The sequence below is a fragment of the Somniosus microcephalus genome, chromosome 5, assembly GCF_052327205.1.
Source record: "Somniosus microcephalus isolate GS21.2 chromosome 5, FLI_Smic_1.0, whole genome shotgun sequence".
NCBI lineage: Eukaryota > Metazoa > Chordata > Chondrichthyes > Squaliformes > Somniosidae > Somniosus > Somniosus microcephalus.
Genome location: NC_140991.1, coordinates 21701480 through 21773568, shown reverse-complemented (window position 1 = coordinate 21773568; position 72089 = coordinate 21701480).

Here is a 72089-nt window from a genome sequence, read left to right as displayed (position 1 = left end):
GCACCCCGCTTCAGTCCCGGCCGCCGGCACACTAATTATCAATAATTACCTCGTTGAAGTCGATTTTCCGGGGCCGTTGCGACTTTGGGGCTTTCCCCACATCAAACCCGCCTGCGGGGAACCCCGCTGCTGAGAGCTGACGTGAAGCTTGCCGGCTTGCTTGCTGTCAGCTGCAGGTCAGGAGAAGCTGAGATTTAAAGGGCCAGCACTTGTATGTTGAAGGACCTTGTTGCTGCAGGCTTGGGGCTACTTCTTCAAGGCTTAGGCACAGCTGTGGAAGGTTGGAGCCTCACACACTTCTCCAATGTGATCTCCTGGGAAGCCCCTCTCGCCACCCTCACTCAGCGCTTCCTCAACGGAAGCATCTACGAGAAGCATGGGAGGCCTTTTTTTCCTTCCCTTCTTGCCATTAGAGGATCTCCAGCAGCAGAGGCGGCAGCAGCAGAACCAGGAACAGCAGGATGAGCACCAGGAGCACCAGGCTGCTGCTCACTCACCTGAAGCTGCACAGGCCAGAAGGGGCCAGCGCTTGGAAGTGCCTTGAGAGCACCTTGCTGTGCTTTAGGGGGCCATGGGGACCCGTTTCTGCACTGGCAGTCCTACTCAGAAGGACTTCCATGAAGATCTGGTTTCTCTGTTCAACAGATGGCCAACGCTCCTCAAGAGATGTCATTCTCTTATGAGCACTCACCATGTTTTCCGTACGCTGGCGAGTTATTTCCTCCATGGAGGTTGCCAACCTTTCCATGGTGATGCGTTCATGCGCCAATGACTCCACAAAGGCTCTGCTCATGGTCGCTATGGACTCCTTCATTCGCTCCACACTCGCAGCGACCCTGGAGACAAAACCTGCCAGAGACTCCTGCATCTGTGCATGGAGATCCATCACCTCTTCTCTTGCGGATGGACCCAGATGCAGAGGGTCGACATGCAGCGCAGCTGAGCTGAGCTGGCAGAGTCCTGCGCCCTCCGACGAGGACTCTCCACTGCTGTCCCTGTCTCCAGAATCTGATGAGGCTCACTTGTGAGCTGTGAAACACCAGGTGACAACACTACTCTATGTCCCGAAGGTCCCCCGAGGTGTGAGTGTCTGCACTGGTGCTGGGTGTGCTTACTTCTGCTGACGCTGCGCCGTCAGAAGTTGGAGCTTCCTCTGAGGAGTCTGGCTGCACAGCCTCTTCCTCCTCCACAGTGAGGACGGGGGTTCTGGATGGTACTGTGGGGGAGTAAAGGAAGGAGTTAGAGATGTAATGCCAAGGTTCTTCTGGTGACTCCCAGCGAGTTGGCATCTGCTGACACCTGCATCCATGCAGCATTGGTCTCAGTGGGAGGCCTCTTCCTCCCTGACCTAGGGAAGAGGACCTCCCTGTGGGCCCTAACCCCATCCAATAATGCCTGTAGTGAAGCCTTGTCGAATTTGAAGGCTGCTTGGAGTCTGGCACTGGCCACAGCTGCTGCAGGCTCCTCTGCCATCCTGTATGGTTCGTTTGGAAGCCTTCAGAGGATGCAGTGTTTGCTATGGACCTTGAAAGCACCACGAATGATGACATCATACTGTGGGGATTTCTGACTCGAATTGGACAATTAGCAAGGCTTCCCACATGCTGGGAATTAGTTGGCCAATTGAGGGAAAATTGCGTGGAGCTGGCTGACACTTTTTTATGTGTGTCAGAAACCCCACATTCGGGGAAACCCGACCATTTCCCACACAAGCCGAAAATCGGGGCCATAGGTTTTAAAGAGCGTCTTAAAGGAGGAGAGAAAGGCAGAGAGGTTTAGGGGGGGAATTCCAGAGCTGAGGGCCTAGCTAGCTGAAGACACGACCGCCAATGGTGGAGCGATTAAAATCGGGGATGTGCAAGAGGCCAGAATTGGAGGAGCGCAGAGATCTCGGAGAATTGTAAGGTTGGAGGAGATTACAGAGCTAGAGAGGGAGGCGAGGGCATGGAGGGATTTGAAAACAAGGATGAGAATTTTAAATTTGAGGTATTGCCAGACTGGAAGCCAATGTAGGTCAGCGAGCACAGGGGTGATGGTGAACGGGACTTGGTGTGAGTTAGGATAAGGGCAGCAGAGTTTCATGGGTGCTGGACACTTTGAAATCGCTCAATCTTGTTGCTATTATTGATGTATGAGCCATGACAGTCAGATGTTGGCAGGCTATTCAACTGCAGGCAGCATCGCGGCTGAGCTGGATCCTGCACTCTGCTGGTGACTATACCTGCACACATCCAGCAAGCAATACAGAGGGGGAACACAGGCCAGGCCTCTAACCCAGTGACACCAATGCCACCATCACCTAACTCAGGATGAGACGGTAAACTAAGTCATTAAATGAAGGTCCTGTCTGCCACCTGTAGGAGGATGCAAAAGATCACACGGTACTATTTGAAGAAGGGCTCAGAGCCCTCCTAGTGTCCTTGTCAACATTCATCCCTCAACCCACGTCGCCAAAACCAATTACAGGAAACTCTTTGATATCCGGCACCGATGGGACCGGAATGGTGCCGGTTGATCAAAAATTCCGGATGACGGAGAGGGTTATCTACTGAGGCTATTTTTAACAAAGAAAAATAAAAAAATCAAGACATGTGCAGTATACAGTAATTGGGTACTCACCTGCAGAATGTTGTGTTAAATGGATGGTGGAAGATGCTTGATTAAGTACAGGACTGCCAGTTGAGGGTAATGCAATGCAATGACTGCCAGCAGCGTGGGAGACACACAGTACCCCTGTAAAATGGCGGATCAGAAGAGACTACCGGCAGCGCGGGAGAGTCAGACTCCTGGTACAGGGGTATTGAGGTGTTCCGACTCCCGACAGCGCCAAGAAGCCGAGTAGTGGCAGTTTGGAGAACTACCCCCACTGACTAACTCGGCCACCGCGGGAGACTCGGACTCGGCAATGTTGCCGGTTATTGAGGTGTTGTTTTCAGAGTGAAAATTTTGCCGGTTAATAGAGAATTCCGGATAAACGGAATTAGGTGCCGTTTAAACGAGAGTTTCCTGTAGTCAGTTATCTTATTGCTGTTTATCAGACCTTGCTGTGAGCAAATTTGTTGCTGTGTTTGCCCACATAACAACTATGACTATATGTTAAAAACAGGCCATTGATTGTGAAGGGATTTGGGACATTCTGAGGATTGACTTTCTTTCCGTGTGTCTTACATTTTTTTCTTTATTCTTTCCTTTTGTTTGTTTCTTTCTTTCTCTCTATTTCCTCCTTGCTTTCTCTTTCCTGCTTTCTCCTTCTTTCTCTCTTTCCTGTCCTCTCACTTTCAGAAGGGGGAGTAAACAGAGATTGGGAGTTAAGGGCAGTTTCTCAGAGCGGTTGGAAGTGGGTATTGATGTCCCACAGGGGTTCTGTTCTGGGACCACTTCTGTTCACTGTGCACTTCGATGGTTTGGATATAGAGCTCGCGAGGGTGACGACCAACTTTGCAGATGATACTAAAATAGGGAAGAAACAAAAAAAGACAGGAAGACTTGCATTTCTATAGCGCCTTTCACTACCGCAAGACGTCACAAAGTACTTCACAGCCAATGAAGTACTTTTTAAAGTGGAGTCACTGTTGTAATGTTGGAAATGCAGCAGCTAATTATTGCACAGCAAGCTCCCACAAACAGACCAGGTAATCTGTTTCAGTGATGTTAGTTGAGGGATGAATATTGGTCAGGACACCGGGGAGAACTCCCCTGCTCTTCTTTGAATAGTTTAAAAAATTTATTTATTTATTCATCCCTGGGGATGTGGGTGTCGCTGGCAAGGCCAGCATTTATTGCCCATCCCTAGTTGCCCTTGAGAAGGTGGTGGTGAGCCGCCTTCTAGAACCGTTGCAGTCCGTGTGGTGAGGGTACTCCCACACTGCTGGTAGGGAGGGAGTGCCAGGATTTTGACCCAGCGACAATGAAGGATCAGCGAAATATTTCTGTAATGTCCGTGTGTAATTGAGACACGGACTGCAGAAGTTGGTTACAACAGGTGTTTACTGAACGGAGACAAAATTGGAACTACTATACAAAGTTACTTCACAGGCTTATATACAGGGGTGGTCACTACTGGTACTGCAGTATACAGGGGCTGCAGAATATAGTTCCTTCTTCAAGGTACATACACTACAATTCCTCCCCTTTTAGCTAAACAGTACATAACATTCGATTAATAATTAAATAACATATTTACAATTACAGTTGCTAAATACATTAGCTGAAGTTAATCAATTATAAATTCAGTCTTTGAGGAGGCTTCCTGATTCTGTCCGGATAACGCCTCTTTGGCAAAATTGATTCGGGATCAACGTCGTTGTTTGGTTCGTCTGCTTCCAATATCACCGATTCTGAGGTAGATGCAATTGGTACTTCGGTTTCATCACCAGGTGTATAGGATCGTGGTGTAGATTTGACGTTTTCCAGTGACTCTAGAATCTGGTCAGCATGGCGTCTTACAATGCTCTCTCCAACATCCACGGTATACATTAGGGGTCCTTGCCGTGTGCAGATCGTTCCTGGCTGCCATTTCTCTGTGCGGTAGTCCCGGGCCAAAACTGGTTGACCTATCTTGAAACTCCTGGTTGGCCTTTCATTCATATTCTGAAACTGCCTGTTCTCCACATCTCTTCTGATGTTTGGCTTAACCAAATCCAAGCGGCATCTTAGTCTTCGATTGAAGAACATCATGGCTGGAGTTTGGTTGGTAACCGCATGTGTCGCATTCCGGTAGGCAAACAAGAAGTTATCCACCTTGTGTTGTAGGGGTATGTCTTCATTACACATTGCCTTGATAGCCTTCTTGAATGTTTGAACGAACCTCTCAGCCAATCCATTGGTGGCTGGATGATATGGGGCGGATGTGTAATGCTTACCACCATTGTTCTTTAAGAACCTCCGGAACTCTTCAGACACAAACTGTGGTCCGTTGTCGGAGCAAATCTGTTCAGGCAGCCCATTTCTGGCGAATATGGTTCGTAAGACTGTGATAGTTTTTTTCTGTGGTGGTTGAGGACATTTTTATTACCTCTGGCCACTTTGAATGTGCATCCACCGCAATTAAAAACATCGAGTCCATAAATGGACCAGCAAAATCAATGTGTACCCTTTGCCATGGAGATGAGGGCCACTCCCATGGATGTAGAGGGGCTTGTGGTGGGGCGTTTTGGACCTTCTGGCATCCTGTACAGCTCTTGGTCATCTCTTCGAATTCTCTATCGATTCCCGGCCACCACACAAACGCTCTGGCTAAGTTCTTCATTTTTACCCCTCCCAGATGACCCTCATGAAGCTCATTGAGCACTCTATCCTTCAATTTGGGTGGAATTACTACTCTGGATCCACACATCAAGGTTCCTCGGCACACTGACAGCTGTTCTCTTCTCGGTGAGAATGCTGGCAACAGTGGTTCGCCATGTGCTGGCCATCCCTTCACCATTAAATCATAGACCCTGGAGAGTGTCGGGTCATTTCGTGTTTCCTTTTCTATGTTTGCATTCGTCACAGGTAGACATTCGACTATGGTCGAGTGGAATATCTCCACAGGAGACGGTAGGCGCGACAATCCATCAGCATTCCCATGCTGTTTAGTTCCTTTGTACTCGATGTCATATTGGTGTGCCCCTAGGAAAAGGGACCACCTCTGTAGCCGTTGTGCTGTCATTATCGGGACGCCCTTCTTAGGGTTGAAAATGGAGACAAGAGGTTGATGATCAGTTAGTAGAGTAAATTTCTGTCCGTGCAGGTAGTGATTGAACTTCTTCACCCCCCACACCAGGCTGAGGGCCTCTCTGTCAATCTGGGCGTAGTTACGCTCGGCTGCAGTTAACGAGCGTGACGCAAAAGCTATCGGCCTCTCTGAACCATCAAGGGATTTATGTGACAGTACCGCTCCAACGACGTAGGGAGACGCATCACACGCCAGTCTTATCGGTAGTGATGGGTTGTAGTGAGCCAATACTTCTCTTGAAGTGATCAGGCCTTTACACTTCTGAAAGGCCCGCTTACATTCATCGCTCCATTTCCATGTTACTCCAGTTTGTAGCAGGGCATTCAGTGGGTGCAGAATTGTGGACAAATTCGGCAAAAACTTATGGTAGTAATTCACCAATCTGAGGAATGACCTCAGTTGCGACACACTTTCAGGCGCTGGAGCCTTAACTACCGCTTCAGTTTTGTCAGGGGACTTATGTAACCCCTCTTCATCAATCACGTGGCCACAATACGATATTTCTTTCTTAAAAAATTCGCACTTGGGGCGATTGACTCGTAGCCCATGTTCTCTTAGTCTAGCGAGCACCTGCTCTAGGTTGGCAAGGTGTTCACTGTCATTTTCACCTGTCACTAGGATGTCGTCCAAGTAACACTGAGTCCCCGGAATCCCTTGCAGGACTTGTTCCATCGCTCTTTGCCATATAGCCGGAGCTGATGCTACTCCGAATACCAGTCGATTATACTGGTAAAGACCTTTGTGAGTGTTTATCGTGAGATACTTCCTAGAGGATTCTTCAACCACCATCTGCAAATATGCTTGCGCTAGGTCAATTTTTGTAAAACGTTTCCCTCCAGATAGTGAGGCGAAAATATCTTCTATCCTCGGAAGAGGATACTGTACTGTGTGAAGGGCTGGGTTCACAGTCACCTTGAAGTCCCCACAGATGCGAACCTTCCTTGGCTCCTCAGACTTATTGTTTAACGTTTTCTTCATGACAGGAACGATGGGTGTCGCCCACTCGCTCTAGTCTACCTTAGATAACACACCTGCATTCTCCAGATTCTCCAGCTCTGCCTCGACGGCTGGGCGAATTGCATATGGTACCGGTCTTGCTTTGAAAAACTTGGGAATTGCACTCTCTTCTATTTTTATCGAGGCAGTTATGCCTTTAAGAGTTCCCAGTCCTTGTTGAAATACCTCTTTAGCGTTAGCTAAGATTTTTGACAATCGTCCAGGTGTGATGTCGTCATCCTTTTTACCAGCCACAGTCAGTGCCTGAATGGAGTGCCAGTCTAAACATATCTTTCTGATCCATTCACGTCCCAATAACGGTGGTCCACCATCTTGCAGTATGTACAGATACAATTTCTGTATTTCCTTGCCGTTATATTTGACAGGCACCCTTATTTTCCCTCTGGGGTATACTTTCTGCCCCGTATATGTCTTTAAGACAATGGATGTGTCTTTCAAGGGTATGTGTGAGAATAGCCGCTCGTAGTCTCGTCGATTCATGATGGTCAGGGCTGATCCTGTATCCAATTCCATTTTGACTTGGGACCCTGCTATCGTGAGGGTGACCCAAATGGTTCGGTGATCCTCTTTTGCGATTACGTTGTGTAGTTTGAGACAGCTTAGTCTCTTGTTCCCGGATTCACTATCGCTCTTCTGGTCTTCGGAACTACTGTCCGTCATCTTTTGTACTTTCCTGTACTGTTCCTTAGTAGTCTTTTTGTTGTCGTTAGTCTTCTTCCCGGACCTGCAAACTCATGCAATGTGTCCCATCTTTCCGCATTGCCTGCATGTTTTGTCCTTGGACCAGCAGTCCTTCTGGTCATGGGTTGTTCTGCCGCAGCGATAACATTTTTCAAATCCCCGTGTCATTTCATGGGTGCCGTATTCCTATAGCTTTTGCTGTATTTCCGCAGCTCCCCTTGCTGCTGCTTCATACGATACTGCCACGCTGAAAGCCTTATCTAGCGTCAGCTCTTTCTCTGAGAGTAACCTCTTCTGGGTTCCTTCACCCAGGAGTCCACAGACAAATTTGTCCCGTAGGGTATCTGCCAGTCCTGCTCTGAACTGGCAGTGCTTTGATAGCTTGCGTAGTTCTGTACGGTAATCAGCATTGCTCTCATTTTTATGCTGATTTCTCTTGTGGAATTTAAATCTTTCTGCTATCAGCAGCGGTGTAGGATTTAGGTGTTCCTGTAGGACATCAACAATTTCGTTAAAACTCTTCACCATCGGTTTGACTCGAGTGATCAGGTTCCGCAATAGGCCGTACGTTCTTGCGCCCATTAAGTTTAGTAGTACCGATGCCTTTTTCTCATCGGCTACTTCATTTGCCTTGCAATATACTTCGACTCTTTCCACATACGTGGTCCAGTCTTCTATTTCATTATCGAAGGCAGTGATATTGCCAGTCTTCAGCACCTTGCAGATCTAAGATGGCGCCTCCTGCGCTTTGCCTTCTTCCCCGCTGGATTAAGATGGCGCCTCCCGCGCTTTCTGCCTTTTCCGCTGCTGCCAGCGCTGTTGCTGGCGTTTTTGTGCCTTGATGGCGACGCCCTATGGTCTTCGCGTGCTTCCCCCCGCGCTGCTGCCAACGCCGCTCTCCGTGGTCCCCGTGGCAAACTGCAGCTCCTCGCGGCTTTCTGCGCTTCTAACTTCTTTTTCCTTTATTTTAATTATACTGTTCCCGTCGTCAGAGCAGACCCTATGGGACACTTTCCTCCCTCTTCTCGGGTCTGTACGCTGCCCGGCTTCGTCGCACCGGCCGCGCCCTGTGTGCTCCACCCTCTCTCTCTCTCTCCCCTTTCCGACAACGCTGCTCGGCCCCATTGAAAAGCCACCCGATCGAGCTCTAGCCCGCCGCAGCCCAGGAAGGATCAGTGTACTACCTGCCACCAGCCCGATTAGCTGGAACACCATAGACTGGAGAAACAAGCCCAGCTCTCGACAGCCTCTCCTGCAAATCTTCGAATTCGATGAATCAGAGGGCGGTTGCCCACGGTCGACGCCCGTTTCCTCTGTCTGTTTTTTTTCCTTTTTCCTTTCTTTTTGGATTTCTTCCTTCTGGCTTCGACCTCCCATAACTTCGCTTCAGGCATGGAACCCCGTGAGGTGGTGCAGAACTGTAGGTAAGTTCGGATCTGTTCGTCGCCATGTGATGTCCGTGTGTAATTGAGACACGGACTGCAGAAGTTGGTTACAACAGGTGTTTACTGAACGGAGACAAAACTGGAACTACTATACAAAGTTACTACACAGGCTTATATACAGGGGTGGTCACTACTGGTACTGCAGTATACAGGGGCTGCAGAATATAGTTCCTTCTTCAAGGTACATACACTACAATTTCTAAGTCAGGATGGTGTGTGACTTGGAAGGGAACTTGGAGGTGGTGGTGTTCCCATGCGCCTGCTGCCCTTGTCCTTCTAGGTGGAAGAGGTCGCGGGTTTGGGAGGTGCTGCCGAAGAAGCCTTGGCGAGTTGCTGCAGTGCATCTTGTAGATGGTACACACTGCAGCCACGGTGCACCGGTGGTGGAGGGAGTGAATGTTTAATGTGGTGGATGGGGTGCCAGTCAAGCGGGCTGCTTTGTCCTGGATGGTGTCGAGCTTCTTGAGTGTTGTTGGAGCTGCACTCATCCAGGCAAGTGGAGAGTATTCCATCACACTCCTGACTTGTGCCTTGTAGATTGTGGAAAGGCTTTGGGGAGTCAGGAGGTGAGACACTCGCCGCAGAATACCTAGCCTCTGACCTGCTCTTGTTGCCACAGTATTTATGTGGCTGGTCCAGTTAAGTTTCTGGTTAATGGTGACCCCCAGGGTGTTAATGATGGGGGATTCGGCGATGGTAATGTCATTGAATGTCAAGGGGCGGTGGTTAAGCTCTCGCTTGTTGGAGATGGTCATTGCCTGGCACTTGTGTGATGCGAATGTTACCTACCACTTATCAGCCCAAGCCTGGATGTTGTTCAGGTCTTGTTGCATGTGGGCATGGATTGCTTCATTATCTGTGGAGTTGTGAATGGTGCTGAACACTGTGCAGTCATCAGCGAACATTCCCATTTCTGACCTTATGATGGAGGAAAGGTCATTGATGAAGCAGCTGAAGATGGTTGGGCCTAGGACACTGCCCTGAGGAACTCCTGCAGCGATGTCCTAGGGCTGAGATGATTGGCCTCCAACAACCACAACCATCTTCCTTTTAATTCTGACGAAAGGTCATCGACCTGAAACGTTACCCCTGTTTCTCTCTCCACAGATGCTGCCTGACCTGCTGGGTGTTTCCAGCATTTCCTGTTTTTATTTCCTTTTAATAGAGGTGTTTTAGATTCTGAAGGGCCAGGACAGAGTGAAGCAGAGACAGATTGAGGGGTGGGTCTGGAATGAGGGGATATAGACACAAGATTAAATATAAGAGATTTAGGACTGAGAGCAGGAGAAACCTCTTTTAAAGAGAGTTGTGAATCTATGGAATTCACCAGAGTTAGTGATTCAAACAGAGATCACGTCACCATTTCAGGAGGATTTAAATAGGTAGGTGGTTGAAGCGAAGAGGAATGAAAGGATATGGAAACAGAACGGACACATGGGATTAGGACTATTGCCCTCGAGAAGGTGGTGGTGAGCCGCCTTCTTGAATCGCTGCAGTCCGTGTGGTGAAGGTATGGGGAGAGAGCGGGAATATGGTATTGAGATAGAGGATCAGTCATGATCACATTGAATGGTGGAGCAGACTCGAAGGGCCGAATGGTCTACTCCTGCTCCTATTCTTCTATGTTTCTATGTTATGTGGAGGATAAACACCACAACACCCACTGGTTCGACCGAGCGACCTGTTTCCGTATTGTAAGTCTAGGTACAAAAAGAAGCAACTGTACCACTACAACGGGTACAGGACTCCTTCCTCATGCAACCCACCTCTTTGCCCAAGTTTCTGGTCACTTGTCCCAATATCTCCTTATGTGGCTCGGTGTCAAATGTTGTCTGATTATGCTCCTGTGAAGAGCCGTGGGGCCGTCTCACGAGGTTAAAGGCGGCGCACAGATGCAAGCTGCTGTTGTTAAATCAGGCAGGGTGGGCGGCAGGCTGGCGGGACCGCGGTATGGCGGGTCTGTGCAGAAGACAACCCAAGTGCGTTTCTCACTGCAGGATTTGAGGTGGTGGACATCACCGCCTCACTTTACTCAATTTACTGGTGATCTGAATGGAACGCGATGTCTCAGAGATGGGCAGCTGTGAAAACCGAGGGGGAAAGTGAGAAGAGTTAGTGAAAACAGTACAATCCAGAAACAGCCACCAGCCTGAAGCCAACCCATTGATACCCAAAAGCAAGGGACATGATTAAGCAGCTGGTTTCCCCGGAGACTGGAGCAACGGCCCTCTCTCCCCCGCTGAAATACCAGATTTCTTCTTGTCATTTCTGAGCCTAATTAACCCACTGAGTAAAAACATGTATTAAAGCCTGATTCTTTTGAAATGTACAAGGCACCTTCTGCACTCTTTCAGATCTGAGATAACCAATTAGCGAAGCAGCCAACATTATTAAATAAAGTAAATGCATTTTCGTTTTTGCTGCCACGGAGTTCGTGCCTCATCCAAAGCCTCTTAACGGCATTGTTCTTACAAATCAATAGCATTCACAGCGTCCAGCCTAGCTCACTCCGTACCGGAACTGTTTTCAGTAATGGATGACCCCTCATCCATTCAGTAAAAACACACGGTCCAGTTACGCTCATTATGGGCTGCCCTTTCCAGTCGATGTGGAAATAGACAATAGGCCAGATCCGTTAATCGGAAGCTATTGTCTAAGTAGTCAAGATGCTTTCATGCTTTTCAGATCGGGAGGCCGCTTTCAGGAGTGCGGTCGTCTTCTTGATGACATTAAAAGAAAGACTCGCATTTCTATAGCGCCTTTCATGACCACCAGACGTCTCAAAGCGCTTTACAGCCCATGAAGTGGAGTCACTGTTGTAATATGGGAAACGTGGCAGCTAATTTGCGCACAGCAAGCTCCCACAAACACCAATGTGATAATGACCAGATAATGTGTTTTTGTTATGTTGGTTGAGGGAGAAATATTGGCCAGGACACCGGGGAGAACTCCCCCTGCTCTTCTCTGAAATAGTGCCATGGGATCTTTTATGTCCACCTGAGAGAGCAGACGGGGCCTCGGTTTAACGTCTCACCTGAAAGTTGGCACCACCGACAGTGCAGCACTCCCTCAGTACTGCACTGGGAGTGTCAGCCTAGGTTTAAGCGCTCAGGTTCCATGGAGTGAAACTCGAACCCACAACCTTCTGACTCAGATGGCGAGTGTGCTACCCACTGAACCACAGCTGACACAGTCGGCATATAGCTGGCAAGTTATCGGTGAACTAGCACACACAGGGAGACCACGTGTAGGTTGTCATCAGCACCCATTCCCATTCATGGTGACTTGAAAAACCCACCACGAAAGCGTTTAAAATCGCGCCGGCCATTCTGGGAAACGGCAGCCAATATTCACCCAGCTGGTATCGTCCCCGCTGTCCAGATGGACGGAATTGTGGGACACATGCAACATAAAGAACCAACACCTCATCACTGACCCAACAGCAGAGGTCCCTGGCTTCGACCTCCCTCGAAGACCGTGGACGGCGCTCAACCCAATCCACCCAGGGCACGGGCGAGGCGGCCGCCTGCTCCGCAAGTGGAAGATGAGGGATGACCCGAAGTGGGACCCTGGCCACGAGTCCCCCGACCGTGGAACACATCACGGCAACCCGCCCACTGAGATCTGTCGAGGGAGGCACCTCATTTCTCCACTCGGCATCTCGGGAGGCCCTCGAATGGAGAGCCAAACTAGACATCCTGTTGTAAGCTTTTCCCGTCATACGAAACAACAACAGTCGTCAAGAGATAGTAAGGAACAGAAAGAAAAGGGAGAAAGGAGGTTTCAATGTTCTAAACCGTGCAGGGCTGGTTTAAATGATATGGGATATGATGAATTGCTACAATTCACCACCCCAGGTCACGCATAAAATCTTATAGACTGGAACTCCTGCAAAATTCTGCTGCCTGTATACGAGTATATAAAAATGAAAGGGGAGATGAGGAGAAATGTTTTCACTCGGAGAGTTGTCGGGATCTGGAACGCTCGACCTGAAAAGGTGGTGGAAGTCGATTCCATCAATAATATTGAAAGGGAGTTGGACGGGTACTGGAGGATGAGGAACTCACAGGGTTACGGACTAATAGCGGGGGTGTGGGACTCAGCACGACAGCTCTCTCACAAAGCCGGCACAGGCAGGACGGGCCGAATGGCCTCCTTCGGTGCTGGACGTTTCCAGGAATCGATGGGCCTCTCTGTGAAGGACGAGTTAGGATCGCTTGTGTCGCGGGGTCTGGGTGGAGGCGGCCATTCTAGAGGACGCGCTGCTGCGTAAGATTTCCCAATATGCTGCGGAGTTGTTCAGAGCGTGCGCCTGCAATCCCTTGTCAAATCTGTTGAGCTGAATTATGAGGTGATGCTGTGAACGATCGAGTTTCTAATTTGCGGCCGCTCTCGCTGGCAGCCAGCAGCTTGACCACACCACCGACAGCTTTGGCTCGAGGGGCGAGACTCCGCCTGCTGGAGCCATGGGGACTGCATGGTCACCACTGCTGCCGTGTCTTTATACAGGTTCCATATACTTCCTTAAACTGTTGTGCGAGAACTGCCACTGTGGATGCAACTATCCAAAGGTAATTGATGCCTGCAGCCCTCGGATTAATTTCTGAATTGGGCCGTTCAACTTAACGGGCCAACTTGAAGTAACCTAAGAATCTCAGACCAATTCCCCAGCTACGCAAATAGAGAAAAACTTGCATTTCTATAGCGCCTGTCACAGCCCCAGGGCATCCCAAAGTGCTTCACAACCAATGAAGCACTTTTTAAGTGTGGTTACTGTCGTAATGTAGGAAACGCGGCAGTCAATTTGCCCACAGCAAGCTCCCACAAACAGCAATGTGACAATGACCAGGTAATCTGTTTTTTAGTGATGTTGGTTGAAGAATAAATATTGGCCTGAACACAGAGAGAATTCCCCTGTCAGAGGTCAGAGAGAATTGGGGGGCGATATTCAATAGGTTAGCGCCCCAGTTAATGCCTGGCAGGGGTGCTAACGGGGGGTTCAGGCAGTAGCGCCACGGCAGGGCGAGTCACGCGCTACACGGCAAATATGCCAGCCCCGTAGCACCGGCGATAACAGTTAGCGCCTTGGTCCCTTTCGTCATGCAGATCGTGACGTCAGTGAGTGTGCAACGCTCGCTGGGTGCCTGGTATGCAAACTTCAATAGCGCCCCCACCTTACCGCCTCGCGCTGACAGCACCAGGGAGCGGAGGCATGAAGCAGCTGGCTGGCGGGGCGCTACTTAAAGGGATGCACCCCAGCAGTCAAGGAACTTCCGTTCCAAAGGTCAGTTATGAGTGGCGCAGAGCGCAGGATGTATCTGCAGTCGAATAAAGGCTGCATCGTCCCCAGAGTGTTGCGGGCCGTCAAAGCACTTTACATTTCAGCCCACAGCATATCGCTGTGCCACACTCCCCGAATCATTGGGGGCTGGTGTGCAGACTCCAGTGACCCTCCCCTTTAATGGCTGCAAGGCTCCTGCGCCAATGCTCACTCCCAATTACACAACACCTCATATTGGTTATCGCTTGGAGCCTAACACCACTTACCTATGCCATTAGTGCCTGATTTAGCGCTCCCTGCATTCTTTGAGCGCTGAGACTGAATTTAACAGGCAGCGAGATTGATTCATGCCTGTCGCATAAATTGCCAACTTCTCCAAAGTCAGCGCCCCCTCCTGGGCTCCACTGAATTCCTGCCCCTTGGTCTTTTCACCTTGGAAAGGAGGCGATGGAGAGGTGATCTTATAGAGATATATAAATATGTATAGAACTAAGCTAACCCATAAATTAAATTGCAGGGGTAGAGCGGAGGAGGCAGGTTCAAACAAGAGAAGGGGACTTTTAGGGCTCTTCGCCCAGAGAGTGACAAAGGTGTGGAATAAGTTTCCCAGGGAGGGGGTGGATGGGGGGAGGGGGGTGGATGGCAGATGGGGGGAGGGGGGATAGGGGGAGGGGGTGGATGGGGGATGGGGGTGGGGGGATAGGGGGAGGGGGTGGATGGGGGATGGAGGAGGGGGAGGGGTGGATGGGGGGGATGGGGAGGGGGGATGGGAGAGGGGGGATGGGGAGGGGTTGTTAAGATCTCTCTGGCTGGACGAATCAAAGGGCCGAACGGACTTCCTTGTCTGCAGTGATCTTGTGGCTTTATGATGAGCAGGAACATTCGCATCTGAAAAGAGAAACAGCTCATGTTCCACTGAAAGAGTTCACTAAAACCATCACCTGCTTTTTCTCTTTCAGATGCTGACAGAGCAAGGAACATCGGAAACACTAAGGGCTGGAGCAGGCCATTCAGCCCCTCGGGCCTGCACCATCGCTCTATGAGTCCACGGCTGATCTGTATCTCAGCTCCAGATACCCGCCTTTTCTCCATATCCCTCGATGCCCACCCAACAAATACCTGTGGGTCTCAGTCTTGAAAACTCCAATTGTCCCTCCTAGACCACAGCCTCTCGGGGAGAGATTCCTGATTTCTACTAAAGATCATCAGCTTTCTGATTTCTATCCCGAACGGCCGAGCTCTGATTTGAAGATGATGTCCCCTTGTTCTTGATTCCCCCAGCAGAGGAGATGGTTTCTCAGCCTCTACCCCTATCGGATCCTTTTAACATTTTGAACAACTCCATCAGATCATCCCTCAGTCTTCTAAACTTAAGAGAATAGAAGTTTACATAACCTGCCCCCATAATTTAACCCTTTAAGCCCCGGTATCATTCTGGTGAATCTGCGCTGCCCCCTCTCCAAGGCCGATATATCCTTCCTGAGGTGCGGGGCCCAGAACCGAACGCAGTGTCCAGATGGAATCTGACCAAGGCTCGGTCCAACTGAAGCATCACTTCCTCACCTTTGTATTCCAGGCCCCTCGAGATAAAGGCCAACACAGGAGTGTGATGGAAAACTCTCCAATTGCCTGGATGAGTGCAGCTCCAACAACACTCAAGAAGCTCGACACCATCCAGGACAAAGCAGCCCGCTTGATTGGCACCCCATCTACCACCTTAAACATTCACTCCCTCCACCACCGGCGTACCGTGGCTGCAGTGTGTACCATCTACAAGATGCACTGCAGCAACTCGCCAAGGCTTCTTCGGCAGCACCTCCCAAACCCACGACCTCTTCCACCTAGAAGGACAAGGGCAGCAGGCGCATGGGAACACCACCACCTCCAAGTTCCCCTGCAAGTCACACACCATCCTGACTTAGAAGTATATCACCGCTCCTTCATCGTCGCTGGGTCAAAATCCTGGAACCTTCTCCCTAACAGCACTGTGGGAGTACCTTCACTACACGGACTGCAACGGTTCAAGAAGGCGGCTCACCACAACCTTCTCAAGGACAATTCTGAGGTGACTTAGCGAGCAGTGCCAGAAGCAGAGAGTGCAGTGAATTCTATCTGCACATGATAAACCCAGTGCACAGGACTTGGAAAACACTAAACCTGTCTATCTGTATATATGAATAGGGTCCCAGACAATGACCGGAACCTGTGAAACAATTTGACAGCAGGGAAGGGAGAAATCAGCAGACAAAGAAAGTTTGGTCTCTTTACCTAAGGAAGGATATACTTGCCATAGAGGGAGTGCAACGAAGGTTCACCAGACTGATTCCTGGGATGGGGGGATTGTCCTATGAGGAGAGATTGAGTAGATGAGGCCTATATTCTCTGGAGTTTAGAAGAATGAGAGGTGATCTCATTGAAACGTACAAAATTCTTACAGGGCTCGACAGGGTAGATGCAGGGAGGATGTTTCCCCTGGCTGGGGAGTCTAGAACCAGGGGTCACAGTCTCAGAATAAGGGGTCGGCCATTTAGGACTGAGATGAGGAGAAATTTCTTCACTCAGAGGGTGGTGAATCTTTGGAATTCTCTACCTCAGAGGGCTGTGGAGGCTCAGTTGTTGAGTACATTCAAGACAGAGATCGATAGATTTTTGGATACTAAGGGAATCAAGGGATATGGGGATAGTTCAGGAAAGTGGAGATGAGGTAGAAGATCAGCCATGATCTTATTGAATGGCGGAGCAGGCTCGAGGGGCCGAATGGCCTACTCCTGCTCCTGTTTCTTATGTTCTTAAGTAAAGGGAAATGGCCTCAGGACATCCCAAAGCGCTTCACAGCCAATGATAAAGTAATGTAGGGAAACTCAGCAGCCAATTTGTGCACAGCAAGACCCCACAAACAATGAGATAATGTCTAGATAATCTGTTTTAGAGATGTTGCTTGTGGGTTAAATATTGGCCCAGGACATCGGGAGAGCTCCTCTGCTCTTCTTTAAATCGTGCCGTGGGATCTGTTAGTTCTACCTGGTGGCGGAGACAGGACCTCAGTTTAACATCTCATCCAAAAGACGGCATCTCCGACAGTGCTGCACTCACTCAGTACTGCACCGGGAGTGTCAGACCGCACCTTGAGTATTGTGTGCAGTTTTGGTCGCCTTATCTGAGGAAGGATGTTCTTGCCATGGAGGGAGTGCAGCGAAGATTCACCAGGCTGATACCTGGGATGGCAGGAATGACGTATGAGGAGAGATTGGGTCGATTGGGCTTATACTCGCTGGAGTTTAGAAGAATGAGAGGGATCTCATTGAAACTTATAAAATTCTAACAAGACTAGACAGACTAGATGCTGAAAGGATGTTCCCGATGGTCGGGGAGTCCAGAACCAGGGGTCACAGTCTAAGGATAAGGGGTAAGCCATTTAGGACTGAGATGAGGAGGAATTTCTTCACCCAGAGAGTGGTGAACCTGTGGAATTCTCTACCACAGAAGGCAGTGGAGGCCAATTCATTAAATATATTCAAGAAGGAGTTGGATATATTTCTTAAGGCTAAGGGGATCAAGGGATATGGGGAGAAAGCAGGGACAGGGTACTGAATTTCGATGATCAGCTATGATCGCATTGAATGGCGGAGCAGGCTCGAGGGGCCGAATGGCCGACTCCTGCTCCTATCTTCTGTGTTTCTATGTTTCAGCCTAAAATCTGTGCTCACTTCACTGGAGTGGGACTTGAATCCATGACCTCTGACTCAGAGGTGAGGGTGCCACCACTGAGCCATGGCTAGAGATACAAGGGAGAAAAATCCAATCCATCTTCATCGCACAATAGATTAGCAGAATTCGCAGAATATCAAAAGGAGAAATGAAGTCCCTTTTCTGAACTATACCGTCTGCTGTCATTACGGCAATCTCCACAGGAGGGCGCTGTCTGCTGTCATTACGGAGATCTCCACAGGAGGGCGCTGTCTCCTGTCATTACGGAGATCTCCACACGAGGGCGCTGTCTGCTGTCATTATGGAGATCTCCACAGGAGGGCGCTGTCTGCTGTCACTTTGGAGGTGAACATTTTTACTGACAGTAGGCTCCCGAGGTATGGAAAGTGGTCCACGTTGCCCAAGCCCTTGTCATAGATTTTGAGCCTACTGTCAACAAGGGCAGACGTCGATGATGAAGTCCAACACCACCTTTAGTGTGCCAGTGCAGCCTTCGGTTGCCTGAGGAAGAGAGTGTTTGAAGACCAGGACCTCAAACCCAGCACTAAGCTCATGGTCTACAGGGCAGCAGTGATACCCGCCCTGCTGTATGCCTCGGGGACATGGACCATGTACAGCAGGAACCCCAAAGCATTGGAGAGGTACCACCAACGCTGCCTCCGCAAGATCCTGCCAAGCCATTGGCAGGATAGGCGCACCAACGTCAGTGTTCTTGCTCAGGCTAACATCCCCAGCATTGAAGCTCTGACCACGCTCAATCAGCTCCGATGGACGGGTCACATTGTCCGCATGCCCGATACGAGGCTCCCAAAACAAGCGGTCTACTCGGAGCTCCGACACGGCAAGAAAGCCCCAGGTGGGCAGAGGAAACGCTTCAAGGACACCCTCAAATCCTCCTTGAAAAAAGTGCAACATCCCCACCGACACCTGGGAATCCCTGGCCCAAGACCACACAAAGTGGAGGAGAAGCATCCGGGAAGGCGCCGAACACCTTGAGTCTCTTCGCTGGGAGCAAGCGGAAGCCAAGCGCAAGGAGCGCACATCAACCCAAGCACCCCACCCACCCGCCCCTTCAACCACTGTCTGCCCCACCTGTGACAGAGACTGCAGGTCCCGCATTGGGCTCATCAGTCACCTGAGAACTCATTTTTAATGTGGAAGCAAGTCATCCTCGGTTCCGAGGGACTGCCTAAGAAGAAGAAGAAACATTTTTACCGCCAAATTGTGGAGTGGAAGAGGTTGCCTGTCGTGCTCCTCTCCTGGATTCTTCCTGGATTGAGCAACATGCAATCTTAATGGGACTCAGTGTTTTTGTTAAAATTCATTGTTTAAGAATGAAAAAGAGCAAGAAGCAGTAAGTTTCATTCTTAGGGTCAAGGTTGTCTACTGACACATTTCAACATGATTTGAGTCAAAGAACAAAAAAAATTGAAAGGCGCCTTTACGTAAAGATGATGTCTGTTTAATATTGTCCACCTGGGGAACGTTGTGCCCATCTAGTGCGGCCCTCAGCACTCTCAGATATCTCAGCACTGGTGGCCATGCAGTTCCCTGTGGCTCCGGTAGGTGGAGTCTGGTCCCCGAGAGCCAAACAACTGCTGGCTGCCTGCTGAAGGAGCAGCAAGTTCATTGATCCAAGCAGGAGTAACGCCACAACAAAGTGCAGTCTCTCTTCAATTCTATGTGAAGCCTATTTAACCGTTTTGGAAAGATTGACGAGAGGGGCGTTTGCAATACACAACAGCAATCCAAGTGTGTATCAATCTACAAGGTCAATCCTCTTTAAAAGCTGGGAACTACAATTAGACAATTCTTATTTGGTGAAACCAAGCGCAGTTTCCTCAGCTCCAATATCTGATGCCCAGAATCCATCTCTTGCTGTCCTCCATGAAATACGATTGGGCAATTGTAACACTAACAAGTCCTTCTCAATATACTGCCTCAGTATTGGGTTTGACTGCTTTAGGAGCTTGCTGTACCTGTTTAAGTCTGGCAGATATTCCGCTCCTATCCTAATTCTCATTATACCATAGTTTTCTCCAGAGGGTCATTATGCCATTTATTCAGTAGAACATTGCAGATGTTAATAGTGTAACAACGCTTTCACTTTGAGTTGCCCTATATTCCCAAAACAAATAACATAATTTCACATAGATATTCTGCTAACAGCCCTGAACAAGGTACAGCAATGATTGTCTCAGTGGGTCGCACCCTCGCCTTGCTGAGTCACAGGGTTGTGGGTTCAAGTCCCACTCCAGAGACTTGAGCATCTCGGCTGTCATTCCAGTGCAGTGCTGAGGGAGTGCTGCACTGTCGGAGGTGCCGTCTTTTGGATGAGACGTTAAACTGAAGCCCCGTCTGCTCTCTCAGGTGGACGTAAAAGATCCCACGACACTATTTCGAAGAAGAGCCAGGGAGTTATTCTCGGTGTCCCGGCCAATATCTATCGCTCAACCAACATAACAAAAACAAACAGATTATCTGGTCGTTTATTTCTTTGCTGTTTGTGGGACCTTGCTGTGCACAAATTGGCTGCTGTGGTGACGGGTGAACGGGACTTGGTGCGAGTTAGGACACGAGCAGCAGCGTTTTGGATGACAACAACAACTTGTATTTATAGCGCCTTTAGCGTAGGCTTTCGATAAGGTCCCACATAAGAGATTAGCGTGCAAAATTAAGGCACATGGGATTGGGGGCAAGGTATTGACTTGGATAGAGAACTGGTTGGCAGACAGAAAGCAAAGAGTTGGAATAAACGGGTCGTTTTCCGAGCGGCAGGCAGTGACTAGTGGGGTACCGCAAGGATTGGTCCTAGGACCCCAGCTATTCACAATATATATTAATGATCTGGACGAGGGAATTGGATGTAATATCTCCAAATTTGCAGACGACACAAAGCTGGGTGGGAGGGTAAGCTGTGAGGAGGATGTCGTGAAACTCCAGTACGATTTGGACAGGTTGGGTGATTGGGCAGAAACATGGCAAATGCACTATAATGTGGATAAATGTGAGGTTATCCACTTTGGTGGCAAAAACAGGAAGGCAGATTATTATTTGAATGGCAGTAGATTGGGAGAAGGGGAAGTGCAAAGAGACCTGGGTGTTCTTGTGCACCAGTCGCTGAAGGTAAGAATGCAGGTGCAGCAGGCGGTTAAGAAGGCAAATGGTATGTTGGCCTTCGTAGGAAGAGGGTTCGAGTACAAGAACAAGGATGTCTTGCTACAGTTGTACAGGGCCTTGGTGAGACCGCACCTTGAGTATTGTGTGCAGTTTTGGTCGCCTTAACTGAGGAAGGACGTTCTTGCCATGGAAGGAGTGCAGCGAAGATTCACCAGGCTGATACCTGGGATGGCAGGAATGACGTATGAGGAGAGATTGTGTCGATTGGACTTATACTCACTGGAGTTTAGAAGATTGAGAGGGGATCTCATCGAAACCTATAAAATTCTGTCAGGTCTGGACAGACTAGATGCAGGAAGGATGTTTCTGATGGCCGGGGAGTCCAGAACCAGGGGTCATAGTCTAAGGATAAGGGGTAAGCCATTTAGGACTGAAATGAGGAGGAATTTCTTCACCCAGAGAGTGGTGAACCTGTGGAATTCTCTGCCACAGAGGGCGGTGGAGGCCAGTTCATTAAGTATATTCAATAAAGAGTTGGATATATTTCTTAAGGCTAAAGGGATCAAAGGATATGGGGAGAAGGCAGGGACAGGGTACTGAATATGGATGATCGGCCATGATCTCATTGAATGGCGGAGCAGGCTCGAAGGGCCGAATGGCCTACTCCTGCTCCTATCTTCTATGTTTCTATGTTTCTATGTTTCTAAAACGCCCCAAGGTGCTATCGTCCTTCATTCCTGGCGCAATATTTGTACTTGTTACACTTTGAAGACTGAGGTTATTGAGTGAACTTGGTCGCAGCTGCTAAACTTCCCACAGAGCAGAACTGAGTTCTCTTGACTTCTATCTTGGCAAATGAACTTCAACATAGATAACTGTGAGGTGATGAACTTTGGTAGGAAAAATAGAAATATCCTCTACACCTTAGAAAATAAGTAACTGAATGGGGTAGAAGATCCGGGATCCTGGTGAACAAATCATTCAAAGCAGCATCGCTGGTCGGCAAAGCAATTGAAAACGCTAACAAAGCACGGGGATTTATTTTTAGGGGGATAGAATTCAAAAGTAGTGAAGTTATGTTAAACTTGTATAGGACCCTGGTCAGGCCGCACACTGTGCACAGTTCTGGTCTCCGTACCATAAATAGGACATAGAAGCACTGGAGAAAGTGCAAAACAGATTTACAAGGGTGGTACCAGGACTGCGAGATACCAGATATAGGGAAAGACTGAACAGGTTGGGGCTTTTTTCTTTAGAAAATTGTAGACGGTGAGGTGACCTGATAAAGGTCATTAAAATTATGAATGGTGGACGTGTACAGGGTAGATGTGGAGAGAATGTTGCCACTTGTGGGAGAATCTAAAACTAGGGGCCATAAATACAGGATAGTTACTAATAAATCCAATAGGGAAATAAGGAGCAATTTCTTTACTCAGAGTGGTTAGAATGTGGAACTCGCTACCACAGGAAATGGTTGAGGGAAACAGCTTAGATACTTTCAAAAGGAAACTAGACGAGTATATGAGAGAAAAGGGAATAGAAAGATACGCTGAAAGGCTGAGATGAGACAGAAAGAAAGGGAGGAGACTCGTGTGGAGTACAAACACCAGCACAGACTAGTTGAGCTGAATGGCCTGTTTCTGTGCTGTATATTCTGTATATTCTATGTAATTCAGTATAATTCTAAACTGCTGTGTTTTTTTTCCTTCCCCAGAAGGCAATCTGCACCTTTTACTGTGTCTGTAACACACAACTGCCATCCTTTACATCCCAAGGGAAAAATGCTCAGGGCACCCAGGAGCCCCAGTAAACCTGACGTCCATGAGGGAATCAGAGGGAAAACTCTCCAATGGCCGGAGTCATACCTGACAATAAAGGAAGATGGTTGTGGCCTTTGGGGGCCAATAATCTCAGCTCCAGGACATCGCTGCAGGAGGTTCTCAGGGCAGCGTCCGAGGCACAACTAATCAGCTGCTTCATCAATGACCTTCCTGTAGTGTATGTAACCTGTACTACCTTAAGAGGATACCTTAAGGTGATGGACTACTTTTTGATGGCTCCTGTACATTGTAGTACCGGTGGTGACCACACCGGTATATAAACCCTGCGGAGCAAAGTGTACCTCAGTTCCGCCCTGACCCTCAATCACTAAAGACCTGTTTACTTACTTCTGTAGTCTGTGTCCTGTTATTCAGTATAACTGCATTTGTAAACACAGACTCAACAGTGGCGACGAGTCTGATCTTACCTAGTGGCAGTTTTGCATCCAAGGAAGCTTCGTCCTCAGAAACGGGCATCGAAAAAGGGCATCCGCCCTCAACATCCTGCTGAGCACTGCATTGCACGGGAGGCCATCGGGAACCCGGGTTGGGTTTCTGGCCACGAAGTCCAACACCAGTGATCATCCCTTCTACGACAGCGGCGGGTAAGCCCGATCGAGCGGCACGGGGGGGAAGTCGGCCGAGTTGTCAGTGGGAGAAGGGGAGGGAAAACGACGAAAAGGGCGGAGAACACGACCGCAGCCGGTGTCAAGGGCCAGACTGCAATCGGGGTAGAGACGCGCAGCAGCCAGAAAAGCGTTTATGGCCACAAGGACCGCGGGAGCGGCGGGGCAACAAGAGCAGCAGTGCAAGGAAAATAAAGGACCGCTGGGAGGCGTGGATGGCAACAGCGCGGGAATCGCCATCTTGAGTCAGCGGGGGAAGAAGACAAGCGCGGGAAAAGCCGTCATCTTAAATAATTTTTTTTTTTAAAAGTCATCATATTAAATAATATCTGAAGGGAAAGGAGAAACTCAGCAAGGATACTAAAAACGGGTAACATCACTGCTTTTGATAACGATGTGGAAGATTGGGCCACTTATGTGGAATGCATCAAAGTTTACTGTACAACGAATGAGGTACCGGATGATAAGAAAGCACTAACCCTATTAAACTCGATGGGTGCGAAGATGTACGGGTTATTAAGGAACCTTGTAACCCCAGACAAACCGGTAGGGAAGAGTTTCGCAGATATTGTTACTATCCTGCAAGAGCATTTAAAACCCACGCCGCTGCTGATAGTGGAACGATTTAAATTCTACAAAAGAATTCAACTTAAAGAAGAAAGCAACGCTGAATTCCTAACAGAACTGCGCAAGTTATCAATGTACTGCCAGTTCGGAACAGGACTAGCAGACGCACTGAGAGATAAGTTTGTGTGTGGGCTCCTAAGGGAAGGAACCCAGAAGCGACTGCTAGAGGAAAAGGATCTTACGCTGGACAAAGCTTTCAGCATTGCAGCATCCCACGAGGCAGCAGCACGGGGCGCTGCAGAGATACAGCAAAGGCCACTGGAATTCAGCACCAATGAAATGGCATTGGGCGCAGTAAAGTGCTATCGTTGCGGAAGGACAACGCATGACCAGAACCAGTGCTGGTTCAAAGACAAAGAATGCAGGCAATGTGGCAAACTTGGTCACATAGCGAGAGTATGCCAGTCAGGAAAGAAGACCAACAGCAGAAGTCACCGCAGGAGAAGTGCAAAAAAGTACACAAGGTGACAGAGAACAGTTCGGATGAACAGAAGACGGATTCAGACTCCAGCAGTAAGGAACTGGGTTGTCTGAAAATACATAATGTGGGTAACACAGCAGACCACCAAACTATCTGGGTCATGCTCCGGATAGCAGGAGTCCAAGTGAAGATGGAATTGGACACAGGGTCGGCATTAACGGTCATGAATAAGCAAGATTACAAAAGGTTATTCTCGCACATTCCCCTGAGGGATACGGAGATTGTATTGAAAACATACACGGGGCAAATAGTATACCCCAAAGGAAAGATAAAAGTAAATGTGGTCTACAATGGTAAAGAAAGTCAGAAAATGGACTTGTATGTGTTACCTGATGGAGGTCCGCCACTACTGGGACGGGAATGGATCCGGAGAATAAATGTGGACTGGCATTCCATACAAGCACTGACTGTGGATGCCTGTAAGGAGGACGACGTCAAACCTAAACGACTGTCCAAAATCTTAGACGATGCTAAGGAGGTGTTCCAACAGGGACTTGGAACACTGAAAGGAATTACGGCAACCATCAAGGTTGAAGAACAGGCAAACTCAAAATTTTTCAAAGCCTTATGCGATACGACCTGCTGTGGAAGCAGAGCTGGAAGGGCTAGAACGTTCAGGGGTACTGTCCAAGGTGGACTGGAGCGAATGGGCTACACCCATTATTCCTGTCATGAAGCGTTCGTTGAGCAACAAGCCGGGGGAACCTGGGAAGGTTCGCATCTGTGGCGATTTCAAGATCACTGTTAATCCAGTTCTTCACACGGTGCAATATCCGCTTCCACGGATTGAAGATATCTTCGCTTCGCTGTCTGGCGGGAAACACTTCACCAAGATAGACCTGGCGCAGGCGTACCTACAGATGGAAGTTGATGAAGCGTCACGTCAGTATCTCACGATCAACACACATAAGGGCTTATATCAGTATAATAGGCTGGTTTTTGGAGTGGCATCGGCTCCAGCGATTTGGCAAAGGGCCATGGAGCAGGTATTGCAGGGAATCCCAGGCACACAATGTTACCTGGATGACATCCTGATTACAGGAGATAACGATAAGGATCACCTTGTGAATTTGGAGCAGGTGCTCATCAGATTGAAAGAATATGGGCTAAGAGCTAATCGCCAGAAATGCGAGTTCTTTCAAAAGCGAATCTCGTACTGCGGCCACGTCATTGACCAGGAGGGGCTCCATAAGTCACCTGACAGAATCGAAGCTGTTGTCAAAGCTCCAGCACCGGAAAATGTATCCCAGTTGAGGTCGTTCCTCGGGCTGGTTAAGTATTACCACAAGTTTCTTCCAAATTTATCCACGGTGTTACACCCGCTAAACACTCTTTTGCAAATGGGAATACCATGGAAATGGAGCGATGATTGTAAGCGGGCTTTTCAAAAGAGCAAGGCACTGATCACCTCTAAGGAAGTGTTGGCTCACTTTAACCCAACGCTGCCTATTCGCTTAGCTTGTGATGCTTCTCCATATGGTATCGGGACAGTGCTCTCACATAAGTTTCCAGATGGCTCGGAAAGGCCAGTCGCTTTCGCATCCAGATCATTGACCTCCGCAGAGCGCAACTATGCTCAGATAGATAGGGAGGCTCTCAGCCTCGTGTGGGGAGTTAAGAAATTTAACCATTACCTGCAAGGCCAAAAGTTTACGCTGCTGACAGATCACCAGCTGTTGGTTTCCATTTTCAACCCTAAGAAGGGTGTTCCGGTAATGACGGCGCAGAGGCTTCAGAGATGGTCCCTTTTTCTAGGGGCACATCAATATGATATTGAATTCAAAGGTACAAAGCAACATGGTAATGCTGATGGGCTGTCGCGCCTGCCTCTACCTACAGTGGAAGAGGCACCGGCAGTTGACCCTGTCGAGATATTTCACTCGACCATCATCGAATGCTTACCAGTCACCAATGCGGGTATTGAGAGAGAGACCCGAAATAACCCGACACTGTCTCGGGTCTACGACTTGACAGTGAAGGGATGGCCAGCACATGGCGACCCACTGTTACCAGCATTCTCAGCCAGACGAGAACAGCTGTCCGTATGTCAAGGAACATTGATGTATGGAACAAGGGTGATTATTCCTCCTAAATTAAGGGAGAGAGTTCTAAAAGAATTGCACAAAGGTCATCTGAGGGGAGTCAAGATGAAAAGCCTTGCTAGGGCTTATGTGTGGTGGCCAGGTATCGACAAACAAATAGATGATCTGACTAAAAGCTGCTCAGGGTGCCAAAAAGTTCAGAACGCACCTCCAATTGCACCGCTGCATCCGTGGGAATGGCCTTCAGCTCCATGGCAACGTGTGCATATCGACTTTGCAGGTCCATTCATGGATTCCATGTTTTTGATAGCAGTAGACGCACATTCTAAATGGCCAGAAGTGATTAAGATGTCGACCACTACCTCTGAGAAGATGATTGCAGTTCTAAGAACCATATTTGCAAGGAATGGATTGCCGGAGCAAATATGTTCAGACAACGGACCACAGTTCGTGTCAGAAGAATTCCAGAAATTCATGAAAAAGAATGGGGTGAAACACTATACATCTGCCCCATATCATCCAGCTACAAATGGGTTGGCCGAGAGATTTGTGCAAACATTCAAAAAGGCGATAAAGGCCATGAGTGAAGATCATATTCCACTACAACACAAGGTGGACAATTTCCTAATGGCGTATCGAAACGCCACGCATGCAGTGACAAATCAAAGCCCTGCCATAATGTTCTATAACAGAAGGTTGCAGTCCCGGTTGGATTTGTTAAAACCCAATGTGCGACGGGAAGTCGAAAACAAGCAATTCCAGCATGTAAATAAAAAGGCCACTCGTAGTTTTGAAATAGGACAACCAGTGTTGGCCAGGGACTATAGGGATGATAAATGGCAACCTGGGACAATTCGTGCACGACAAGGACCCTTGATGTACACGGTAGATGTTGGAGAGAACATAATACGACGTCATGCTGACCAACTTGTGGAATCGAGAACAAGGGTCGACCCCATGTCTATGGCAGAGACACCAGTTGAAGAACTTATTGAGCCTGTAGCATCTACCTCAGACTCGAACGTATTGGATGATGTTAAATCCATAGGAGATCAAGTGGATGAGTCACCCCAGCAACGGGAACCAGAGATCCCTGAAAGGCGTTATCCGGGCCGGATCAGGAGGCCTCCTCAGAGACTGAATCTTTGAACAGTTCTTGTGTGTAAATTGTATATATGTTATCCATGTAGTGTATTAATTTGGGGTGTCCACTGTTAAGCTAAAAGAGGAGGAATTGTAGTGTATGTAACCTGTACTACCTTAAGAGGATACCTTAAGGTGATGGACTACTTTTTGATGGCTCCTGTACATTGTAGTACCGGTGGTGACCACACCGGTATATAAACCCTGCAGAGCAAAGTGTACCTCAGTTCCGCCCTGACCCTCAATCACTAAAGACCTGTTTACTTACTTCTGTAGTCTGTGTCCTGTTATTCAGTATAACTGCATTTGTAAACACAGACTCAACACTTCCCTCCATCATAAGGTCAGAAGTGGGGATGTTCGCTGATGATAGCACAGTGTTCAGCACCATTCGCAACTCCTCAGAAAATGAAGCAGCCCATGCCCGCATGCAGCAAGACCTGGATGACATCCAGGCTTGGGCTGAGGTGGCAAATAATATTCACACCACACAAGTGTCAGGCAATGACCATCTCCAACAAGAGAGAGCCAAGCCCCTCCCCTTGACATTCAATGGCATTACCATCGCCAAGTCCCCACCATCAAATGACCATTGACCAGAAACTGAACGGAACCAACCACATAAATACTGTGGTTATTAGAGCAGGTCAGAGGCTGGGCATTCTACGGTGGGTGACTCACCTCCTGACTCCCCAAAGCCTCTCTACCCCCTACAAGGTACAAGTCATGATCTATCATTGGCCCCTTCCCATTTCGAAACGTGCTGCCCTTCAGTGACAACATGACGTCAGGTTCCACATGCACTCTGAAAACACCCAGCTCTACCTCACCACTACCTCTCCTGACCCCTCCACTGCCTCTGCATTGTCAGCGTTCTTACCCAACATCCAATCCTGGCATATCCAATAGAGGCATAGAGTACAAAGCGATGAAATGATGATGAACCTTTATAAAACACTGGTTCAGCCTCAACTGGAGTAATGGGGGCGATTTTGCCAGCCCAGGGGAGGCGGGTTTGGAGGCAGGACTGCCGGGAAAATGGCTGAATCTGGGGGCGGGTACCCATCCCGTCCACAACCCGCCTCCGTGCCACCTCCCCAGGAGGCGGGTAGCCGACCCGCGCCGGGTCCCGTCTCCTGGAGGCGGGAAGCGGATTACAGCCGCTTAACTGCCTGTTTACAGGTAGTTAACAGGCAGATAAGAGGATTATCCCCATTTTACCCTCACAAGTGCGGGCTTCCCGAAGGCTGCAAACCCCGCCAGGGTCAGTGAGGCGAGCAGTGGGTCTGTGGGGGTCGGAGGGGTCCAAAAGTGCGCTGTGAAGGTAAGTGATGGGTGCAATTGTGGAGAGGTGAGTATGTGAGGTGAGTGAAAAGTGTTAGAAAAAGTTTCCTTACCTTTGTTTCTTCTGCAGGCTTCAATCATTGGGGATGCGGAGAGTCCGGCATCTCAGTGGCAGAGACGACAGAATGGCTGCTGCTTTCTGCTCAGGAAAGAGGTTTGGTGAGTCTTGAAATTTTTGACAGATGAAACGTCATACGCTGACGGTCTCTGTAACCGGCTTCCCCTTAATTGGCCTGCTGAGCCCGCTGGGCGGGCTTAACAAGGTCAATGAAGGGAAAATAGCGTGGGTTGGCCAGAAGTCGATGGAGGCGGGACTGAAACCCGACAAGCAGCAGTCCAGCCTCCAACGCGCCCCCATTGGCAAAATCACCCCCATTGTGTCCAATCCTGGGCACCGCACTTTAGGGAGGATGTGAAGGCCTTAGAGAGGGTGCAGAAAAGATTTACAAGAATGATTCCAGGGATGAGGGACTTCAGTTATGTGGATAGACTGGAGAAGCTGGGGCTGTTCTTAGAGCAGAGAAGGTTGAGAGGAGATTTGACAGAGGTGTTCAAAATTATGAGGGGTCTGGACAGAGTAAATAGAGAGAAACTGTTCCCATTGGCGGAAGGGTCGAGAACCAGAGGTAGGGTTGCAAAGGGGTGGAAAGTTTCCGGTAAATTTCCGGTAAATTTCCGGAAATTTTCCACGGGAAGTTTAGCTTGGGAATTTTGGGAATTTTGCCCAAAAAAGCACATGCTAGCATAATATTGTTTTTTTTGTATTTCTTTCTTTTTTTTCCACAGGTCCTCTCTTAAAATTACTAACAGAGATGGAATCTTAATTATTAAGGAATTTCTTAATCAATATATGTTTATCTTTTTACTTGGCTTGTTTTAATAATTACAAGTTTTGTGTGTGACTGTGAACAAATGTGTCCTGATTGGTTGGATGAGTGGATGAGCGATTAGCTCCCTCTATTTGTAATATTTGCATATCGAATTGTGATTGGCCTGCAGGCATCTGTAAGACTGCTATAGTTTTTTTAAGATCCAGGTTAGGGGTCCTGAGGGAAGTCATTTTGTTTTCTGCTGATGTTGTGATGATGCAGTAAGTAAATCAGACTTTATACCAAATAAACCAGTTACTTGTTGAACTCTGTTGTCCTTCAATTTAAAATATACAAAATAATACACTATTGGTGATGTAGCGTCGTGTGTGTACAGGTCATGCTTCCATCACATGGAGCATCAGCAAAAATGTACTCACCCTGTTGCAATCGTGCTGATCGACCGCAGTTCGACACAGAGATGAATGCCCTTTATTTCTCTGCATAGAACAATGCCACGTTTACCGTCGGATGTGTGGAAGGATTTTACCCCAGGCATTAAAGATGGAAAGACTGTGTACATGTGCAAACACTGTAGAAAGCCATATGTAAAGAATGCCACAAAGATGCAGCAGCATTTATCCAAATGCAACAACTTCACTCAAAGCTCACAGCAGTCAGCCCAGAGTTCCTCTGCTTCCATTCAAGAAGATGATGGTTCTCATTCAGCATCAGGCTCCTTATCATCAGCAACTCCTGGCCCACTTGGAAGGTTCTTTGATACAATGGATAACCATAGCCAGAAGAATGCAGATGAGTGCCTTGCTCGAGCTGTATATGCAACAGGCTCACCCCTCATGCTCACAGCCAATGTGTACTGGAAGAGATTTTTCAATGTTATTCGCCCTGCATACTGTCCTCCCACCAGACATGCTTTGTCTACTTATTTGCTGGAGGCTGAGTATAACAGAGTCCAAGGAAAGCTCAAAGAAACGATAGCGATGGCAGACTGTGGTGCAGTTATCTCAGATGGGTGGTCAAATGTACGAGGGGAGGGCATCATAAACTACATCGTCTCCACTCCTCTCCCAGTGTTCTTCAAGAGCACAGACACGAAGGCCAACAGACACACAGGTCATCAACGATCTTGGATCACAAAAGGTCTTTGCAGTAGTTACTGACAATGCTGCGAATATGAAGGCTGCTTGGGCTCAAGTGGAGGAGGCCTACCCTCATATTACGTCTATTGGGTGCGCAGCTCATGGGCTTAACCTGCTCCTCAAGGACATCATGGGTTTGAGAACCATGGAAGCACTGTACAAGAGAGCCAAGCAAGTTGTTAAGTATGTCAGGGGAAAACAGGTAGTTGCAGCAACCTATAACTCCAAGCAAATGACAAAGAACAAGAACACCACACTGAAGCTGCCCAACAACACTAGATGGGGTGGTGTTGTCATAATGTACAACAGCCTTCTGGAGGGTAAGGAGTCGCTGCAAGAAATGGCAATATCCCAGTCTGGGGATATGGAAACCACCATCAAGAAAATACTGCTGGATGATGTGTTTTGGGAGAGAGTGGTTAGCAGCCTTAAACTACTCTCACCAGTAGCATCTGCAATTGCTCAGATTGAAGGAGATGACGCTGTCTTGTCAGATGTTCTCAGGCTTTTTACTGATTTAAAAGAACAAATCAGCATTGCCCTACCCACATCCCTGCTGCTCAGAGCAGAGGAGAAGGCAATTGTTCAATTCATACAGACGCGTCAAGAATTTTGTGTCAAGCCGATTCATGCTGCAGCATACATGCTGGACCCAAAGCATGTTGGGAGACCAATACTTTCTGGAGAACAGATCAACAGCGCTTAGTGTGATTTCTACCCTCTCACACCATCTCGATCTGGATGTGGGCAAAGTTCTGGGAAGTCTGGCAAAGTTCTCTACCAAGCAAGGTCTTTGGAATGGGGATGGGATATGGGAATCATGCAAGCATATCAGTGCACATACCTGGTGGAAGGGACTTTGTGCATCTGAGGCCCTGTCACCTATTGCACCGGTGATACTCCAAATCCCACCTTCATCAGCGGCCTCTGAACGAAACTGGTCACTTTTTGGGAATACGCATACAAAGGTGCGCAACAGGCTGACTAACAAGAGAGTGGAGAAACTGGTGGCTATCCGGGCGAACCTACAACTTATTGAGCCAGATACAGAAGTGTCCACCACGCAGCTAGACACTGACACAGAGGAGGAAATGGACACGTCAGAGCCAGAGTCAGAGAATCAGGAGGAGCAATGAGGAGTAGAAGACTCAGAAGACTCATGAGTAGAAGACTCAAAGGGACAAAATAAGGACAAATTACAGGCTAAATAAGCTGATGCTCTTTTAATTTTATTTTAGATGGGTCTTTTTTGTGGGGGTTCAATAAAGTTCAAAATTATAACCTAAATAAAGTTTTGAAAGCCTGTTTTTATTTGTATGGAACAGTATGTCTATTTTGACGACAAAGGGTCAGAGACAAAAACCATCAGTGTGCAAAAAAACTCAAAATTCCCATAAATTCCCAAAATTCCCATAAATTCCCGAAAATTCCCATGGAAAGTTTCCTCTTTTAAAAATTCCCAGAATTTTGCAACCCTAACCAGAGGACACAGATTTAAGGTGATTGGCAGAAGAACCAAAGGCGACATGAGGAAAAACTGTTTTACTCAGCGAGCGGTTAGGATCTGGAATTCACTGTCTGAAAGGGTGGTGGAGGCAGATTCAATCGTGGCTTTCAAAAGGGAGTTGGATAAGTACCTGAAGGAATGAAATTTGCAGGGCTACGGGGAAAGGGCGGGGGGGTGGGACTGGCTGAAGTGCTCTTGCAGAGAGCTGGCACGGGCTCGATGGGCCGAATGGCCTCCTTCTGTGCTGTAATTATTCTATAATTCTATGATTCTATGAGCTGCAATATCCTACAATTAAACATTGGTTAGACTAAAACTATTGGCTTCAGCCCCCGCCACTAACTCCGTTCCCTCGCAAGCAAATCCATTCCGCTCCACTGTTTCAGGCTGAGCTAGACCGTTTGCACCCTCAGTGTCTTATTTGTCTGTCTACTGACCTTTGAGCCAGATTTTGCCAGGCCTGGGGAGGCGGGTTTGGAGGCGGGTCTGCCGGGAAAATGACAGAATTTGGGGGCGGGTGCCCAACCCGCCCCCGTGTCATCTTCCCAGGAGGCGGGTAGCCATCCCGCGCCGGGTCCCATCTCCTTGGAGGCGGGAAGGGATTAAAGCCTATTAACTGCCTGTTAACAGGTAGTTAACAGGCAGATAAGAGGATTATCCCCATTTTGCCCTCACAAGTGCGGGCTTCCCGAAGGCTCCGAACCCCGCCAGGGTCACCGAGGCGAGTACTGGGTCTGCGGGGGTCCGGTGGGTGTAAAAGTGTGCTGTGAAGGTAAGTGATGGGTACAAGAGTGTAGAGGTGAGTATCTGAGGTAAGTGCAAAGTGTAAGAAAAAGTGTGCTTACCTTTGTTTCTTCCTGCAGGCTTCAGTCGGTGGGTATGCGGAGAGTCTCAAACCTCTGCGTTGGAGATGACAGATGGCCGCATTCTCCAGTGCAACAACCATCTAATTTCTGTAAAAGAAAGAAGGTTGATGGGGTCTTGTATGCAAGACCTCATCAAACTGCAGAGAATGTCACTGTTTGACAAAAAATTTTGACAGATGAAATGTCATATGCTGACGTTCTCTGCAACCGGCTTTCCCTTAATTGGCCTGCTGAGCCCGCTGGGCGGGCTTCACAAGGTCAATCAAAAGGAAAATAGCATGGGTTGGCCACAAGTCGATGGAGGCGGGACATCGGCCCGACAAGCAGCAGTCCTGCCTCCAACCAGTCACAAAATCGCCCCCCAGTTGATGCTTTCTTGCAAAGTATTACAGTTGATGCAAGGAAGGAATTCTGGCTTTGGAATTGACTAGTGGGGCAGTTTTTCAGGATCGAAGGGAGTATATTACCCAACTGCTTCTACATAGAAGTTACAACACAGAAACAGGCCATTCGGCCCAACCAGACCGTGTTGTTATTTACACTCCATGCGAGCAAATAGTTCGGATCACATTTACCCGCCCTGTCATTCACTTCAGGACTAACCTCCTGTCCGGTATCCTCTTTAGTAAAGATCGAAGCAAAGTACTTATTAAATACTTCCGCTGTTTTGATCATCATCTACAAATTGACCATCCTCTCCTCTCAGGGGAACCGTCTCACTTTCAACAGATCTCTTTTTGCTGATATTCGTGTAAAATGCTTTACTGTTCCTTTTGATGTCTCCTGAATTTTTTTTCTCATACTCCCTCTTAACTTTTAACTTCTTTCCATATTTGCTCCTATTATCCTTTAGTTTTTACATTATTCTTATTCTTATTCAAGGGGGCAATATCTTAAAATTAGAGCCAGGCCGTTCAGGGGTGAGGTCGGGAAGCATTTCTACACACAAAGGGTTGCGGAAATCTGGAACTCTCTCCCCCCAAGAAGCTGTTGAGGCTGGGGTGGGGGGGGGTGGGGGGAGGGGGGTGTCAATTGAAAATTTCAAAACTGCGGTCGATAGATTTTCGTCAGGCAAGAGTATCAAGGGATATGGAACCAAAGTTGGAGTTCAGATACAGGTCAGCCATGATCTAGATGAATGTAAAAAGGCTTGAGGGGCTGAATGGCCTCCTCCTATTTCTATGTTTCGTACAAGCCCTTATAGGTCCTCTTCTTTCATTTTTAATTGGGTCTAACCTCTTTATTTATCCATGGGAATCCTAAAACTACTAGTACTTTCCTTGTCTCGTCTCGCCTTGAATATCTCTTAATGTCCCTTCACCTCACAGACCTTCCCTTTTGTTCTTTCACCCCCTCCCCCATTTCCCAGCCCCCAAACTTGCTTTTTAATCTGTTTCATTTCCTGCTTTTTTTCTCAGTTCTGACGAAGGGTCTTCGACCTGAAACGTTAACTCTGTTTCTCTCTCCACGGATGTTGCCTGGCCTGCTGAGTTTTTCCAGCGTTTTCTGTTGTTACTTTGGATTTCCAGCATCCGCAGTATTTTGCTATAGTACTTTCCTCCTTTTTTAATGGAATATATTTATTCTGTACCTTTGCAATCTCCTTTTTAAAAACACCCCACTGTTGCTCTACAATCCTGTCCGCCAATTTCCCCTTCCACCTCACCTCAGCTAACTCGCTCCTCAACTTTCTAAAACCTGCCCCAATCCGATCTGATCTTCTCGTTTTAGTACGGACTCATTCCCTTTCTAGTTCAGTCTTAAACCTGATCATATTGTGGCCACTGCTCCCAAGGTGCTCACCCACATTTAGCCCAAGTACCTGACCTATTTCAATTACTCTTAACCAGATCTAGCAACGCCTCCACCCTTGTGAGCCTACAACAACAACGACATCTTTCATCTACATAGCGCCTCTAAAGTAGGAAACTGTTCACCGGCGCTTCACAGGAGCGATTATCAAACAGAATTTGACACCGAGCCACATAAGGAGATTGTAACATTTGCATATTGACTTATCATTGGCCCGCAGGCATCTGTAAGGAATACCTATTATATTCACATGTGATCACATGCTGAGTTGTCATTGGCCTGCAGGCATCTGTAAGGGGTCCTAACTCCATCTTTTTCCCCACTGTGCTGTATGAGAAAGTTTACAGACCTGATGCTTCATAAAGGAGTTTAAACTGTAATACTCCGTTGTCCTGCAATTTATTATTTTTGTACAAAGTGTGCAAAACAAGACATGGTTGTCAGAACAGGGATTTGAAATGGACATCGTTGGAGCTCCCTTACCTCGAATGAATTGGGAATCTTTGAACTTACCTGTAGAATGGCGCAAGTTCAAGCAACACATGCAGTTGATGTTCTCGGGTCCGCTGAAAAGTAAAGGGAGGAAGAACGATGCAGCTACCTACTCCTGTGGATCGGAGAAAAAGGGAGAGACATTTTTAACACATGGTCTCTCACCGCGGATGAAGCAAAGGTACTGAAAAGTTATTTTGACCGTTTTGAAGCATATGTGATGCCCAAGACAAATATGATATTCGCTAGGTACAAGTTTCAGAAGAAAGTACAAGGAGCTAGTGAGTCGTTTGAACAGTTCGTGACTGAGTTAAAACTGCTGGTAAAAGACTGTGCATATGCAGATAAAGATGAGATGGTCAGAGACCGCATCGTGTTTGGAATACATTCAGCTAAAGTGAGAGAGAAACTTTTGAATGTTGGGTCCGGGCTAACGCTGGACAAAGCTATGGACATAGCTAGATCGCACGAGATAGCCCAAGCACAGTTGAAAGCCATAACCGGTGCCACGAGCAGCTTGAGTGAACAGACAGTGCACGCAGTTAATAGACACACACCAAAGAACACCACCCAGAGAACGTGTTTCAGAACAGAAAGAACAGAGAGAGTTCTAAAAATGGGTGACACAGACATAAAACGCTTCAAAAACTGTGGATATTGTGGAAACAAGATGCATGGAGAAAAGGAGCATTGCCCTGCCAAAGGAAGGCAATGTGCTTAATGTGGTAAACGGAACCACTTTGCTAATGTTTGCAGGACTGTTTTTTGAAAAGCAGTACACACAGTGAGTGACAGCCAAATGCCAGATAGAGAGCCAAATGCAGAGGAACTGTTTATTGATTCTGTGTCGCAGAAAAAACAGATTTCAGAGACTGAGCAAGCCTTTGCTGACATTGAGATAGGAAATCAGGGCAAAGAGCTTAAGTTTAAACTAGACACTGGAGCTCAAGTTAATGTAATTCCTCTGAGTGAGTATCATGGCTTGAAGGATGAGTGTCTGCTACAGCTCACCTCATGCAGACTGACCAGCTATGGGGTGAGCAGCTCATTGTAAAAGGCATGTGCGCGATGAAATGCAAGTACAAAGAAAGCGACATGATGTTGGACATTTACATTGTTGACACTCAAGCACCTCCAGTGCTAGGTCTAAAGGCATGTTTAGACATGGACCTCGTCAAGCTAGTGCTATCATTGACAGCACCAGTTGACAAGCAGACAGTCATGGAGGAGTTTGCTGACGTTTTCAAAGGAATCGGACTATTCCCAGGTGAATGCACTATTCACCTTGACCCAGCAGCAACCCCTGTGGTTTGCCCACCGAGAAGGATACCCCTTGCTCTACGTAGTCACCTGAAGGAGGAGCTGCAGAGCATGGAGGATACAGAAATCATCGTCCAGGAAACAGAGCCGACAGAGTGGGTCAATGCATTAGTAGTGGTTGAGAAACCACGTACAGGCAAGCTCAGAGTCTGTTTCGACCCCAGAGATTTGAACAAGGCTATCAAGTGCCCTCACTACCCTCTACCAACGCTAGATGACATCACACCCAAGCTAGTGGGAGCACGTTACTTCAGTGTAATGGACGTACGATCAGGATACTGGACTATCAAGCTCACGGAAGAGTCATCTAAACTAACAACGTTCAACACACCATTTGGACACTACCGATTTCTGCGTTTACCATTTGGTCTTAGCTCAGGATGAATTCCAGCGGAAGATCGACAAAACCTATGAAGGCCTCGACGGAGTAGTCACAATCGTAGACGACATCCTCATCTATGGCAGGAATAGAGAGGAACATGACAGGAACCTCCATGCGATGCTACAAAGATCACGGGAGAAAGGTATCCGGCTCAACCCCAAGAAAAGCATAATCGGATCCACCGAGATCAGTTATTTCGGGCACCGCCTCTCAACTGATGGCATTAAGCTGGATCCAGAGAAAATCTCCGCCATCAAGAAGATGGAGCTGCCGAAGAACTGCGCAGAGCTGAAGACAGTACTAGGCATGGTTAACTACTTAGCCAAGTTTGCTCCAAGCCTCTCCAAAATCAACGCACCCATGCGTCAGTTGCTCAAACAATCCAATGAGTTCTGTTGGGACAAATAACATGACACAGCATTTCAGAAAATGAAAGACCAAATCACCAGAGAACCAGGACCAGTTCTTGCCTACTTCGACCCCAACAAAGAGCTCAGACTACAAGTGGACGCGTCAAAGTACGGACTAGGCGCAGTATTACTGCAAGAAGGACTCAAAACTGAAGGAAATCCGAGCAGAAACAGAGAAAGATGCACAACTCACACTGCTGAGCAAAGTCATACATGAAGGATGGCCTGAGGAAAGGAGGAAATGCCCTCAGAGCATATCTGAATTCTGGAATCACAGAGACGAACTGTCACAAATCAATAGAATCATCTTCAAAGGGGAGAAAAATCATCATTCCTACCAGTCTCAGAGAAGAGATGTTGACAAAAATTCATGCTGGACATATGGGCATGGAAAAATGCAAACAAAGAGCACGTGACATTATGTTTTGGCCCGGAATGTGCAAACACATTGAGGACATTGTCGGAAAATGTTCCATTTGTCTAGAATACCGCCCATCAAACGTCAAAGAGACCACGATACCTCACCGTATCCCAGACAGGCCCTGGCAGGTCGCGGCAATGGATCTGTTCACATGGAACAACGAGGACTACATAGTGACTGTTGATTACTGCAGCAGATTTTTTGAATTGGACAAGCTTCACAGCACCACATCTGCAGCTGTGATCCACAAGCTAAAGGCAGCCTTTGCCAGGCATGGCATTGTAGAGACTTTAGTCTCAGACAATGGCCCCCAATACAAATCAAAAGAGTTTGAGTTGTTTTCCAAGGCATGGGATTTCACACATGTCACATCAAGCCCACATTACCCTCAAAGTAATGGCCTTGCTGAAAAAACTGTCCAGATTGCAAAAACACTCATGGACAAAGCCAAAGCGGAAAAAGAGACCCCTACATCAGTCTCCTTGAGTACCGCAACACTCCGGTTGACAACTTCAAGTCACCAGCACAGCTGTTGATGAGCCACAGACTTCGCTCAATCCTTCCAAGCACCAACCAGCAGCTGCAGCCGCAGGTTGTCAGCTGCAAGCAAGTGCATGCAAAACGTGTACAGAGACAGCAACACCAAAAGAGATACTATGACAGGTCAGCTAGACTACTGCCGCTGCTGCACAATGGAGAATCCGTCAGAATCCAGGAGCATGACTACTGGAAGCCAGCAGTCGTCATCCAGCCAGCTGACACTGAGCGATCGTATCACGTCCGCACTCCAGAAGGACAGGTGTACCGCCGCAATCGCAGGCACCTCCTGAACACCAAGGAACAACACCGTAATTCTGATGAGAGGATCAGTTCAACAGAGTGTGATGAACAGAGCAATACACAAAACACATCATACTTACCTGAACCTAAACCTGAACCTGATTTGTTGACTGATTCAGGAGCATGCTCAGTTCCATACCACACAAGGTCGGGACAAGAGGTCAAGCAAAGAGTTATCCTTGACTTGTGAACTGTCAAAGGGTGTGGGCGGATCACTGCCCTAAAAAAAAACTGTACGTCGTTATTGAAACATTGAGAGGTTTTCAGCGCTAGTTAAATGCTGAGTTTACTTATATGTTTATGCTACTGAGAACATTAGGTAGAAGAAATGTTTAAAAGTAATGCATAACATTTTTCTTTTAAAAGAAAGGGGATGTAACATTTGCATATTGAATTATCATTGGCCCACAGGCATCTGTAAGGAATACCTATTATATTCACATGTGATCACATGCTGAATTGTCATTGGCCTGCAGGCATCTGTAAGAGGTCCTAACTCCATCTTTTTCCCCACTGTGCTGTATGAGAAAGTTTACAGACCTGATGCTTCATAAAAGAGTTTAAACTGTAATACTCCGTTGTCCTGCAATTTATTATTTTTGTACAAAGTGTGCAAAACAAGACAGAGATATTGGGACAGCTAACCAAATACTTGGTCAAAGAGGTAGGCTGCATAAGGAAGGAGTTCTGTACATATTGGAATTACATCCCCTTTCTTTTAATTGTTCCCTCTCGGTCCCAATCAATAAGTGGCTCATTCGGATCCCCCAGCCCTATTGACTGCCCTGCTTTGCCCACGCACCAATACTGACTGCGCTTTACAAGTAATTAACCAGTTATGGCCCATCCTGATCAAGCGCTATATAAATGCGAGCACTTTCCTTGCCCATTGCTTACAACTTTCAGTGGAAACCTCAAGGTTAATTGAAGTCTCCGTCGTAGGGACGTGTCACCATCCAGACTCTGCATTGTACTCCAGCGCTAATTTTTAAATGGGAGTGTGTAGTGTATGTACCCGTTTACCTTTAAGGGAACTATAGAATGTAACCGTTCGCCTTTAAGAGCACTACTTTAGGTGTGGCGCTATTTGTTGGCTCATGTATACTGTAATACCGATAGTGACCACACCAGTATGTAAGGGTTGTGATACGTTAACTAGGGCAGATTCGCCCGAACCTCTGAATAGTAAAGACCTGTTTTATTTGTTAATCTTGGAGTCTGTGTATTATTTGCAATACAACCCACAGACTTTACAATGGCGATGAGGCCGATCGTACCCTGCGGCAACAGTAGTTCCTAAGCAACTAAGGAGCGTCGAAGTGAGGCACCCGCCCTCGTCGTTCTGCTGGGTGAAAACTCGAGGCTGCAGCGATAGCAAAGAGGAAGATTTTGGCATTGAAAACTTCCATCTGCAACAGGCACTGACGGTCCCTTCTGCCACAGTGAGGAGCGAGCCGATCGACAAGAGAGGCAAGGCTGCCACGGACTGTGAGTAAGGGAACAGTAAAAGAAAATAAGGAAGGAGTAAAACCAGAGGATAAGGGCGGTACACTCGACCACGGTCGAGGGGGAAAGGAGCCAGACAAAGTCGGGTCCAGAGGCGCTGAGACCGGGAGCAGGCCGGGTGAGACAGAGCCGAGAAATCGGGAATTGGCCGAGAGCCAGTTCAGAGGCTGTAACTGTCCGCCATCATCGGGGGTACCCGGAGCCGGTTGCCTGCCGCGGGAAGGAGAGCGCTGAAGCCGACGCGCGGGCTGGGGATCTGAAAGCCAGCGGAGAGCGCTGAAGCCGACGCACGGGCTGGGGGTCTGAAAGCCAGCGGAGAGCGCTGAAGCCGACGCACAGGCTGGGGACCGGTAGCCAGCGGCCGTCGCCCGCGGGGGAACGTGTACCCCTCCCGCCAGGGGAAGAAGCGGGAAACCGCCATTGCCGTGGGCGGGGAGAACAGAAAAGCGCGGGGAAAACCGCCATTAAAGTGGGCGGGGAGAGCCGAGAAGCGCGGGAAAGCCGCCATTTTTCGCGGGAAAACCGCCGGGGAAGAAGACAGAAGCGGGAAACCGCCATCTTAGAAAAATAATAAGGATTTACAGAAATACTGGTGTTGTTCTCAAGAAGAGAGGAAAAATAATAATAAGTAAAGAAATACTGGTGTTGTCCTCGAGAAGAGAAGAAGATGCCTAAGCGAGGAAATATTAATGATTTTGATGTTGAGATAGAGGACTGGGCCACGTATGTGGAACGCATAGAAATATATTGCAAAGCCAACGAAATTGAGGATGACGACAAGGCAATAACTTTGTTAAATTCGATGGGAGCAAAAACATACGGGCTCTTGAAACATCTAATAGCACCAGTTAAACCAGTGGACCAGACCTTCGAAGAGATCGTAGCAGTGCTGAAGGATCACTTGAACCCCACACCGTTGATGCTGGCTGAACGATTTAAATTTTACGCAAGAACCCAGAGGAAAGATGAAAGCAATGCGGAATACTTAGTCGAACTGCGTAAGCTAGCGAAATACTGCCAGTTTGGAGGGAATTTGACAGAGGCGCTGCGGGACAAGTTCGTATGCGGCTTGGCCAAAGAAGGAACGCAGAAGCGACTTCTGGAAGAAAACGACCTCACACTGGACAGGGCTGTCCTCATAGCTTCATCGCGCGAAGCCGCAGCGAAAGGAACGGCGGAAATGCAGCTAAAGGCGGCGGCACTCGGGGTGGACCAAATTACTGCAAGCACTTCCAAATGCTACCGTTGTGGAAAGACAACGCACGACCAGAATCAGTGCTGGTTTAAGAACCAAGAGTGCAGGAAATGTGGCAAACTGGGTCACATCGCGAAGGTATGCAGGTCCGGAAAGAAGACCAACAAGCAAAGGAAGCCACCACCACAAGAAAAGTACAACAAGGTACATCAGGTGGCTGAAAAGAGTTCAGACGAACAAAATTCAGACTCAGACCCAAACAGCCAGGAGCTGGATAGTCTGAGAATCCACAATGTGGGTAAAGTAACTGATCTACAGACGATCTGGGTCACACTAAAAATAGCTGGAGTCCAAGTACGAATGGAGCTGGACACGGGATCAGCTGTATCAGTCATCAACCAAAAGGACTACCACCAGCTATTCTCTCACATACCCTTAAGAAATACTAAATTCGTATTACAGACATACACGGGGCATAATGTATACCCCATGGGAAAAATACGAGTCAAAGTGAGAGATAGGGGCAAAGAACACCCACGAATGAATCTGTACGTATTACCTGAGGGAGGACCACCACTCCTAGGGCGGGAGTGGATGCAGAAAATAAACATAGAATGGCACTACCTAAAAGCCATAGGGAAGGAGGACTCGGTGCAAGCTATCAGCTCAGATTCTGAAATGGATGACGTGATGACCAATGTAAACATGGAAGACAAGGCAAAAAGGGAATTGCTGATGAGGGGAAAGGAAACGAAGACAGGCAGGCAGGCCCATGTTACCAAGCAAAATCAAGCTGTAGAGCAGAACCCCAGGTTGACAGAGAATTCTGAGCCTGCTCAAGCTAAGGATTCATCCACGACGGAAGAACACCGAGCTCGGTCCCAAACTTATGTCAAAGTACAACGACAATTAGAACAGTTGAGTGCCCGTCTCGTACAAGAGATGGAAAAGATGAAAAAGTTCTGGGACACCAAATGGGAGACCCTGGAAAGACAACAGAGACAGCTAGCTCAAGCAGAGAGCGACCATAGAGCCATCGTGGCCAAGTACCAATCACATCTCCCTGAGGCTGTTCAGGAACTAGAATATGCACAGAACGGTCCAAAGGAAGAGGAATCTTCAGGAAGTCAGGATGGTATTCCAGTTCATCTCTACGACTTGTTGCAAGCAGAGTGTAACGAATTGAAAGAACAGTATGAACAGGCTCAGACTACAATCCTGGAAGGGGTTAACTTGGCAACCTCCGAAAAGCTAGTTTTACTGGAAGCATATGAACAACAAAAGTCTGAACAGGAGCAAGAATTACAAAGACTGCAGGAGATGTTTGATGAGCTCCAGGCCAAGGCTGACTCATCGTTAGGGATTCAATCCATAGAGGAAAAATTAGTGGTGGAAGACATAACAGAACAGGGAATACAGGATGTCCAAGAACTCGTTAAATTATTAAAGGAAACACAAAATAAATATGAAGCGGCAATGGCCGAGGTCCAACGACTTGAAGAACAGATTCAACTGGGAATCTTTTCAGTGGAAGAAAAGGGAACTGTAAGAAACACAGAGATCGTAAGAATGGGCCCTGAACATGAGCTTAAATCGTCAAAGGAGAGGGGTTTGGGCAGAAAAAGCTGGAGGAAGCTGAACACATGAAGAAGTCTCTTCAGGAGAGATGTCTGGATGTGGAAACAGCTGCTGCGATAGAAGGATTAAATCACCTGATAACTCAATCCTCGATGGAAGGGGAGGTATTGAGGTCAGTAGTGAAGGAATGGCAGACAACCCTGGAGGAGTGGAATGAATATGAACGCATGAGGAAGTCTTTTAAAGAAAGAGAGATAGAGAAGGAACAGCAGTCGGCTAGCGTCCAGTTGGGTAAGGAAGAAGTAGAAGGGCCTCTCGATGGACTAACTCAGGATGACCCCGAATGTGACCATGACCTGTTGAGTGACACTGAATATTACGAGGAGGTGGTCTGCCCAAAGTGTGATGAAAACTCCCAAAGTGCTGAAATGCGGATGAAGCACTTAAGGTCTAAGGAACATAGAGAGTTGGTGGCGCTACAGCTGGCCGCCGAGAAAGGAGCTTCGAGAGTTTCAAAAAGGCAGAAAAGAAAAAGAAGAAGCCGGAGATAATAACTGTTTAAAATATTATTACTTCTACTACCTCAGTCCGAACACTACGAAAGGTGCTAAATTTGTAAAAAAAAATCCGGGGACATTATCAAGACAGCCAGTGGGTTGTATAAGTCCGCACTGCTGGTTCAACAGGACGAAAGTACAAGCTGTTAAAAAGGCTATGGAGGAGTCACGTTTACCAGGTGAACCGGCTACACCAAAAAGATGCTGTCTGGGACGAATTAATACCAGAGACTGAATTTATGAACTGTTCCCACAGAGACTGAACCTGTAAACTGTTTCCACTGAGAGTATGTTTGTAAACTGTTATATGACATTGACTCCATCGAGAGTATATCTGTAAATTGTTATATGACGTTGACTCCATCGAGAGTATATCTGCAAACTGTTTATATAAAGTTGAAGATTGTATGTTTAACGGGATTCTGTAAGTAAAAAGCTAAAAAGGGAGGATTGTAGTGTATGTACCCGTTTACCTTTAAGGGAACTATAGAATGTAACCGTTCGCCTTTAAGAGCACTACTTTAGGTGTGGCACTATTTGTTGGCTCATGTATACTGTAATACCGATAGTGACCACACCAGTATATAAGGGTTGTGATACGTTAACTAGGGCAGATTCGCCCGAACCTCTGAATAGTAAAGACCTGTTTTATTTGTTAATCTTGGAGTCTGTGTATTATTTGCAATACAACCCACAGACTTTACAGGAGTCCACTTATCCCACTATATCTCTGTCTGCTGCTGCGTATGTGTTAGTCATGCCAGGATGCACGCGCCTCTTCAGGGCCGCATCACTTGATCAAATGCCTTTTGAAAGCCCAAGCCTCGCACTTCAACTCTGCTCCCTTTGTCCATTCGCCCAGTAACTTCCTCGAATAACTTGATCACATTAGTCGAGCGTGTCCTTCCCTTTGCAGTGTCCCTGGTTAGCCCATGCGTTCCTAAGTGCTCACTAATGCGACCCCTCACTACCATCGCTAGCCTTTTTTTCTACTTCTGATGTGAAGCTGACCGGTCTAGAGTTTCCTGGATTATCCCTTTACCCTTTTATTTTGAGCAGAGGCATAACACTTGCCGCCCGTCATTGCTGTTTGTGGGAGCTTGCTGTGCCTAAATTGGCTGCCACGTTTCCTACCTTACAACAGTGACTCCACATCAAAAGTGGCTGTAAAGCGCTTGACATCTTGAAAGTCACTACAGAAATGCAAATCTTTCTCTCTTTCTTTCTCTCTTTCTTTCTCTCTTTCTCTCTTTCTTTCTTTCTCCAGTCTTTTGGTGCAATTCTCCATTCCAAAGGATGGGCTGTGGGTCGTGTATTGTTCAAGCTGTGAACTACCTGTGCTCATTGGTGCTATTTATTTTTAATTTGGCCAAATGATTGATCTGGGTGACATGATGTTGATACAATTCTGAGGTGTCAGATAAAGGGTAATATAAATATTTTGAGTTTTGCACATCAGTGCATTCCATCTCCCTTGCAAAAATGTACTGGCTTGCTTCACATTCGTGTGAACATTTAAACAGTTACACTGTTTGAGAATTCTGTTTAAGTACTATTCAATCATCTCCCTTTATCAGTAAGTTCTGACCTTTACAATAGCAAAATACTGTGGATGCTGGAAATCTGAAATAACAGCAGAAAATGCTGGTGATACTCAGCAGGCCAGGCAGCATCGAGGAGAGAGAAACAGAGTTAACGTTTTGAGTCGGGGACCCTTCGTCAGAACTGGAAAAGGTTAGAGAAGAGAGATTTTTAAGCAGGGGCAGGGAGGAGGGGAGGAAAGAACAAAGGGAAGGTCTGTGATAGGATGGGACAAGGTTGAAGAGACGAACAGAAATCCCGTCGGAGAGAAGAGTTCCAGCTGCAAAGAGGCCCCCCTCGCAATTCTGAGGCCCTGGCCTCAGTTAAGTGTGCGGGCTGCCAAACAGGTCTCAAGATCGGGCATCACCGCTCCCTATCTATGTAAACCCCTGCAGCCCTCTACTGCCCCCTGAACCCTCCATTCCTCTGGCCTCTTGTGCATCGCACTCCCTCCCTTCGCCTCACCAACGGCGACTGTGTCTTCAGCCGCCTCGGCCCCACACTCTGGGATTCCCTTCCCTCACCTCTCCACCTCCCTCTCCTCCTTTAAGACCTGCCGCTGCAAAGCACCTGTGGGTATTTTTCCATGTTAAAGGCACTAGACAATTGCAAGGTTGCTGCTGCTGTTTCCCTGTTGCTGCTGCACCAGGCACAGCTGGTTTCAGAAAGGTATCCAACAATAGCCCCAGACTCTTCTCCTGTATCCTGTCCGCTAGCCTGGAGCCGGTTAGTTTCTATTTCCGCTGCTTATTTCCCTGCCAGGCCATTGCAGGTAAGTCCTCTCCTGCTGGAAGAGTTCACATGTTGATGCCAGCTTGCTACAAACCTGGATACTTATGGAAATGAAATCTAATCCTGATCAAAGACGATGGAAGAGCTTTCTCCTCCTGTCTCCAGTCTGTTAGGTGACTAATTCTGAGGGCCAAAGGAAACTGCCAGGTTAGCTTCACGTTACCCCAACCATCTCTGTCTTGTTTTGCACACTTTGTACAAAAATAATAACTTGCAGGACAACGGAGTATTACAGTTTAACTCTTTATTTAAGCATTAGGTCTGTGATCTTACTCATACAGCACAGTGGGGATAAGATGGCATTAAGACCCCTAGCCTGGGTCTTCCAAACAATAGTAGTCCTTACAGATGCCTGCAGGCCAATGACAACTCCACATGTGATCACATGTGAATATAATAGGTATTCCTTACAGATGCCTGCGGGCCAATGATAATTCAATATGCAAATGTTACAATCTCTACCCTGCTTCTCACCTTGTCCGTTCTTGTTGGGCATATCTTTACTTGTCCCTGTCAACCCTATAACAGGAGCCTCTTCCAGCTGGTTGTGCCAGTCCTAAGGCAGGGTTCCTCCTGAAATATTACCCTATCATACTCTCTTAGATGCTGATCGACCTGCCAGTTATTTCTAACATTTGACCAAAGATTCATAGACGTTCACAGCACAGAAGGAGGCCATTTGGCCCATCTCATCGTGCTGGCTCTTTGCTCGAGCAATCCAATACTAATCCCACTGCTCTGCTCGCTCCCTGTAAACTCCTCTGCTTCAAATATTTATCCAGATTTCCCTTAAAAGCTGCAATAGTCAACGCCTCAGCCATTCCCTGTAGCAAAGCATTCCATGCTCCAACAACTGACGGCTTAAAGATGCATCTTCTCGTCATTCTCGGAGTGTTTACAACATTTACTTCAAATATATATATATAAGCTGCTGTAAATGCAGTCACTAATCAGCCTGTCCACCTGGTTGATTGCTCAGAACTAATAACAGAACGTGAAAAATTGTAGTCAGAAAGTGTGCTTTTAAACATTCACTTTTTGTATCTGATACTTAAATTACACGCACTTATTTACCAAATTAAAATTACATTGGCCCTAATTCAGGATTAACTTTGATACTTCCCCTTAATGATCCAGGGGGGAGATGAGGAGAATTTTATTTTTACGCAGCGAGTTGTTGTGATCTAGAATGCGCTGCCTGAAAGGGCGGTGGAAGCAGATTCAGTGGTAACTTTCAAAAAGGAATTGGATAAATACTTGAAAAGGAAAAAAAAAATTCCAGCGGCTATGGGGAAAGAGCAGGGGAGAGTGGGATTAATTGGGCAGGTCTTTCCCAGAGCCGGCACAGGCACGATGGGCCCAATGGCCTCCTGTACCTTATGACACTGGGGGGGCTAAATTCGGTTATCAACTCGCGCCTGGGCGTGGCACCGCTAACGCCTTCCGTGGAATTCAGCAGGAGGTTAGCGGTGGCGCTAACCGTTAGTGCTGCCGGCGATGATGTCATTACTGTGCGCAGCGCCCCGCTCGCGCCCCGGCTGTAATATTGGGTGGCGCCTCCCGACTTACCGCCAGACACTATGTCTGCCAGGATCAGGGGGGCCTACCTGCGGCCGGGGCGGCGCTAGTTAAAGGGGAGGTGGCGGGCGGATATTTTTGCTGCTGGCCGCCTGTCAGCACCTGCCCCACCATTGCTGTCCCCAGCCCCCCTCTAGAGTGCCGGGCTCATTTGCCAGCACTCCTGATCCCTGGTGGCCCAGCTGGGCCCCGGGACGTGCTGCGCCAGGCCATTCCCCTTTAATAAGGCTGCAAACCACAGCGGGCAAGATTCAAGTGTCCTCAGTGAAATGAGTTCAGTCGACCGAAATCATGTTGCACTCGGAGAAAAGTTGCTCTTTTCCTATTTATCTTTTGACAAGTTGGTACAGTTTTTTCATCCGGCTCCTCCGCCAGTTCCCTGGATGAACGTATCATGTGAGGTAGCTGGGATGGGGGGGGCTGATGGGAAATCTGGAAATTTTCCATGTGCTCCTGTGAATATTTCCATAGCGCTCTATTAAAAGAAAGACTTGTGCCTGTCACGACCTCAAGACTTCCCAAGGCACTTTACATCCAATTAACTATTTTTGAAATGCAGCCAGTTTGTCCCACAATGTGATGATCACCAGATGACCTGTTTTCGTCATGTTGGCTGAGGAATATATATTGGCCAGGACTCCCCTGCTCTTCTTCAAATTAGTGCTTCCTGAGATGGCAAACGGGTCTCAGTTTAACATCTCATCCAAAAGATAGCATCTCCGACAGTGCAACACTCCCTCAGCACTGCACTGGAGTGTCAGCCTAGATTTTGTAGTCATGTCTTTGGAGTGGGACTTGAACCCACAACCTTCTGACTCTGAGACAAGAGTGCTACCCACTGAGCCACGGCTGACTCTCTACATTGGCGCCCCATTGTTCTATGAGAATCCCGAAGAATCCCGTACACTTTCAGGAGAGCCAGTCCAACCCCTGTGAAGATGTTGGATTACTGAATGTTACCTAAAGCTGTTTGAAGCCTTTCTCAATCTTGGATTACAAGGAACCCAAACAAGAGTTCCATAACTAAATGTAGAAGGCAGCTAATAATATAGACCTGAAGTGGCATAGCTATTGAAGGCCAAATCGGCATCTTCCTTGGCAAAGAAAATCTTCATCAGCATCTAACCATTTTCACATTAAAAATCTAATGATGAACTGGTCCAATGACTCCGTTGGTGCTGTGATTGACAACTCTAGAACTAAGCCATAAGGACCAGGCAGATCCTGGGAATGATCATCAGGCTTTGCTGCTTCAGCTGACCTCAGTATCCGAGTAGGAAAAAGGAAATCTGGATCTCCATCCAGAGACCACCGCTCATCATAGAGATGCTCACATGAAGAATTTTTTTTTTATTCGTTTGTGGGATGTGGGCATCGCTGGCGAGGCCAGCATTTATTGCCGATCCCTAGTTGCCCTTGAGAAGGTGGTGGTGAGCCGCCTTCTTGAACCGCTGCAGTCCGTGTGGTGAAGGTCTTCCCACAGTGCTGATAGGGAGGCAGTTCCAGGATTTTGACCCAGCGATGATGAAGTATCGGCCACATACTCCTGGATGGTGTCGAACTTCTTGAGTGTTGTTGGAGCTGCACTCATCCAGGCAATGGCTGGGTGTGTCGCTCGGGACCTGTGGAACTGTGCCTCAGCACGAGTAAATTGAAGGAAATATATTTAAGAAGTGCTTGGCAGACAGCGTAAATTCCAAATCGACGCTTCTCGTTTACTGTTTCCGCCCCTTTTAATTGACGTTATCTGGCCACTTATGGTGCTATAACTGAACTTGTAAATCTCTCTTCTCTAACCTTTTCCAGTTCTGACGAAGGGTCCTTGTCTCGAAATGCTGACTCTGTTTCTCTCGCCTCGAAGCTGCCTGGCCTGCTGAGTGTTTCCAGCATTTTCTGTTGTTATTTCAGATTTCCAGCATCCGCCGTATTTTGCTATTGTATTAGTGTTTGGTTCACTGCCACTTCTCTTCTAGGAATGCCTACCTTGAAGAAGTTCTGCTCTTCTCTCTGATGAGATTTCTGTTCGTCTCTTCAACCTTGTTCCATCCTATCACAGACCTTCCCTTTATATAGCGCCTGATCAGGATGGGCCATAACCCACAAACGTAACTGATGCCAGGGCCTCAGAATCGTGAGGGATGCCTCTTTGCAGCTGGAACAGGTGGCCGGCCAACCAGCTCAAACAACAGTCACCCAGCAGTCAAAACCAACACCAATGAATCCATACAAGGCACCGGATTGCCGCGTACAATTCTGGTCACCGAACAGCAGGATATCCAGGCATTGGAGATGGTGCAGGAAAGTGCAACCAAACTGACACCCAGCTTATGGCATCTGAGCTGTGAGGAGAGAGTGAAAACTCCACTTCGACCAGTCGAAGAGGGCCAAAGCGCCCAACATCTCAGTCTCCGATTGGGTCAGAGTCCGCAGGCCTCACCGTAACAATAAGATGGCATCATTCTGGTCCTCCCCTCTCCAAATCAGCCGCCAACTTGGATCAGCCACTTTCTGTGCCTCATTGACGGCTCTCGGTGGCGTGCCAGCCGCCTTCGGAAGGTGCCAGCACCCCCTGATGCGGGATTATATGGACCTAATCCCCAAGCCTTAACCCCAGAGTGGCGGGATGCACATGTGACTCAGCCAGCCAACCCTCAAGCAGATATTGTGCCTCAGCCTGCTCCTCACCAGTCCCCACTTCGGCCTGCTCTTCACCAGTCCGCACCTCGGCCTGTTCGTACACGTTCTCGCCCTGGCCACCTACAGGACTTTGTCACTACATTTCATGTTTGAAATTCTGTGAGAGGGGAGGAAGTGTTATGTCTGACATTGGTGACAGGTACTCAATTGCCTTGGCCTGAGCACATGGAGTTTGATAGTGCTGTTATCATTGTATTTTGTATAGGTATTGGATTGCTTTGGCCTGGGAGTGTGTGTGTGGAGCAGCCATTAAAAAGCAACATAAACTGAACTCTTCTTACCGCCTCTGGATTATCTTTGCAAACGCAACACTGAAGACTTGTGCTCCAGAACTAGCCACCCCTCTAGCCAAGCTGTTCCAGCATAACTATAACACTGGCATCTATCCGACAATGTGGAAAACTGCCCTGGTATGTCCTGTCCACAAAAAGCAGGACAAATCCAATCTGGCCAATTACCGTCCCATCAGTCTACTCTCAATCATCAGCAAAGTGATGGAAGGTGTCATCGACAGTGCTATTAAGTGGCACTTACTCACCAATAACCTCCTCACTGATGCCCAGTTTGGGTTCCGCCAAAACCACACAGCTCCCGATCTCATTACAGCCTTGGTCCCAACATGGACAAAGGAGCTGAATTCCAGAGGAGAAGTGAAAGTGATTGCCAGTGGCAGCATTTGACCAAGTGTGGCATCAAGGAGCCCTAGTAAAACTGAAGTCAATGGGAATCGGGGGGAAAACTCTCCACTGGCTGGAGTCATACCTAGCACAAAGGAAGATGGTTGTGGTGGTTGGAGGTCAATCATCACAGCCCCAGGACGTCGCTACAGGAGTTCCTCAGGGCAGTGTCCTAGGCCCAACCATCTTCAGCTGCTTCATCAATGACCTTCCCTCCAACATAAGGTCAGAAATGGGGATGTTTTCTGATGACTGCACAGTGTTCCGTGCCATTCACAACTCCTCAGATAATTAAGTAGTCCATGCCCGCATGCAACAAGACCTGAACGACGTTCAGGCTTGGGCTGATAAGTGGCAGGTAACATTCGCGCCACAGAAGTGCCAGGCAATGACTATCTCCAACAAGCGAGAGTCTTACCACTGCCCTTTGACATTCATCGGCATTACCATCGCCGAATCCCCCACCATCAACATCCTGGTGTTTACCATTGACCAGAAACTTAACAGGACCAGCCACATAAATACTGTGGCAACAAGAGCAGGTCAGTATTCTGTGGCAAGTGTCTCACCTCCTGACTCCTCAAAAGCCTTTCTACCATCTACAAGGCACAAGTAAGGAGTGTGATGGAATACTCTCCACTTACCTGGATGAGTGCAGCTCCAACAACACTCAAGACGCTCGACACCATCCAGGACAAAGCAGCCCGCTTGATTGGCACCCCATCTACCACCTTAAACATTCACTCCCTCCACCACCGGCGTACCGTGGCTGCAGTGTGTATCATCTACAAGATGCACTGCAGCAACTCGCCAAGGCTTTTTCTCACACCTCCCAAACCTGCGACCTCTTCCACCTAGAAGGACAAGGGCAGCAGGCACATGGGAACACCACCAAGTTCCCCTTCAAGTCACACACCATCCTGACTTAGAAGTATATTGTCAATCCTTCATCGCCACTGGGTCAAAATCCTGGAACTCCCTCCCTAACAGCACTGTGGGAGTACCTTCACCACGCGGACTGCAGCGGTTCAAGAAGGTGGCTCACCACCACCTTCTCAAGGGCAACTAGGGGATGGGCAATAAATGCTGACCTTGCCAGCGGCGCCCACATCCCATAAACGAATAATAAAAGGAGCCTGAGCCTATTTACTCTGGAGAAGAGAAGGCTGAGGGCAGAGATTGTCGAAGCATGCAAGTTTCTGACGTGAAGAGATAAATTGAACCCTGACAAGATATTCGAGATGGCCACAAACTTCAGAACCAGGGACCCAGGGTCAAACTGAAGCGACGTCAGCCTTGGTTCACAGAGGTAGTCCTCTTCCCTCTGAGTTAGAGAGGGCAGGGGGTTCAAGTCCCAATCCATGGGAGTTTGGGAATAAATTCTGTGTTGACCTTTCAGCGCATTACTTTCAAATAAGATGTTAAAGAGGCCCTCTGTATTCTCAAGTGGATGCTAACGGTCCCATGGTGCTATTTGAAGAAGTTCTCCCAGTGTTCTAGCCAATATTTATTATTCAATCAACAGCGCTAAAAAAAACACCCTTCCTGTGCTGTTTTCTCGATCAGACAGCCATTTAATATATTCTCACTGTTTATTTCCCTTCCATGTTTTCATTTGTTCACTTTCGATTCCATCTGCCCACTCGTCAATCCACCTTCCCACTAACTCAGATCCTTTCCTAATTGGCTTGCATGTTCAACGGTATCTGAAAAATCCCACACCTGCCCCAACCTGGTGTCCTCTGAAAAGCAAGATGGTTTTTGAGAGGTGGGGGGGGGTGCAATTCAACGCTGGCAAGGGTGCAACGCGACTGGTAGCGGGTGGGCCACTCATTATATGCCCCGCCCGATTTTCCGTTCCGTGGGATTCATTATTGACCATTGACCGCTCTGCACCACCGCCAAAGCCGAATTTCGCCCCCTTTGTTTCTGTCTCGAGCGCCACCTCATTTGTCTGCATCATAAACAGCAATGGGCCACGTCAACTCAGCGTCAACCACAACAACAACTTGCATTTATATAGCGCCTTTAACATAGTGAAACATCCCAAGGCCCTTCACAGGAGCGTAATCAGACAAAATTTGACACCAAGCCACATAAGGAGATATTAGAAATAACAACAAAACACGCTGGAAAAACTCAGCAGGTCAGGCAGCATCCGTGGAGAGAGAAACAGAGCTAACGTTTCAGGTCGATGACCTTTCGTCAGAACTGGAAAAAAGCAGGAAATGGAACAGATTTTTTCCAGTTCTGACAAAAGGTCATCGACCTGAAACATTGACTCTGTTTCTCTCTCCACGGATGCTGCCTGACCTGCTGAGTTTCTCCAGCGTTTTCTGTTGTTATTTCAGATTTCCAGCATCCACAGTATTTTGCTATTGTAAGGAGATATTAGGACGGGTGAGGTAGGTTTTAAGGAGCGATTTAAAGGAGGAAAGAGAGGTAGAGTAGCGGAGAGGATCAGAGAGGGAATTCCAGAGCTTGGTACCTAGGCCGACATTGGAGGGACGAAGGAAGTCCCACCAAACTCCAAACTCTTGGCCTGAACACTTCCCTCTGCAACTGGACCCTGGACTTCCTAACAAACAGACCCCAGTCTGTCAAATTAGGTAACCACACCTCCCCCCCCCTGACCCTGAACACGGGGGCCCCACAAGGATGTGTGCTGAGCCCCCTCCTCTACTCCCTCTTCACCCACGACTGTGTGGCTGTTCATGGTTCCAACACCATCATCAAGTTTGCGGATGATACCACGGTAGTAGGCCAGATCACCAACAACGATGAGTCAGCCTACAGGGAGGAGGTCCAGCATCTCGTGAAGTGGTGCGCCGATAACAACCTGGCCCTGAACATCAAGAAAACCAAAGAAATCATTGTGGACTTCAGGAAGTCTAAAGGCAGAAGTCACACCCCCATCCACATCAATGGGGCGGAGGTGGAAAGGGTGGCCAGCTTTAAGTTCCTCGGAGTCCACATCACGAAAGACCTCTCCTGGTCCCTCAACATCTCCTCTCTGGTGAAGAAGGCCCAGCAGCGCCTATATTTCTTGAGGAGGCTGAAGGGATGTAATCTGTCACCCCCGATCCTCTCTAACTTCTACCGCTGCACTATAGAGAGCATCCTGACAAACTGTATCATGGTATGGTATGGCAGCTGTAGCTCCCATGACCGGAAAGCCCTGCAGCGGGTAGTCAAAACTGCCCAATGCATTACCGGCACCCGGCTACCGACCATAGAGCATATATATCAGAAACGCTGCCTACGGAGGGCACGGTCCATCATCAAAGACCCTACCCACCCCAGCCACAGTCTGTTCGCCCTCCTACCATCTGGAAGACGCTACAGATGCATTCGCACCCGTACGACCAGATTTAGGAACAGCTTCTTTCCCAGGGCTGTCATCCTACTGAACTCCACAAATAAACACTAAAGCCTGCACATCTGCCAATGCACTTTATTATGGTCATATTTATGCTAATATACTGCAAGCCAAATGTATAAATGTATGTTGAATGTTTAAGTGTCCTAATCCAAATTGTACACTCTCAGGAGCCGCAAGCCTACATTTCGTTGTACTGCACTTGTGCACTAACAATGACAATAAAAGTTGATTTGATTTGATTTGATTTGATTTGATGGAATATAGAGATCTCGGGGGGTTGCACGGCAGGTGCAGGTTACAGGTAGGGAGGGGCAAGGCCAGAGAGGAATTTGAAGATAAGGATGAGAATTTTAAAAGTCGAGGCGTTTCCAGACTGGGAACCAATGTAGGTCAGCGAGCAGAGCGGTGGCGGGTGAGCTGGGCATGGTGCGAGTTAGGATACGGGAAGCAGAGTTTTGAACGAGCTCAAGTTTATGTAGGGTGGAAGGTGGGAGGTCGGATCGGAGAGCATTGGAATAGTCGAGTCTGGAGATAACAAAGGATGTATGGGGGTTTCAGCAGCAGATGGGCTGAAGCAAGGACGGAGACGGGCGATATTACGGAGCTGGAAGTGGGCGGTCTTGGTGATGAAGCGGGTATGGGGTTGGAAGCTGAGCTCAGGGTCAAATAGGATGCTGACATTGTGAACAGTCTGGTTCAGCCGCAGACACTGATCAGAGATGGGGATGGAGTCAGTGGCTAGGGAATGGAGTCGGTGGCGAGGACCAAAGACAATGAAATATTTAATTAATATTTAATAGTTAACTCCACCCTTTTGCCATGTCAACTCAGCTTTATTCATAACGACTGAAGGATGTTGGACTTTTTGGTGTCTGCTTTTAAGGAGAACATAAGAACATAAGAAATAGGAGCAGGAGTTGGCCATTCGGCCCCTCGAACCTGCTCCGCCATTCAATAAGATCATGGCTGATCTTCTACCTCAACTCCACTTTCCTGCACTGGGGGAGGAATTGAATGAAATCAGTATTTGTAGGGAAATGGTGTTAGGGAAATTGACAGGATTGAAGGCCGATAAATCCCCAGGGCCTGATAATCTACATCCTAGGGTACTTAGGGAAGTGGCCCTAGAAATAGTAGATGCATTGCTGGGCATCTTCCAAAATTCTATAGACTTTGGCACAGTTCCCATGGATTGGAGGGTAGCTAATGTTACCCCACTATTTAAAAAAGGTGGTAGAGAGAAAACGGGGAATTACAGACCGGTAAGCCTGACATCGGTAGTGGGGAAAATGCTAGTGTCCATTATAAAAGATGTAATAGCAGAGCACTTGGAAAACAGTGACAGGATCGGACAAAGTCAACATGGATTTACAAAAGGTAAATCGTGCTTGACTAATCTACTGGAATTTTTTGAGGATGTAATTGGTAGAATAGATAAGGGAAAACCAGTGGATGTGGTGTATTTGGACTTTCAGAAGGCTTTCGATAAGGTCCCGCATAAGAGATTGGCGTGCAAAGTTAAAGCACATAGGATTGGGGGTAAGGTACTGACTTGGATAGAGAACTGGTTGGCAGACAGGAAGCAAAGGGTTGGAATAAATGGGTCTTTTTCCGAGTGGCAGGAAGTGACTAGTGGGGTATCGCAGGGATCGGTGCTAGGACCCCAGTCATTCACAATATATATTAATGATCTAGACGAGGGAACTAGATGTAATACCTCCAAGTTTGCAGATGCCACAAAGCTAGGTGGGCGTGTGTGCTGTGAGGAGGATGCAGAGAAACTCCAGTATGATTTGGACAGGTTGGGTGATTGGGCAGAAACATGGCAGATGCAATATAATGTGGGTAAATGCGAGGTTATCCACTTTTGTGGCAAAAACAGGAAGACAGATTATTATCTGAACGGCAATAGATTGGGAAAAAGGGAAGTGCAACGAGACCTGGGTGTCCTTGTGCACCAGTCGCTGAAGGTAAGCATGCAGGTGCAGCAGACAGTTAAGAAGGCAAATGGTATGTTGGCCTTCATAGCGAGAGGATTCGAGTACAGGAGCAAGGATGTCTTGCTGCAGTTGTACAGGGCCTTGGTGAGACCACACCTTGAGTGTGCAGTTTTGGTCACCTTATCTGAGGAAGGATGTTCTTGCCATGGAGGGAGTGGCAGGAATGACGTATGAAGAGAGATTTAGTCGATTAGGCTTATATTCGCTAGAGTTTAGAAGAATGAGAGGGGATCTCATTGAAACTTATAAAATTCTAACAGGACTAGACAGACTAGATGCAGGAAGGATGTTCCCGATGGCGGGGGAGTCCAGAACCAGGGGTCACAGTCTAAGGATAAGGGGTAAGCCATTTAGGACTGAGATGAGGAGGAATTTCTTCACCCAGAGAGTGGTGAACCTGTGGAATTCTCTACCACAGAAGGCAGTTGAGGCCAACTTATTAAATGTATTCAAGAAGGAGTTAGATATATTTCTTAAGGCTAAAGGGATCAAGGGATATGGGGAGAAAGCAGGGACAGGGTACTGAATTTGGATGATCAGCCATGATCTCATTAAATGGCGGAACAGGTTCGAGGGGTCGAATGGCCTACTCCTGCTCCTATCTTCTATATTTCTATCCCCATATCCCTCGCTTCCCTTAATATCCAAAAATCTATCAATCTCAGCCTTGAAACATCCTCCATGCATCTACCCTGTCAAGCCCTGTAAGAATTTTGTATTTTTCAATGAGATCACCTCTCATTCTTCTAAACTCTAAGGAATATAGGCCAATCTACTCAATCTCTCCTCATAGGACAATCCCCCCATCCCAGGAATCAGTCTGGTGAACCTTCATTGCACTCCCTCTATGGCAAGTATATCCTTCCTTAGGTAAGGAGACCAAAACTGTACACAATACTCCAGGTGTGGTCTCACCAGGGCCCTGTATAATTTACTCCTATATTCAAATCCTTTTGTAATAAAGGCCAATGTACCATTTGTTTTCCTAATTGCTTGCTGTACCTGCATATTAACTTTCAGCGATTTGTGTACAAGGACACCCAGGTCCCTCTGAACACCAGCATTTCCCAATCTCTCACCATTTAAAGAATACTGGGCTTTTCTATTTTTTCTGACCAAAGTGAAGACACCTCCCCAGGAGATCAACACAGCCTGGTTGCACATTGCAGAGGAGGGTACAAGCAGGGATGTGGTCAGGAGGACCTGGGTGCAGTGCCACAAACGTTTCAATGATCTCAGTAGATCACGAAACGTTAGTACAAAGCCACACTCAACCTCATCCTGCTGTGCCACTCATCACATCCCCATCACTCTGCCTTCCCTACCCTACTCCTGCACATCCTTACTCACACCAACTTACCTTGCACCTCCACCCATCCCTCTCTATCTATCTATATTATCACATCCCCATCTCACTAGCCACTCCTCACACTCACCCTCATCCTTGTCCAATCATACCAATAACAACACACAAGGGTAGGCAGTTGGGTGTTTTATGCAATGTTCATGTAAAGTTTCTGTTAATGTGGTGTCAAACATTGAAACCTTTATTTTCAACACTTTGTTTTCTTGGGCAGATTTGTGTGGACCTTTGGAAGTGGCTTAATGAGTTGCAGTGAATGGTGAGATATAATGGTGATGAGTGTGAAAGGAATGGCTTGGATATTGTAGGGATGCTTTGTGGTGTTGGTGTGGGGTGGTGCCAACCTGGCGCATCATGGGGCAGCCAGGGTGTACAGCATCAAATTAAGTAAATCTGGCCATGGTGAGGCCATCCCTGGCCTCCTGGGCAGCAATGTGGTCGGGTGCTGATGTCCTCTGTCCTGTGCAGCATCAGGTGCTTGAGGAGAAGGTTGGTGTTGTTGTTGGTGCTGCTGGTGTGCCTGGTGCTGCTGGTGTTGGGGCTGATCGTGGTGGGATTCTGAGGACCAAGGTGAGAGAGTATAAAGGGCACCCATGCTGATGGAATAGATGGCAGGTGAAGTAGAGATGACAGAAGTGATCTGTCAATGGTGAGAGAGGTAATGAGGTCAGACTGGATGGAGACTTGTGTAAAGGCTTGCAGCACGGTGAATCTGTTGTGGAAATGCAGTGAGGAAGAGCTTGTGGCTGGGGGAAGATATCTCTGTAAGGTGGGAGCTTTGACTTGACATTTGAAGCTGTCAACTCATCAGCTGATTCAATGGCCACTGACCTCCCACCTCAGCTTCACAGATGAGGTTTAGCAACAGCGTGAAACCCGTGGGCGACCTGTCAAATCCAAAAGGTCAGTTTAAAACCATTGTTAAGTGGCTGCAAGCAAGCCATTAATCATTTAAGTTGCCTCTCCCGCCGCTGCCTGTCGGGTCTGCTCAGCGTTGGCACACCCGACATTGGGAAAGGCAAGTGTGCACGATTTGACAGCGGGTTCGTGACCCACCAGCGATCCTGTCCGCTGAGCACCAGCAAAATTCTGGCCATGGTACTATGCCCAGTAGCAGACCTGGGGAAGGCAAACATATAAAACATCCCAGCCTGAAAGAATTTTCAGGAGAACCACGAATGACATTGGAACAGAATGATCTTCCAATATTGTCTTTTGGATGAGATGTTAAACCTCATCTTCCCTCTGAGGTAGGCATAAATGACCCCATGGCACTATTTCAAGGAAGAGCAGGGGAGTTATCCCTGGTGTCCTGGCCAATATTTATCCCTCAACCACTAAAAAGCGATGATCTGATCATTATCACATTGCTGTTTGTGGGAGCTTGCTGTGCGCAAATTGGCTGCCACGTTTCCTACATTACAACAGTGACTACACTTCAAAAGTACTTCATTGGCTGTAAAGCACTTTGGGACATCCTGATGTTGTGAAAGGCGCTACATAACTGCAAGTTCTATCTATCTAAGACAGAGTAGGAGAGGAACTTTCTCATCCATCGGGACAAAGGACCTGATCACTCCTTCGATCTTGAGCTGTGCTCGCCAGGATCAGGTTGTGTGAGAAGTTAGTACTTTCTTTCTGGTAAAAACCTTCGTGTATGAATGTCAAATAAAAATTCTTTAGAAAAGAACTACAGTGTCTTGTTCCTAGAACAGAGAGAATCCTACACCAACCTTTACTTTCTCTGGTCTTGTATTCCATTGCCGTTTGTGGGACCTTGCTGCACTTTAATTGGTGGCCACGTTTGCTTGTAGCACGACAGTGACTACACTTCTGAAGTACTTCATTGGCTGTGATGTTTTATAGGACTCCCTGAGGACATGAAAGGTGCAATATATAAATATAGACGTTCTTTTTTTCAGAGACTGGTGAATGCGTGGAGTTGCTTCCTGGTAAACACGTGCTCTGATCTTCACTGGTCCGAAAAGCCATCTTCACTTGGAAAGTACTAATGTGTTACATCAGAGTGAACAAAAGGTGAAAAACAACTTGGCCTAGAAATTCAGTTGCGTGCGCCAGCCGTTAGCACCTTAAGAGGAGTAGACTTCGAGCGCTAGGCACTTAGCGGCCGGGCGCAGCGCGATCTGCGCCTACGCCCAACTTCAGTAGACATTTAGTGCCGGCGCAAAGTGTTTGCGCGCAGCTTATGACGTCATTTCGTCGTGCAACGCCCTTTGTGCGCCCCAAACCGGAACTTCAATCGCGCCCGCCCAATGTGGGCGTGGCGGTGCTAAGAACTGTGAAGTGGAACGCAGCAGAGGCCCTGCGGGCCTCGGGGAGCGCTAATTAAAGGGCACTTACACTGAACTATAAAGGCCAGCCATTTTGCTGCAATGACTTTTGTGCAACGGGTTTCTGGACAGAGACCAAGGAAGAGACCTTACTGATTTGGCCCAACATAGGAGAGGTATTTTTGGCTTCTGGCCAGAGCTTGGCAATTTGCCTCATTGTGATTTCATTGTTTGCCAGTATATTATGGGGGCTGCATGGGGTGCCAACCCTCAGTTCCAGCATTATGTGCGAAGGGCTCGCAGATGCTGTGTGAGAGGGGCAGCCATGCCTAGACGCAGAGGGGGCATCAGGCGTCGGCAACGTAGGCCTTACCCACTCAGGGAATACCGCCAGCAGGTGTCCTATCTCACCATGACTGCTGCGCAGTGTGTTAAGGGGCTGCGCTTCAGAAGGGAGGTGGTTGCAGAGATCGGCCAGCTGCTTCACAGAGATCTGCGTCCAAAGCTGATGTGCAGGACGTCTCTGTCGGTGGAAGTGAAGGTCACGGTGGCTCTGAACTTTTATGCAAGCGGCTCCTTCCAAGCCGCTGCTGGGGGCATAGCTACCATATCCCAGTTCGCCGTGCATCGCTGCATCCGGCAGGTCACCGATGCCCTTTTCACAAGGAGACACCAATTCATCTCCTTCCCTATGACCCTGGAGAGGCAGGAGCAGCGTGCAGTCGGATTTGCGAGGATCGCGGACTTCCCCGTGGTGCAGGGCGCCATTGACTGCACGCATGTGGCTTTGCGGGCACCTATCGACAATGCCGAGGATTACCGCAACCGGAAGGGCTACCATTCCCTCGATGTACAGCTGGTGAGTGACAACAGGCAGCGCATCCTAGCTGTCAATGCCCGCTTTCCAGGCAGCAGCCACGATGCATTTATCCTGCGCCAGACTACTGTGGCTGACATGTTCCAGGCACAGCCTCCCCCAAGAGGATGGCTTATCGGGGACAAAGGCTATCCTTTGTGTACATGGCTCATGACCCCGCTCCGCGCGCCCAGGACCCCTGCTGAGGAGGCATACAACGAAAGCCATCAAGCCACAAGGAACATCATAGAGCAAACGATTGGCGTCCTCAAGCAACGGTTCCGCTGCCTGGATCGCTCCGGCGGATCTCTGCAGTATTCGCCGGATAGAGTCTCCCAGTTCGTCGTCGTTTGCTGCATGCTGCACAACCTGGCTATCCGCAGGACTCAGGCACTGCCACCTCACGTTGGACCACCACCTCAGGAGGAGGAGCAGGAGGACCATGAGGAGGAGGAGGAGGAGGAGGAGGAGTACCAGCCCAGGAGGGAGCCACAAGGTCCAAGGGCCGTCCGTCAGCGGCTTATTGAACGACACTTCTAGGCCCCCTGTCAGGGAATGGCTTGTGGCAATGAAGGGACATGAATGCAGCCGCTCCGCAAGCCCTCAGCCGGTTAACGCAACAACCACTTCAAACATCAAACATGGACAAGCTGAATAAAGAAAAAGCTTTATTGAACAAACTCAGGGCCCTTCCCACATGAAACCCAAAAACAGACAACACCCCCAAAAAACAGTCAAACACATGACTCACTCCCACAACCTGGGGAGGAATAACAAAACTTTTCCATCCAAATGGCCTTCATCCTCGGCCTTACCAAAACAACCACCCCCATAGACAACACAACCACCCCCATATAAAAAAACATTTGGCAACACCCTCTACTTTGTGTGCCGAGAGGGCGAGTCCTTGTCCAGCCTTTTCCGGCCCCTGGCCGACCTGCTGCTCCGCCTCAACCTGGGCCCTGTGGGTGCTGCAAGGCTGGGGGAAGGCTCCTGAGGGGCACATGGCGTGACGGCAGATGCCCTTGGGGGTCGGCCTAGACAAGCTCTGGCCCTCGAGGGGCCGGCTGCTGACTGCTGCAGCTGTGGCTGGGCAGCATCAGTCTCTCCAACAGCTCGTGGCAGCTTCACTGGGGGAGTGGCAGTGGCGGCTGCAGCAATGGGGGCAAGCTGGCTGATGCCAGGCGCTCGCTGCTCGCCTGAGACACTGGCACTCAGCCGGGCTGGCACTGCAGCAAGCGCAGCAATCTGCTGAAGGCCAGACCACTGTGCTGCTGCAGCGCGGCGGGTGCCCTGGCGATGCCTGGCTGACACAGCGAGTGAGGCAGCAGTGAGTGCCCGTACTGCCCTGGTCTGTGCCCGCATCAGACCAGCCAGTGACTGCATGGCACCACTGATCAACTGGCTACCCGCTGCCTGTGCTGCCCTGAAGTCGTCCCGACTCGCGTCCTGTGCTGCCCTGAATTCGGCCCGACTCGCGTCCTGTGCTGCCCCGAATTGCTCGAAACCCCTGGCCTGTGCTGCCCCGAGTTGCTCGAAACCCCTGGCCCGTGAGGCCCCGAAATCGGACACACTATGAGCCAGGGACTCGATGGCCTCAGGCAACCGTGCCACAACCCCCATGAACTCGGTGTGCCGGCGATCCGAGTCCGCGGACATTTGATCGAGGAGGCGCACCTCCTGGGCGAGGACCGTCTCCGGACTGGAGGCCGGACTCTCCCTCTGGGGAGAAGGCCGCCGAGCTGCCCGACCCTTCCCGCGTGGCTGGACGCCACTGGGCCCAGCAACTACACTCCCCAGCAACACTTCCCCCCTCTGGGGAGAAGGCCGCCGAGCTGCCCGACCCTTCCCGCGTGGCTGGACGCCACTGGGCACAGCAACTACACTCCCCTGCAGCACTTCCCCCCTCTGGGGAGAAGGCCGCCGAGCTGCCCGACCGTTCCCGCGTGGCTGGACGCCACTGGGCACAGCAACTACACTCCCCTGCAACACTTCCCCCCTCTGTGGAGAAGGCCGCCGAGCTGCCCGACCCTTCCCGCGTGGCTGGACGCCACTGGGCCCAGCAACTACACTCCCCTGCAACACTTCCCCCCTCTGGGGAGAAGGCCGCCGAGCTGCCCGACCCTTCCCGCGTGGCTGGACGCCACTGGGCACAGGAGCTACACCCCCCTCCGACACTTCCCCCTGGCTCTCCTCCAGGGAAGATGTGTCCCCTCCATTGCCATCCCCTGGCGCGGATGAGGGTTCCCCCGATGGGCCGCCTTCCTCTTGCTCCTCCTCGTCCTCCTCTTCCGAGGGACTGTCACTGGCAGCTTCAGGGACCTCCTCCTCACCAGCTGAAAGCAGGAAGGCACAAGAGTAGCTTTAGAGTGAGGACAGGGCGTCAGCGAGGGAGGCATGAGTGGTGGCATTCAGCGCATTGGTCGGACAGTGGCAAAGGATGTAGATCTGAAGTGCAAGGGGAACGAGAGAGGTCCAAAAGGTGATGTCCTTACCATTGGGGCCCAGCACAGGGTCGGCATCTCCACATGCAACGGGGCCAATCAGCCGGCCACCCATGAGTCGACCCACACGCTCCTCCAGGTCACTGAGCTGCTGGAACTGGGGACGGCCTCCCCCGGTGTCAGTCCGGCTCCTCAGATTCTGGGCCAGCTTGGCCTGCAAGAGAAAGGACGGCCTCTAAGTACAGTGTGGTGCCCTGTTGCTGTATGCACTGCCTCCCATGGTCGAATAGCTTGGCCAGTGTGTAAAGTGCAGAAAGTGCAATTGATGTTCATGCCAGTGCCATAGCTGCTGGGTGAGGGCTGGCCATTAGGGCTTTGAGGTCCCTTTGCCCATAATGTGAGGTGCACATGCAAGGATGAGGAGGACACTGGAAAGGGTACTCATCCTGACAATCCGAGTGAGGTCGTTAAACTTTTTCTGGCATTGGACACCAGTCCTGGGGACATCGCAGGTGGCTGTGACCCTCTGGGCGACATCCCTCCAGGCTTTCCTGTACACCCTGGTGGCAGGCTTCTTGGCACTGTCCGGGAACAAGATATGGCGTCTGCTCTCCAAAGCCCTAACCAGCACCTTTAAATCATGGGCAGAGAAGCGCTGCGCTCGCTCACGGGCCCTCTGCATCCTTCCTGGCGCTATTTCTCTCCAGCAGCAGTGTTTAGGCCTAGCTGGAGGGCTGCAGTATCCAGGGCGTGGCAGCAGACCAAGTCGACCCTTCCCCCTTTAAGAGCTGGCCGGCGCCAGGGTGTCTGCTGTCAATCAAGAAATGACCGCACCTGCGCTGCGCCCGGCCTCGGCGGTATCACTCTGCACCGCCGGCTTAGCGCCTAAAGATAGCCGTGCATCGCCAGTTTTAGCGCTCGAGCAAACTCCTTGGCCAAAGCTACTGAATATCGGCGAAGTGGCCTCCACTTTGCGCCGGGCGCAAACTTTAGCAGCCGCCCGACTTTACCGCCCCAAAAGTGGCTATACTGAATTTCTAGGCCCTTGACTTTCACTCAGCATGGCGCACAGTATGGGCATGAGCCAAAATGGCCTAAAAATGGAGGCAGATTCGCTCTCAATACAAGTTTCGGCAGCACATCTACAGACCCACAAGAATGCAATCAATTGAAAGCAATAGACATCAATCGTGATCTCCCAAATGCCCTGAATAAGAACATAAGAACGTAAGAAATAGGAGCAGGAGTAGGCCATTTGGCCCCTCGAGCCTGCTCCGCCATTCAATAAGATCATGGCTGATCTTCTACCTCAACTCCACTTTCCTGCACTATCCCCATATCCCTTGATTCCCTTAATATTCAAAAATCTATCGATCTCTGTCTTGAACATACTCAACGACTGAGCCTCCACAGTCCTCTGGGGTAGAGAATTCCAAAGATTCACCACCCTCTGAGTGAAGAAATTTCTCCTCATCTCAGTCCTAAATGGCCGACCCCTTATTCTGAGACTGTGACCCCTGGTTCTAGACTCCCCAGCCAGGGGAAATCATCCTCCCTGCATCTACCCTGTCAAGTCCTGTAAGAATAAAACTCCTTTCTTTAGATGGTCCTGGTGATGTTGTTGTTTTTATAAAATTGTTGGATTGCAATGCTGAGCTTGAGGCCGAGACAGCTCTCACTTTTAAAGGGAAGTCGGGTACAAGTTTGAAGCAGAAGAGGATCCAAAGCTATGGGGTGAGGGCGGGGGGCAACGCGGGCGCTCTGGCAAAGAGCTGGCACAGACACAAGGGGTTAAATGACTCTCCTCTATGGCTCTAGTTCTTTAGATTTTAAAATGTTAAAAAACATGTTGTTAACTGGTTAACCAACCAGTTTCTTTGACAAGGCCAGCTGTTAACCGATCAATTTTAGGGCAGGCAGTTGCCGACAGTGTCTCATTGGCCCGCTAAGTGATGAGTGAGACCAAAATACGGTCCTGACATGGGAGGAGGTGCATGTTCCAAATATTGAACCAACCCTTCAGAACAAAGCGTGCTACATTTCAATGACATGTGCCGTGCTGAGGATCATTTCATTTGTACCAATAGTCTTTCGTTTCCAACCACAATGAACTGACTGGTTTTGGGAAGGGCAACCTTGGAAACCGTGTTCATCGCATGATGTGAATTACAGTTTGAATGGGCGACCGAATGTGGCGTCTAGACACCCCCGACGAGATGATAAAAGGCTCTTACAAGTAATTTCCAAATTAAATCCAAGCCAGCTGAATTTCATGAAAAAAATACCGTGGATAGGCGAGGATAAAGACTGAAACGCAGTCAGCGGGTTGAAATGAAGGGTGTTGTTTGACTGTGTCAGCTGCTGTGAGAGGTAGCTGTGTGAATATTGGCCGACAGAAGTGAATGAGTTGGCATGGCCTGAGCTTTGGACCTTGACTGATAGACTGTCATTGTCTTTCCGGCCCTGCTCATTGCTGTGTGCTGTGTTCCTACTTCCAATTGGAGTTTAACAGCAGCCTACTATTTATATAGCGTCTTTAACGCAGTGAAACGTCCCAAGATGTTTCACAGGGGCGTTGTCAGGCAAAAATTGACCGAGCCAAAGTAGGAGACATTAGGACAAGCGACCAAATGCTCGGTCAAAGAGGTAGGTTTTAAGCAGGGTCTTAAAAGAGGGGAAAGGGGTGGAGAGGTGGAGAGGTTTGGGGAGCTTCGGGCCTAGATGGCTGAAGGCTCGGCCAACAACAGTTGGGTGAGAGAAGTAGGGGATGTACAAGAGGCCACAGTTGGAGGAGCGCAGAGTTCTCGGGGGAGTGTAGGGGCTGGAAGAGGTTGCAGAGATAAGGCGGGGCGAGGCTATGGAGCGATTTGAACACAAGAATAAGAATCTTAAATTTGAGGCGTTGGTGGGACGGGAGTAATGTAGGTAATAAATGGTGTTATTACCTTGAATTACATCTGGTTTGTTAACCTTCGCCATCCCTTCAAAGTAACCAATCAGACGTAGGAGCACGGGGACCTGGTGAAGTTCAGAACAAGGACTTAATTCAGTTAAATCAGGGTAAAGTCAGCTGGTGCCAGAAACGAACTGGTGACTTACATCTGAATAATGGACTGTCACTTTCCGTCTATTTCTGGATCACATGGTGTTGCCAAATCACCTATAACCCCATTTGTCTTTCGCAACTTGCAGTTCCCACGTTTTCAGTTCACTCAAGAGTGGAAGTCAAGGCGCACGAGCTCAGCTTGCAGCTGTACCAGTTGCAAATCTCATAACCCCCCATCTCTGTTTCAGCTTCGATTGGTGGACATAGCCCACCATTTCTTCCAGTTCTGACGAAAGGTCATCGACCTGAAACGTTAACTCTGTTTCTCTCTTCATTTCATCCCCTCCCCCTTTTCCCAGCCTCTACACTTGCTTAAAAATCTGTTCCATTTCCTGCTTTTTTTCCAGTTCTGACGAAGGGTCATCGACCTGAAACGTTAACGCTGTTTCTTTCTTCACAGATGCTGCCCTGACCTGCTGAGTATCTCCAGCATTTTCTGTTTTTATTTCAGATTTCCAGCATCTGCAGTATTTTCTTTTTGTATTATGTAATACATATGTATATATATATAAAGAAAAAGGTGCCCTTTCCCTGTACATACCTCTTCTCGCCCTGTACCTCCAAGAAGTCTCTGCCCAATTGTTGGTTAGCAATGTCAATGATATAAGATTGGTCATCCTACTAAGGACTTCACATTGTGAAGGGGTGATGGAGGTACCAGCAACACCCCCAGAAGCTGGGGTATCATGGGGTAGAATGGTTGCCAGGGAGATATAGGAAGTTATCTCTCGCAGCAGGTAGAGGTCACTGACCAGAGCCCAAACTCCTGCACCTGAAGATCCCTACTCAGGCCGCTGATGGTTGGCACATGCTTGTGTACCATCTCACGAGAGGCCCCTATAAGCTCAGAGGAAACGTCTCTCATGGTTAACCGCTCTTTAATGATGAGAGTCATCTCCGATTCACTAACCCTTTCCACATATTCTGCACCGGTTTCCTGTAAGGTTATTCATATTACTCTTGCCTAGTGTAGTTTAGTGAATCTCACTTCTTGTTTCTTGAAGTGCTGAGCTGTTGCTGTTCTTACCTGAGCTCTGATTGGGTAGATTGACTTCTTACCAGTTGGGAATCACTGCTACTGCTCAGATTGATGCAGATAAGCCTGATAAGCACATAAGGAAGAGAAGGATATGCTGATCGGGTGAGATGAAGACGGGCGGGAGGAGGCTCGTGTGGAGCATAAATGGCGGCATGGACCAGTTGGGCCGAATGGCCTGTTTCTGTTCTGTAAATACGATGTAATTACTGGGGGAGAATTTTAACTGGGAGTGGGTTCCAGGAATGCACGTCTGCCATCAGTGTGAGACTCGGTGGATTTTAACTATTGGGCCTCATTAACATATGACTGGCAGGCTGCCCACCCAACTGCACCAGAGTTGTAGGGCTCGCAAAATCCCCTCAGCCCCCGAAGATTGGGAAATATTAATCCACATCGTGGACGAAGACTTGTGTGAATTAAATTGTCTCTGGGTTGGACAATGTTTTAAAACATACCCAGAACCGCAAAAGGCTGCGTTAAAAAGCTCATAAGCTAGGCAGCACTTGGACACTGGAATCAAAGAACTTTGTGAAAATCGCACACTTTAAGATTGTACATTTTATTAAAAGATGTACTCTTGAGTTTTGGACTGTTTAAATTGCCCAGGGCATAAAAATGGCTGAACAGACCTCATGGAAACAGAATTTTAAAAGGCAGCAGAAAAGGACAGACAGGCTGTTAGCATATGAAAAGCTCAGCGCTGCCCTGTAGTAAGTTTGAATGGAGCCTGAGCTGTCAGTCACCCTGTGGTATTGGGTGGGTTCGGTAACCTACAAGCTGCTTGTTTACACTGGGGAGTAGCCCGTTTGAATCAGCCAATCATCGGAGAGCAAGCACAATGGGTTGTTTACACACATCCATTCACTGAAATTGACACTACTACGTGATGTCTCCATGTATGAATGGAGGAAGTTAAAAGCCCTTCTCTTGTGTATTCGGACTTTTCGGCGCGAAATTGCGCACGGACCTTTTCGGCGCGAAAACAGCAGGGACTCCCAGGGTATAAAGATTAAGCCCAGGAAGTCCTCTCCCTCTTTTTGTCTCTCTTACTCTTTGGACTGCAGGTGAGCAAGGCTTCTGACCCACTAGCAAGACAATCTAGTGAGAAGTAAAGGGGTGGTAATTTAAGGGAAATGTTGCTAAGATTGTAAGATTAACATTGTAGCCATTTATCCCTCATTTTTGCCGTCTGCCTTCCCCTGTTAAGCAATTTTACCGTGATTACTTTGATCGTGTGGTGTAGTTTCTTTAGTTTTAATAAAATTTGACTTTCTTGCATCCAGACCATTTATCTGTTTTTAATATATCATTAATTATAAGTTCCTCCAGTCAGAACTGGAGGGGGGTGTTTAGCGATTCGAAACCGCTGATTGGAATTGGTCACAGTGCAGTGGCAAAGGCTGCCTGACCAGGTAAATTACCGTAAACCAGGTAAAGGATGCCCCCCTACAGAGTCGAGGCAGCCGAGCCAACTTGCAAGGCAGGGCTCCAGAGGGATACCTAAAGCGTGAATGCGCCTTTAAAGAGAGGTTGCGTTCACTTCAATGATATTGGTAGGGTTGCAAAGAGCTTAATGTTGAAGGTGAGTTGGAAGCAAGTCCCTGGGTTTTCTGACAGTTCTCCGGAAGTCATGGTTCAAGAGGTGAGGGAACGGAGGGGATGTCTTCTCTTCAGGTGATGGTGATGGGAACAAGAGGCCAAAGCACAAAGTTCAACAGGACTGGAGAGAGGTTGCAGAGGTCGTGAACTCTGGGAGGAGGCCCCCCCCCCAAGGACCTGGATTCAATTTAGGAAAAGGTTTGATGACCTATAAAAACAACAACTTGTATTTATATAGTGCCTATAACAAAGTAAAACGTCCCAAGGTGTTTCAAAGGAGTGTTATCCACAACATTTTACACTGAGCCACATAAGGAGATATTAGGACAGGTGTCCAAAAGTTTGGTCAAAGAGGTAGGAGTGTCTTAAAGGAGGAAAGAGAGGTAGCAAGGCGAAGAGGTTTAGGGAGGGAATTCCAGAGCTGAGGGCCTCGGCAGCTGAAGGCACGGCTGCCAATGGAGGAGTGATGGAAGTCAGGGATGTGCAAGAGGCCAGAATTGGAGGACTGCAGAGATCTTGGAAGGTTGTGGGGCTGGAGGAAGTTACAGAGACAGGGAGGTGATGAGACCATGGAAGGATTGAACACCAGGATGAGAATTTTCAAATCAAGGCGTTTGCTCGAGCAGCGATGGTGAGTACAGGTCTTCATATCTTCGTTTCTCCATTTCTCTGCATGTTACCTGGCAACAGCTCTCTCTCCCCACATTCATTCCCTCCCCCCATTCCCCAGCACTCTGAACACTACCCTCCCTTTGCATCACATCCTTCTCCACCAATCACAACAGGACACTGTACCACCACTCTTGTGTTGTTGGGGAAGGTTTAAACTAAAATGGCATGGGGTTGGGAACCTGTGCAGGGAGACAGAGGAAAGGGAAGCAAGGATAGAAGCAAAAGACAGGAAGGCGAGAAGTCAGAGAAATCAAGGGTTTAAATCAACATGGCCACAGTAAATAATAATTCTACATGGTTTAAGAGTGTTAAAAAAACAAGCCTGAAGGCTTTGTGTCTTAATGCGAGGAGCATTCATAATAAGGTGGATGAATTAGCTGTGCAAATAGATGTAAACGGATATGATATAATTGGGATTACGGAGACATGGCTACAGGATGACCAAGGCTGGGAATTCAACATCCAGGGGTATTCAATATTCAGGAAGGACAGGCAAAAAGGAAAAGGAGATGGGGTAGCATTGCTGGTTAAAGAGGAGATTAACACAATAGTAAGGAAGGATATTAGCTCTGATGAAGTGGAATCTGTATGGGTAGAGCTGAGAAATGCCAAGGGGCAGAAAGCGTTAGTGGGAGTTGTATGCAGACCCCCAAACAGTGATACTGAGGTTCGGGGTGGCATTAAATGGGAAATTAGAGACACGTGCAATAAGGGCACAGCAGTTATCATGGGTGACTTTAATCTACATATAGATTGGGCTAACCAAATTAGTAACAATACTGTGGAAGAGGAATTCCTGGAGTGTATACGGGATGATTTCCTGGACCAATATGTCGAGGAACCAACTAGAGATCAGGCCATCTTAGACTGGGTATTATGTAATGAGAAAGGATTAATTAGCAATGTTGTTGTGTGAGGCCCCTTGGGGCGGAGCGATCTTCATTAAGATGGAGAGTGAAGTATTTGACTCAGAGACTAGGGTCCTGAATTTAAATAAAGGAAACTACAATGGTATGAGGCACGAGTTGGCTAGGATGGATTGGTAAACGTTACTTAAAGGGTTGACAGTGGATAGGCAATGGCAAACATTTAAAGATTGCATGGATGAACTACAGAATTTGTTCATCCCTGTTTGGCATAAAAATAAAACAAAAAAGGTGACTCAACCGTGGCTAACAAGGGAAATTAGGGATAACATAAGATCCAAGGAGAGGACATATAAATTGGCCAGAAAAAGCAGCAAACCTGAAGACTGGGAGCAGTTTAAGATTCAGCAAAGGAGGACAAAGGGATTAATTAAGAGGGGGAAAATAGCGTATGAGAGTAAGCTATCAGGGAACATAAAAACTGACTGTAAAAGCTTCTATAGATAGGTGAAGAGAAAAAGATTGGTGAAGTCAAGCGTAGGTCCCTTGCAGTCAGAATCAGGGGAATTTATAATGGGGAACAATGAAATGGCAGACCAATTAAATACATACTTTGGTTCTGTCTTCACAAAGGAGGACACAAATAACCTCCCAGAGATGTCGGGGAACATAAGGTCTAATGAGAGGGAGGAACTGAATGAAATCAGTATTTGTAGGGAAATGGTGTTAGGGAAATTGACGGGATGGAAGGCCGATAAATCCACAAGGCCTGATAATCTACATCCTAGGGTACTTAAGGAAGTTGCCCTAGAAATAATAGATGCATTGCTGGTCATCTTCCAAAATTCTATAGATTCTGGAACAGTTCCCATGGATTGGAGGGGAGCTAATATAACACCACTATTCAAAAAAGGTGGTAGAGAGAAAACGGGGAATTATAGACTGGTAAGTCTGACATCGGTAGTGGGGAAAATGCTAGAGTCCATTATAAAAGATGTAATAACAGAGCACTTGGAAAACAGTGACAGGATCAGACAAAGTCAACATGGATTTACAAAAGGTAAATCGTGCTTGACTAATCTACTGGAATTTTTTGAGGATGTAACTGTTAGAATAGATAAGGGAGAACCAGTGGATGTGGCGTATTTGGATTTTCAGAAGGCTTTCGATAAGGTCCCACATAAGAGATTAGCGTGTAAAGTTAAAGCACATGGGATTGGGGGTAATGTATTGACTTGGA